General features: G+C 38.3%; 1 protein-coding gene across 2 annotated transcripts; it reads right to left on the bottom strand.

Annotated features, from left to right (window-relative positions):
* Positions 1–18387: 18387 nt before the first annotated feature.
* Positions 18388–57869, bottom strand: TMEM170B (transmembrane protein 170B). Of its 2 annotated transcripts, none has more exons than XM_003897060.5 (3): positions 57248–57869; positions 31404–31574; positions 18388–21761 (listed from the first exon to the last, which is right to left on the bottom strand). In XM_003897060.5, exons 1-3 carry the CDS (start codon positions 57342–57344, stop codon positions 21631–21633), a joined length of 399 nt encoding a protein of 132 aa, XP_003897109.1. In that variant the 5' UTR covers positions 57345–57869; the 3' UTR covers positions 18388–21630. The 2 variants fall into 2 exon arrangements, with proteins under 2 accessions (XP_003897109.1, XP_031522770.1); XM_031666910.1 differs by lacking the exon at positions 57248–57869 and adding an exon at positions 33027–33293.
* Between the last annotated feature and the right edge of the window lie 14220 nt (positions 57870–72089).

Here is a 72089-nt window from a genome sequence, read left to right as displayed (position 1 = left end):
CTCCTCCCATAAGGAGCTTTGTGTCAACATGATAGGACTCTCCACAGAGTTTTTAGAACTGGGCAGAGATCATCTGATCTGTCCCTGACATGTCAAAGCTTGGAAAGGAAAAGAAAAAGGAAGGGAAGAAAAGGAAAAGACTGAGCTAAAGAGGTAAAGGCATTTACTGAAGTCCCCAACTGTCTCAGGGGACAGTTGTCACCAACCCTGGCTAGAGAGCAAGCTGCATACCTGGGCATTGCCAGGGGACTGGGGGCTCTGCTCTGGACATGTCTCACAAGGGAAACTTACACGCTGTTGGTGGGCATGTAAACTATTACAACCACTATGGAGAACAATATGGAGATTCCTCAAAAAATTAAAAATAGAACTACCATATGATCCAGTACTCCTACTTCTGGATATATATTCAAAGAATATGAAACTACTATGTTAAAGGCAAATCTGCACTCCCCTGTTTATTGCAGCACTGTTCACAATGGCCAAGATATGCAATCAACTTAAGAGTCCATCAATGGATGAATGAATAAAGAAAATGAGGTATATTCACACACAGTGGAATTCTATTCAGCCATATAAAAGAATGAAATCCTATCATTTGTGACAACATGGATGAGACTGGAGGATGTTGTGCTGAGTGAAACACAGGAAGACAAAACACAAGATCTCATTTCTATGTGAAATCCAGAAAGGTCTAACTCATAAAAGCAGAGTGAATGGAGGTCAGGGGCTGGGACAGGGAAGAGGCGATTAGGGAGATGTTGGTCAAAGGATATAAAACTTCAATTAGAGGAATGAGTTTCAAGAGATCTATTTTATAATATGGTGATTATAGTTAATAACAATACATTATACACTTGAAAATTGCTAAGAAAATACATTTTAAGTGTTCTCACCACAAATAAACAAGTACATTTATGTGCTAAAAAACAACGTTTTGTTCGATGATGGACCCCCCCCATGACAGTGGTTCCATAAGATTATCAAAGAGCTGAAAATTTTCTATGGTTTAGTGACATGGTGTAAGGCATTACCTGTGTTTGTGGCAATGCTGGTGTAAGCAAATCTGCTGCTCTGCCAGTCATATAAAAGTCTAGCACATACAATGATGTATACTACATAATACTTGATAGTGATAATAAGAAACTATACTACTGGCTCATTATGTATGATGCTGTACTTTTTTATTATGATTATCGAGTGTACTCCTACTTATCAAAAAAAGTACACTCTATGATATTTGCACAAGGACAAAATCTAACAACCTGTTTCTCAGAAAGTACCTGTGGTTAAGCCACACCTGACTGTAGATGAGGCAATGCATATGTTAATTGGCTTGGTTTAGCTATTGCACAAAGTATACATCTATCAAACTGCGATATTGCACACCATAAATATATATTTTTATTTGTCAGTTTGAAAAAGGCTTCTTCTTTTTTGTTTTGAGACAGAGTCTCGCTCTGTCGTCCAGGCTGGAGTGCACTGGCGTGATCTCGGCTCACTGCAAGCTCCGCCTCCCAGATTCACGCCATTCTCCCGCTTCAGCCTCCCGAGTAGCTGGGACTACAGGCGCCCGCCACCACGCCCGGCTAATTTTTTTGTATTTTTATTAGAGACGGGGTTTCACTGTGTTAGCCAGGATGGTCTCCATCTCCTGACTTCGTGATCCGCCCACCTCAGCCTCCCAAAGTGCTGGGATTACAGGCCTGAGCCACTGCGCCTGGCCTCCGGGAGAGGCTGTTAAGAGAAAGAATTCCCTGGCCAAGGAATTCAAATACGTTTGATAAAACTTGCCTTCTATATTCCTGTCTTAGAGATTCACAGTTCCAACGCGTATACTGAAGATCGTGGAAAGCTCTGAGTTACAAACCTATTTGGCTTTGTTTAATTTCCATAAATACTCTTTTAGTAAGTCAACATCACTAGAAAGAATGTCCCTAGTTGATTCTGTGGTCTTCTAGGAAGCGCTTGCAAGCATATTTTTAAAGTTCATCCTGGTCCCCATCCCAAAGGTCTCTGGCCCATCACACTACACCTGAACTGGGTTTTGACATCTACGTTTTTTTAATTTCATTTTGATCCCAGGCTGGTGTGCAGTGGCTTGGTCTCAGCACACTGCAACCTCTGCCTCCCAGGTTCAAGCGATTTTCCTGCCTCAGCCTCCCGAGTAGCTGGGACTACGGGCGCGTGCCGTTGCACCCAGCAAATTTTTGTATTTTTAGTAGAGACAGAGTTTTAACATGTTGACCAGGCCAGTCTCAAACTCCTGACCTCAGGTGATCCACCCGCCTCAGCTTCCCAAAGTGCTGGGATTACAGGCATGAGCCACTGCACCCGGCTGACATCTAAGTTTTTATCTAAGTTTGTAATCCCACGGCTCAGTGTTGTTTCTCTTTAGCCTGCCAATATTTACTGACCTGATTTCTCATCCTCTGCCAGGCCCCTGGGCTCCAAAACCTTCCCAGTCCTATGATGTCATGTTTGGCAGATTTCCGTCTGGAATTTCCTGACTTGGGTGTCCTTCTGGGGGTTCCCAGACCCAAAACCCAAGGCTGGCACTCACTACCCATGGCCCAGGTCGTCTATGAATGTGGGACCCTCGTATAAAACCCAAGATTGCAACTGGCAAATGTCAAACGAGAGGTCTGGACCAAATGTCACAGGTTCCGTGGGAAGGGAGCAGCTGCAGGGGTCTGGGAAGGTCAAGGACAGCTTCACAGATGACTTGGGCAGTGGGGCAGGCTTTAAGCCATGAGTTTCTGAAGGCAGAAGTGGTGGCTTATCATGAAGAGGGAACATCCAGATGTGGATACGTAGTTGAAAGAGCACCAGAAACCCACACATTAGGGGTCAGAGTATGTGGAGGGAGTTACGGACAAGTGAGGCCACAGTGGGAAGAAGTGGGAGGCAGGCAGGTAAGCAGGTGCCAGCCTGGAGCCCTGAACTCCAGGAGAAAGGGCTGGAATTGTATCTTACAGGCAGTGGAAACTTTTTGAAAAAGAAAAGTGTACCCCCATCTGAAATTAGAGGGCAGGCAAGGGATGGGGTACAGTTGTTGGCTCTAACATTGTTTTAGTGTCTGCTTTTTAGATCCAGTGGGAAAGAATGAGGGCTTCCCAGTCAGAATCTTCTATCGAATTCCACCTTTGCCACTTAGGAGCTGAATCATCTTAGGAACGACTTCATCTCATTGAGTCTCGGTTTCCTCACTGAAGTGATTTCAAAGCTTGTAAAGTAACTGTGGTGCTGGAACAGAGCCTGTCTACAGACATACTTAAGGAAGTGGTGCGTTAGAGGAACATTCTAACAGGCATCATCCCCCTCCACACTGGCAGGCACGCTGTCTGGTCTGATGCTAATTTTTAATTTTTTTTGTAGAGACGGGGTCTCATTCTGTTGCTCAAGCTGGTCTCAAACTCCTGCGTTCAAGCGATCCTTCTGCCTTGGCCTCCCAAAGTGCTAGGATTACAGGTGTGAGCCACCACGCCAGGCCCATTTCTCCTTCTTAATCTGAACTGCTGGTGGCTGTTGTTTTGAGACCCTCACAAGCAAATTATTCTTAATGAGCATTAAGGTTAGCTGCCGTCAACAGGCAGAAGCAGCCACCTTGGCTGGCTCTTGAGTAGGACTTCTTGAAACCCAATCTGCCTAATTACCTCCTGTGCAAAAAGGCGGGTCAGAAGGAGGTGAAACCAATTGACCTCAACATGGCAGGTTTTGCTTAGAGCCTGAAACAAGAATTCCCTTTGTAGCTTCTCTTTTTCTTCTTTTTAAAGTTCATTAACTGTGGGAGAGAATGCCTGATGGGAATTCTCCTTAATGTTCCTTATTTGAGCACAAGCTGAGGCCTAAGGCATTATAGATAAGTAAAAGTAAACTCTTAGGTATTGAGAGTTTGAAACTACAAGACACTTAGCAAGTAGTTAATACAAGTCAAACATTTATTTATGTCCCTTGGTCTATTATTTCTATCCTTACCCTATCTCTTGTATAAAGTTAATATTCACCACTCGGCCCCCTGGCCCCTGCCATGCCCATCCCAGCCTCTCTCTGGACTGAAGGCACTGTTTTGCTTTCTTTTCATTGGTGGCTTCTCCATCACATGTCCATGGAGATTCTGGCCTCTGAACCTACTCCTGGACCTTTCACTTTCCCCAGGCACCACACCCAGCATGGTGGCCTTCTGCAGGCGAGGCTGCACCTGGACTGGGTTCCTGGGAAAGATTTGAGTAGGTTCCGAGTCATGAAGGAAGAAGTCAATGGAGAAAGAAGAAAGGTGAGAGAGAGAAGAGTGGGAGAGATTGATTGTTGGGGTGAAGTCTCAAAGCAGAGACGAGGGGAGGAGATAGGGGAGGAAAGCCTGGCCCTGATGGGACATCTATTCAATGGCATGTTCCAGTGATGTGAAGCAAAGGGGATGAGATTGAGTGTGGCTGAGGACAGGTAGGTGGTATTGATACAATACCAGTGTTCCATTATTACAAAATGACTACATGCAGTCACACCCCCCAACATACTCACAGTGGAGAGCGGCCCTGGCCCCTGCCCCTGTCCAGTGAGAGCGCTGGGGACAAGACACCCTCCTGCCCTTGGTTTACAGACTTACTGTCAGTTTCCTGGTGTGGCTGTTAGTTATGCTTTTTTTTTTTCCATGAGGACTGGGGTAATTTTCATAAAAAGCATTTCTAGTCCTACATTTTAATTCTCATTTTTCCCAGAATCCCAAATCTGGCTAAGATATTTAAAGACTGTATTTTACCCCTGGAACTTCCTCTGATCACCTGCATTTATAATAAAATCTCAGCTCCTTCACACCACCTTGATACCTGCAGGACAGGGATTGCCTTCTTGGATTTATAGAGATGTGTCTAGAGGCTTTAGGTCAAGAAGCAAACTAAAAATATCTAGATCGATTAATAATATATGGAGCAAATAATTTGTTCTTATAAATTGGTGGGAAGGTTCTTATGAATTATCTCAGCTATGAGTAAAACATTTTTGTTTGTTCCATTAAAAACATTAAATAGCTTATCCTGCAGCAAGACTTTTGGGATACACTTGGCTAACACGGTGAAACCCCCCCTCTACTAAAAATACAAAAAATTAGCCGGACGAGGTGGCGGGCGCCTGTAGTCCCAGCTACTTGGGAGGCTGAAGCAGGAGAATGGGGTGAACCTGGGAGCTGGAGCTTGTACTGCACTCCAGCCTGGGCGACAGAGCGAGACTCCATCTCAAAAAAAAAAAAAAAAAAAAAAAGAGCCTCTCCCAGTTAGTGTTCTTTAGAACAGGGGTGCTCACCCCCAGGCTGCAGACAGGTACCAGTCGGTTGCCTGTTAAGAACCAGGCCACACAGGCCAGGCGCGGTGGCTCACGCCTGTAATCCCAGCACTTTGGGAGGCCAAGGTGGTTGGATCACGAGGTCAGGAGATGGAGACCATCCTGCCTAACACGGTGAAACCCCATCTCTACTAAAAACACAAAAAATTAACCGGGTGTGGTGGGCGCCTGTAGTCCCAGCTACTCGGGAGGCTGAGGCAGGAGAATGGCGGGAACCCGGGAGGCGGAGCTTGCAGTGAGCTGAGATCGCGCCACTGCACTCCAGCCTGGGTGACAGAGCGAGACTCCATCTCAAAAAATAAAATAAAATAAAATAAAATAAAATAAAATAAAATGAAATATAAAATAAAATATAAAATAAAATGTAAAATAAAATAAAATAAAATAAAATAAAATAAGAACCAGGCAGCACAGCAGGAGGTGAGCGGCAGGCCAGAGAGCATTACCTCCTGAGCTGCGCTTCACGTCAGATCAGTGGCGGCGTTGGAGTCTGGTGGGAGCACAAGCCCTATTGTGAACTGGGTATGTGAGGGATCTAGGTTGTGTGCTCCTTGTAAGAATCTAATGCCTGATGATCTGAGATGGAAGAGTTTCATCTTGAAACCACCCCCACTCTGTCTGTGGAAAACTTGTCTTCCACAAAACCAGTCCCTCCTGCCAAAAACGTTGGGAACCGCTGCTTTAGAACACACGTAATAAATGCTATTTACATTTAGTCTGACCCATTTGTCATTGTGGCTACCAAAGTGAGAAGACTGGAAAATTTGAGAGAGAGAGAGAGAGAGAGAGAGAGAGATCAGGCTTTATTTTACCAAATTTATAACTGTATTAAAAGCTAGAGTTTTTGATAGTTTTGAACAAAAGCTGTTAATAATACCAGACTGGATTAGTAACAGCCAAGATAACCATAGGATTCTTTGAGATGTGCATCATAAAACTGGAATCCTAGCAAATGATTTGAGACATTTTTCAAGTTGATGTCTGATACTTTCGAGAATTAAAAATGTTGAATGGATATGTAAGAGTATGTAATGAATATGTAAGAATAAACCAATTCTTAGTTATTCAGCCTGATTGTCCTCATTTTCTCTTATGAAAAAGCCCTGCTTTCATGACAGTACCTATTTCAAGGGCTTATTTTGTTAACTTTTAGGACAGTTCTTTAAACACACACACACACACACACACACACACACACATACACACACAATCTACATTATTCCTGTCTTAATTCTCCACCTACACTGCATGTGAAGAAATCCTTTGACACTTGACCACCTCTGCCCCCTTCCAGAGAAGGTAAAGACAAAGTTGCATACATTTGAGATAGAAATGCTTTAAAATAGAAAGTGACACTTGTAAAGTGATACAAGTTTCAACATCAAACAAAAATTATTTTAGGGATATTTGCCAATTTATCTTTACCTCTTGTCTCTTGCATTGTGTAGGTGACATAAGGTTGAGTTGGTCTTTATGGACATGATTGTAATATAAATTTTGGTTCAAACTTTTTAAATAGTTCCCCCAATACAGTCTCTAACACCACACAGATTCCTGATGTCATGAGTCAGGGTGTTTTTACTTAATCCTGATTCTGAGGTTAATCAGCAAACTGTTCATTTTTCCCATCACAACCAACAAAACTGCTCCTGATATACTTCAGACTCCAGTCTACAGGGGTCTCGAAAACACGGCTTCCCATATCAACGACCCCAAAAGTACTGTTTTCTTTCGTCCTTTTTGGACTCAAAATGTCCAGCGGGCCTTCATATTTTGCTTTGATTTGGCAACTTTTCCTGTCCAGATAATTGGTGGTGTGCATTGAACTAGTTAAGGTGAAACAAGAGTCTGAGAAGCATGCCGCTTTATTTGTGAAAGAAATAGTCTGCTTAGTTAAACTAATGTTGAAAAATCTTAATGAAGCATTGCGGCAGTTCTATTCTATGAGCATTCTATTGACCTGGGTGTGTAACTCTTATGACTGAAGAGCTCCATCACAAGTAAGATATTCCTGATAGAAGAAAATGGGACTTAACCCCTCAATAAGATCTCATGTGAATATCCGGGCCTTTGTACATCCTTTCTCTCAAAATTCATAAGCCAAAGCATTGTGACAGGAAAATGAGCTAGTCATGGGTTACCCAGGAAGTGACTAGTTTCCAAGGGGATCCCTTTGGGCCTCCAGGGATTACTGGAGTCCAGGCAATTAGGCTGTTATGGCCACCTCCACTCTGCTCTTAACATGCACATCTGTTCAAACAGCTGTCCAGGTCTCACAAGAGACCTTTGTTTAACCAAGTAAATGGCTGTCTTCATTTATTAAAAGCATTTTACCTCTCCCTCAAATAAGAACAGATTGTGAGGACAAAATGACATTACAGATGTGAAAATGGTTTGAGAGTAAAAGTTGAATTCCAACATTATTACAATGATTACCCTATCAGTAATACAGGCTTTACATATATCCTCTAGGCACTTGTGAAAAATGAAAAACAGGCCAGACACAGTGGCCCACGCCTATAATCCCAGCACTTTGGGAGGCTGAGGTGGGTAGATCACCTGAGGTCAAGTGTTTGAGACCAGCCTGGCCAACATGGTGAAACCCCACCTCTACTAAAAACACAAAAATTGGCCAGGCATGGTGGTGGGCACCTGTAATCCCAGCTACTTGGGAGGCTGAGACAAAAGAATCACTTGAACATGGGAGGCAGAGGTTGCAGTAAGCCAAGATCGCGCCATTGCATTCCAGCCTGGGCAACAAGAGCGAAACCCTGTCTAAAACAAAAACAAAAACAAAAACGGAACAGAAGTTATTTGAAAAGCTGAATTTAGATCAAGACACTGTGTGTGTATATATTCTTGCATGTGCATATATGAACACACACGTTTGTGTATGATGTTGGCCAAGACATGTAACCTGTATGCCTCAGTTTCTGGATCAGCAAAATTGGAATAATACCTCTGCCTTGTTGAATTGCAAAAAAGGGGAAAAAAACAGAAGTTAGAGTTTAGATTTGAACTTTTCATCCCTTCTCGTTCACCTTGGAAAAAAATCCCCCAAGTTAAACAAGTTTCAAATAAATCTGGACATAGACTAAGGCTCAGAACTACACGGACATGTTAAGTGTTAAATGCTTGGAGCCAAAACTGGTCCTGGCCTAGGAAGGTCTAAGAATAACAGGTCTATACTGATGCTGTCCTGTTAAAAGTTTCAACTTGCATTTATGAGAAAGCAAAAAGAGTTGATGTGTTTTCAGGTTTATTGAAGAAGAAATTGGCATAGAGAGATTAAGTCTAATATGAGGTCTCACGGGCACAAAGGGTCAGAACCTGGGAGAAGACTCAGGTCTCAGGTCATCTCCTCTCAGGTAACATGCACAGGGCTTTCAAAAGTCACAAGTCTCAATAAATAGGAATGCTTTTACACTGTTGATGGGAATGTAAATTAGTTCCACCATTGTGGAAGACAGTGTGGTGATTCCTCAAGGATCTAGAACCAGAAATACCATTTGACCCAGCAATCCCATTACTGGGTATATATCCAAAAAAATATAAATCATTCTACTATAAAGACACATGCACATATGTTTACTGCAGCACTATTTATAATAGCAAAGACATGGAACCAACCCAAATGCCCATCAATGATAGATTGGATAAGGAAAATGTGGTAGACATACACCATGGAATACTATGCAGCCATAAAAAGGAATGAGATCTTGTCCTTTGCAGGGACATGATGAAGCTGGAAGCCATCATTCTCAGCATACTAACACAGGAACAGAAATCCAAACACCACATTCTTACTCATAAGTGGGAGTTAAATAATGAGAACACATGGACACAGGGAGGGGAACGACACACACCAGGGGCTGCTGGTGAGTGGGGGGCAAGGGAAGGGAATCTAGAGGATGGATCAATAGGTGCAGCAAACCACCATGGCACACGTATACCTATGTAACAAACATGCATGTTCTGCACATGGATCCCAGAACTTGAAGAAAAAAAAAAGGAAAGTCACGAGTCTCTCAAAATTGTAGTTTCCTCAACCCTACATCTCCCACTCATCCCTGTACCTTCTCCTATTTTCCACGTCAAAGATAACACAAGCATCTTCTTTTAACACATTTTGGAGTCGCCCACCAACACCAATTCCCACAAAAAGTAAGCCAAGTGTAGTTTTATGAAAATCTGTTTGGTCCTCTTCTTTTCTTTTCTTCTCTTTTCTATTTATTTATTTATTTATTTATTTATTTATTTATTTATTTATTTATGCCAGAATCTTACTCTGCCGCCCAGGCTGGAGTGCAGTGGTACCATCTCTGCTCACTGCAACCTCTGCCTCCCGAGTTCTAGCGATTCTCCTTCCTCAGCCTCCTGCGTAGCTGGGATTACAGGCGCCCGCCAACATGCCCTGCTAATTTTTTATATTTTTAATAGAGAGGGTGCCTCACCATGTTGGCCAGGCTGGTCTTGAACTCCTGACCTCTAGTGATCCGCCTGCCTTGGCCTCCCAAAGTGCTGAGATTACAGACGTGCGCCATCTGGTGTCTGAAGTTCAGTCCTGATTGAAGACCCTGAGTGCAGGACCATGTGTGTCTCCATGGCTGCTGCAGGCCACACTATGGAAAACAAAACTCAACGCTTTTACAACCAGAACCCTGGAGCTGAAAAGACCAACCCTCCCTCTCTGAGTTTGAACTAAATAGTCTGTCTCTGTAGCATAGTAAACAAAGCAGAGAAGCTCATTAGCAACAGGATCTGTGGTGGTTGATGACTATGTGCACAGCCGATGGGCAAGTCCCGGCCATCTTTCAGGATTCATTTATGCTGGCCGCCTTGGCTTCCTCATCTTGTACATATTTGGTTTAGAAAATGCGAGGAATTTGCTAGCTGAGCAAGTTTATTCATCCTGCTTTCTAACTAGGCTCTTTCCCACTGAGATATGTTTCTAAAATTTCCCTCAGCAGGCTTCGTTGCAAAAGCAGTGCAGGCTTCAACGGGACAGTTTAAATCTAAAACAAATCCTCCCTAAAAATGCACTGTTCTCTGTCAGGACAGAATCTGACTTAGTCTTTGAAACAGAAGTGCCTGAACTTATTACCGAAACTTCTAGTAAAGGCTGGAAGGACATCATCCCTCTACGTGCAGACAATACATTGAAAGAGGCCAGTGGGACAAAGGTTATTTGCTAAGCACTCACTACGTGCAACATGAGATGTCATTCCATTTTACTAATGTAAGAACAGACTGTTGTAGAAGTTAAATGACTCGGACAAGTTCAATTACTAAGTGGGTGGAGGAGGAATTTAAAACCAAGTCTCATGATACAAGGCCGATTGCACTGTGTGTGTGTAACCCCAAGTTGACCAACTGTATAACTAAGTGTCACTAAGAAAGCATAGACTATTAAATTAGATACTAAGATGTCAAGGCTTGCATCTGTAATCCCAGCTATTCGAGAGGATGAGGCAGGAGGATTGCTTGAGACTAGGAGTCGGCGACTTGCCTGGGTAACACAGTGTGACTCTCTAAATAATAAACAAGATACACTAGATAAAATAAATTAGATAAACCCATTATGCACTGAGTTGGAATTTAAGAAAAATATATAAATCAAAGTCTAGATTAATGACTTACAAAAATCATAAACTAAAGTGATTTTCTAATTTGCAAACAACCTTGAAACCTATCTTAATAATTCTTTGGAAAGTTAAATTGGCTAGTGATGACATGAAGCAACCTTAATTTTTCTCATATTTAATTTTCTGGTGTGCATTTCGTTTGGAAAAAAATTAACATTAAATATGTCACATGGAAATGAATTCAAAAGTAACAGTTAATTTCAGTTCATAGGTAATGTCCAAAGCAAAACCAAGGAGAAAAATAAAATAGAACTACTGCACCATCTAGTGACGGAACTCTTGCTTTACAAGAAAACCTGATGAATTACATTTTGCAAATCAGTCCCCAGCACTTTCTGAGCCTGAAGAATATTCATAAAATTGTCCAAAAGAAGAATGCATAGTGACAATCAATCATAGAAAATGAAGAGCAGACAGGATAGATTCTTCTCCTAAGTTTCCATTTGGAAGCTAGAGGCAAACCCAAGTTTTACTCCTCAAGGAGTAAGTAGGTGCCATGGGTCCTGTTTACTTTCCCCTCTGCACCCAGAAGTTTTATGTACTATTTTATGAGCTAATAAGGGTTCGAAGCCAGGCATGGTGGCACACACCTGTAATCCCAGCTACTCAGCAGGCTAAGGGGAAGGACTGCTTAAGCCCAGGAGTTTGAGACCAACCTTGGCAAAATAGTGAGCAATCCACTCTCAAAAACAAAATAATAAGGGTTCAACTGCAAAACATAGATGGTGTAAGGACCTATTCAGTAAATCTGAAATGTTTCTCCACAAGCCTGACTAGGACTCATTCATAATGGTAAACACAAGGCTCAGTTTAAGACTCAAGCATCTTCCTTCTAATTACCTTTCCCTGTAGTTTTGTCCAATGTAGGTGGTGATAAATCTGAAATGTACTAGCCAAGCTTAGTGGTGCACACCTGTAGTCCCAGCTACTGGAGAGGCTGAGGAGGAAGGATCACTTGAGCCCAGGAGGTCAAGGCTGTAGTGCGCTACATCACTGCACTCCAGGCTGGGCAACAGAGTCAGACCTCATCAATCACTCATTAAATCTGAAATAAATAAATGTGAAATTTAATGTCTTATTTGAATGCTCAGCAAATAACGAAATGCCCAAAGAAAACTGACTTATGTTTTAAAATTACAAAAATATTACTTCAAGAGCCAAAGATACCAGAACTAAAATAGAAAACTATTTTTGGATGTCAAGATTCATATTTTGTCCACGATGTTAATATTCATGGCCAGGGAGAAAATATATTGAATAATTTCATGATTATTATGAATTTTAAAAATTACCAAGGAAGAAGAAAATACATTTCCAGAGTAATTATGTGGAACGAGTACGTCAGTGTATGTGAAAAAATGTTTACTTCCATTATGCTCGCGTAATGTTTAAAGTGAAGTTTAGTTTTCATTCCAGCAAGATTTGAAACATGTATAGTGACTGGCTCTGTCAGCTCCAATCTCTTCACAGGCAAGAAAGTAGTTGAAAGTAGTTGGGTACTTAGCACTTCCCTGAGAAATCCCAAACATTCAAAATATGCATAAATTTGACAATTCAAATCCTGAGTTCATAATTTTTCAAAACCACATCATTTCATCTGGTTTTTGACAGTAATGAGATATTATCTCATTACAGGTAAGAGCTCCCAAAATACTCTGTAGACACCAATACAACATAGTTGCGGGGAAGCAAGGTAATAGCAAGAAAACCCCAGCCCGGCAATTATTAGCTCTGTGACCTTGAGAAGATTCCTACCTTCTCTTAACTTCAAATGCTTCATCTATAAAACGGTGATAAAACACATCACTTGAAGGATTACCTTAAGTGTTAAAGAATACATATGAAGTGTCTAACAGATAAGCAGCACTCAACAAATGGTAGCTCCTTATTAATAAAACTGATAGCATGCGTCTTTAAACAGTGACTCAGAAGTAGATGTTATGTAGCCCAGGATTGGTCCTACGCAAGTGTATTAACTAGACTTTATGCCTCTCACCTTTATTTATTTATTTTCTGAGACAGAGTCTCACTCTGTTGCCCAGGCTAGAGTACAGTGGCGTGTTTCTGTCTCACTGAAACCTCCGCCTCTCGTGATTTCCCAGCCTCAGCCTCCCAAGTAGCTGGGACTACAGGCACACACCACAGCGTCCGGCTAATTTTTTTTGTATTTTTAGTAGAGACGGGGTTTCATCATGTTGGCCAGGCTGGTCGCCTCTCACCTTTTAAGGACTACCTCCTAAATCTGTAGGTAAAACTGGGCCAGAAAAATTGACAAAAAGTCAAGAGAAGACATTTGAGTCCATAGTGAATGAATTGAAAAGATGTATCACCAAGAGTCGAACACCCCATAAAGCTTTCAAAGACAGGTTTATTTATATATAAGTGCATGAAATTGAATACAGAAACTTTATTAAAATACTGTATATTACAAATTTTTAATCCAATAAATTCTGTGTAATGACATTTAAGTGCTGGATTCACTTTTAACAGTTGTTTTGTGTGTATCAGTAAAGAGTTCACCCTGTATATTACAAAGAGGAGAGCCACATGAGGACCTCAGAAATGGTCCTGTGATTAGACACTGAATGATAGTAACTGTGCATCTTTTCCTTAAAGAAATGAATTGAAACCTAGATCTTATCTTTGTAGACCTACTTTCTATAGTTAAAAATAACTTGCGTATGTTTATTGCTGCCCTTTGAAGAAAATGAGAATGGTGAAAAATAATTTAAAATAAAGATCAACACCTCTAGGCTAAAGTGATGCTTACTGCAATTAAAATACTTAAAATTCACTGCAAAATTTGTGTTCTCCAGGAAATTATGCTATATACATAATGAGATTTGTACATGAATTGGGAAATAAAAAATTGCTTATATAAAATTAAAAATCAATAATATACAATATTTACAGCTTGTTAGGTATTATATATAAACATAGTTTTTAAAATAATCCTTCAAAATTAAACTGTTTTATGTAAACATGCAGTACACATACTCATACAGTGTAGTTTATAGTCTTAACTGAAGGGTAAATTGTGTTCACATAACACAGGGTACTTCATCAAATATGCCTTTGTTTTCGTATATTACCCCTCCAACATTTATTCTCCTGTCTTTAAGCTTCACAGTACTTTTAGTATTTCTATAGTAAAAATAAATCCCTGATGGTAAACATATTTCTAAAGGTTAAAGTGTGTGCCCTGTACTACAGTATAAAACTAACACTGTTCACTAGAATCTCTAGTTTACAACAAAACTAAATTTTAAAGTCTCACACTTAATTTCTTAACTACACTTTTTTTCCATTTCATACTTGGAAAAAGAAAAAATAGAGAAAAATACCACATCATGAAAATATAGTGAAAGTAGCTGTCATCTGTCACAGTCAATGACTAAGTAACTGATTTACATTGAACCATATGAAGTTAGTAGCTACTATTTGTTAGGCTTTCTAAACTTTGAATTCCCAGTCACGGGTGATGTGTACCTAGCCAGCTCACTGGTGCCAATCCTGAATCTTGCTAAATCCACTTTGCACAAGTATCTTAACTTTCAAGGCACTAAGGCTTCATTTAGCTTTTAAAATCTGCCTGTGATTTACTAAATGACTCATCAGTGGTCTGAGAGTTAACACAATTTGAAAGTGAGACTTTTAATACCTGTCAGGTAAACTACATTTTTGCTATTTAAATAAAGACATTTTAGCTAGTTAACTTTCAAGATCAAGTTGATTCCCTCATCTCAGAATAACGAGAGTCAGGGGCTAATATTTACGGTAGAATCTTACGAATTTTGGAGGGCTAAAACAAAAAACACTGCTAATTTCCTATTTGTTCATCTAAATGTGTGGAGCTTAAGTCTGAATGTGTATATTGGTGAGAGGGCCAAATCTTTTTAAAAAAATTCTTCCATTGTAAATGCATCCAATATCACAAACATTAAGAAGGTGTTAACAGTTAGACTATCAACTCATCTGCTATTAAAAGTAAATCATTTTTATGATGATTTACTCAACAAGTGCCACTATGTTGCTTTCTGTGGAGAAAACTTTAAAATGTTCCATTCCAAAAATACTTAACAATGATGTGTCAATACTTTAAAAACAAGAGAAGCTTCATCATCAGTAGTCCTCTCGAGTTAACACTCATTTAAACAGGGCTCTAAAAAAAGTGAATTCTGCTTAATTCAGCAAGACAGAATAAAATTTTTAAAGTGATTTTTAGTAACTACCGATTTATATTTAAGAGAAAAAGTGTTACAGTTACGGGACTCAGATGATTGATGATGCACCGCAATGCTTCTTTCTGTGTATTTGTGTCAAACTGCTTTTCGGTTTCAGTTATCCACCTAAATCCATTCCCAAAAAGGGTAGAGTCACGTTACTACCAAGAGTAGATATATGTGGGTGCAGTACATAATCTTAAAAACATATGTATGAGGTTCATGCTCTGCTGACTTGCCTAAGTATTTACTTTTCAGTAAGATTAGAGCTGCACAACCGTAGGTGTTAATATTCTTTCCTAAACCAGCTCCTTGGATTCTATCAAAAAACTGTACATATGTTTAAACTATAACATATGACATCTGTATGGAAAGAGGAGGAAGATTTTTAGGAAACTGCTAAATTTGTTCTCAAAATCAGGGAAGAGTTATTATGTAAGTTCAATATATGTGCCATAAATGTAAAGAATGTGAAAACAACTTCTCTAAACTCAGGGGAAGAGATGATTATAGTTCATAGCTCACTCAGAAATACGAGTGTTTCCACTAATTTAAAAGTATTATCTGATATATCTCCACATTTACTGAAAATACTTCAGATATTAAGCATTATTTACCCCAAATTCACAGATACATTTTTAGATAACTAATTCAGCAACCTCCTTAACACTGTACTGCCTACACAGAACAGAGCTCCTTAAGTGAGAAGAGCAAACCTATCACCACACACACACAAAATGTAATACAATTTCAAAATGCACGGTGGTCAGTGAAGCCTCACATATAAACACAGCATGTGTAAACATGCAGTATACATACTCATCCAGTATAGTTTCTAGTCCTAACAAAAGCGTGGAAATTGTGTTTCACAGGATGTAGGGCGCTTCGTCAAATATGTTTTTGTTTCTGTGCATTATGTCTCTAAATGCTATAATTTTTAACCAAATAATATCCTTTTTATCCTGAAGAGTCTTCTTCCAAGATGTTATAACAAGGACGGGAAGTTAAGAAAGATTATAAAACCATTTGATTATTGGTCCATTTTAACAATTAAGAGTTTCACCCGATTATTAAAAGAAATAGTAATTTACCCAGTTACCTAAAAAGTGTTACCAAATCTCTCTGCAATCGCAATCTGCTAGAATTTCTTCAGTAATTTTCCTCATCCCTCACATCTTAAAAACAAATAATGACTGCAGAGATTCTGATTGAGACTGAGAGAAAAATCTGTAGTGTCAAGAGTGAAGTGGTTTGAGAATATTTCAGAAATTGCTCCAGGCATTTTGTTACTCTTTGAATTATATAATGAACATAAATTTAATATAATTGTACTTAAAGTTAAAAAAAAAAAAAAGGGCTGGGTGCGGTGGCTCACGCCTGTAATCCCAGCACTTTGGGAGGCCAAGCTGGGAGGATCCCTTGAGGTCGGGAGTTTGAGACCAGCCTGACTAACATAGAGAAACCCCGTCTCTATTAAAAATACAAAATTAGCCAGGCATGGTGGTGCATGCCTGTAGTCCCAGCTACTTGGGAGGCTGAGGCAGGAGAATGGCGTGAACCCTAGAGGCGGAGCTTGCAGTGAGCCGAGATCGCGCCACTGCACTCCAGCCTGGGCGACAGAGCGAGACTCCATCTCAACAAAAAAAAAAAAAAAAGAAAAGAAACAAAAAAACAGCTAGGGCTTAAGCACCCTTGGCCAGTGGAAGAAAGGACTTGGTAGACACTGAATATCATTCTATTTTTCTACAGAATTAGAACTACACTGTAGAGCCAAAGGCCCAGGGCCGGCAGAAGAAAACAGACATATAGAAGACAGAAGGGTTATATATCGCTCTTACTTTTCAAGAAGAATAATTAGCTAATAGCAGAAAGTCAATGAATCAACATGGCTGAATGAATCCAAGGGAAGTGAGTGGGATTAGGTAAAGGAGTCAAGGCTGACTACCTCTCTACCCTTGTCCTATTTTAAGCAGTGGTCAACAGAACTCCTAATTTAATCCTCCTTGCACTGGCCATTTCTGCCACCATCAATTCACAAAAGGTTCTTAAAGATCTGCTGATTTTAAAAAGAAAAGGTGAAAAGGAGATGAAGCAAGATTATAAGAGAACGTTTTTAGTTTCCTTCCTAAAGTATATGTAGGGAAAATAGAGAAATGAAAGAAAATTGATGAATTTTACAAAACAACATAATCAATTGGTAATACAATTGCAAAATATAATTTAAAAAAAATTCTAGAGACTATCAATTGATCATTTACTGTCAAATACATACTGCTTTGCCATTCATAAACAATCTCACATAACCCTCACAATAACTACATGAGGTATTAGTCACATTTTATAGAGTATGAACTGAGGCTCAGAGAGGTTAAGTGATTCACTCAAGGTCAAAAAGTTGACAAGTGACAGAGTCTTAATTCAATCTGTGTTGCTGGCTTGGAGTCTAGTATTCTCTTCACTATGTCACAGCCATGATATCTCAGTTACGGAAATTCTATTTAGTGGATGAACCAGGAAAATGAGAATTTGGAGAGACAAAACCGGCTAACTCTCAAACTAAAATCAGGAAGCAAAATGTTGTCCCAAACTTTTTAGGATTTAAAATCATCTTGCTAGCTCTTGGTGGACTCAAGGTAAAGAATTCCACCTTGGTAATTCTTGTACTCCTTACTAGAGAAAACACTTGGTAGAGCACTTTACATAGTGGATCCACAAAAAGTGTTCACGAAAGAGAATTATTTGGTGTATGAGTGGCAGCCTAGGTACATCAATGTGGCAGCTGCACTTTCTTCATTAGAGGTTCTTTTTTTTTTTTTTTGAGACTGAATCTGGCTCTGTCGCCCAGGCTGGAGTGCAGTGGCCGGATCTCAGCTCACTGCAAGCTCCGCCTCCCGGGTTTACGCCATTCTCCTGCCTCAGCCTCCGGAGTAGCTGGGACCACAGGCGCCCGCCACCTCGCCCGGCTAGTTTTTTGTATTTTTTAGTAGAGACGGGGTTTCACCGTGTTAGCCAGGATGGTCTCGATCTCCTGACCTTGTGATCCGCCCGTCTCAGCCTCCCAAAGTGCTGGGATTACAGGCTTGAGCCACCGCGCCCGGCTTATTAGAGGTTCTTTAAAGACCTTTTCCACAACATTCTGTGATTTCAAATTATCCCGTTCCTTATATCACAAATACAAGATATACAGGCCAACTCATTTCTTTATTTCTCTCATTTAAAGTACAAACAAAACCCAACCCTTATACTTTTTCGAGCAGTGAAATGTATGCTGCAAATACTAAGAAAGTATATTGGGTAACAAACTGTAACACTGTTTGGTAAACATTAAGATCTAAAGAATAATTCAGCTACAGGCCCTGAAGAGAGCCATCATTTAGGACTTTGTTTATCCTAAGCAAGGTAGGGTATTACCTTGGAACTGTCTCATGGGGAAGACTACTAGTTCTCCTTCTTTTAAAGTTTTAAGCATTATTTGTAGTTTATTTGGGGCCTCCTGACTAGCTGTCAACTATGGGCATTTTTAATCAGTATGTTAAACAATAATTAGTTTGGACATGTAGGAGTTCTTTCTTTGGGGAGCTGATTTCACTGTAAACAATATTTTATTAAACACTTTTTAAATAAAGGAGTGTCCACTATAGAGGATCCTCCCTCCCTTCCTGCATTTGTCATGAAGAAAATGTACTGCTAAATCATATATAAATTTTAACAAAGTACATAACCCAAATACATCAATAAGGGCTTTTGTCATGTCCCACACAAGGGTCTCCAGCTCTATTAAGTGAAGAAAATTTTCCCAAAATTCAAAATTCTCCAACATCCTCAAACCTATTTAAAAGATCATTACACTGAACAAATTTTCCACTAGAACACGAAAGTGTTCATTGAAAAAAAGCTTTCCAAGTAGACTGTATTCATATATAGCAGCTCTCTATATACGTATATAATGATATATATGTGTGTGTATATATATCATTAAACATTTCTTGTGTCTATAGGAAAGCTACTAACTTTTAAAAAATCTCAGCATATAAATAGCTATTAAGACAATTCATAAACTCACACTATTCAACTGCATCTCAAAACATCAAAAGAGTGACAGTTGCACAAAATCTCCATGGAAATAACTGAAAACAGCAAAGGAAACAAAAATAACCCCTAAAATTGAAAGTATATACATACACACACAATTCATAATGTAAAGCAACTTGATAATGAGATAACTGCAGGACACTCTACAAACTATTAACCATTCAATTATACTTTCATTCTAGAGTAAAAACAAGAGTTTAAATCTCTTTGGTCCACACATTAGTACATTTAATGTATCCAAGTTATTTTCTCGTTAATTTTGGATTATGAATCGTGCTCCACATTACTTTACCATGGTAACTTTCTTAAATCATAAAATAACCATATGTTAAAGTAAGTATTCCTTCTGTAGATCTGAAACAATTTCCACATGCTATTGGTAATTCCTCTAGAAGAATATGAATGCTTTAAATTATTCACAGAATAGCCAAAGTAAAGGAAGAACACAATTCAAGTCTGGCAGAAAAGAAAAAATCAGATCGACTTGGAAAAGTTATGCCTATATTTAATTTGTAAAAACAACAGGAATATAAAGAACACATGAAAACAATTTCAGGCTTGTACATAATAAAAATAATCAATTTTAAGATTTACTTCAAAGATCCATGCATAGTTGCTTATTATTTTTTTAAAACGAATTTCCAAGCCAGTGTTAGTAAATCCCCTAAATTGGCTTCCATACTGGGAAAAGTACTGCCTCTCCAACTTCTCATTGATAAGTTGTGGATATATTCTGCATCTGGCTAGAGAAAAAGTGGTACGGGTGACAAAGTTCTTAAATTTGAATGGAATATAACCAAGGCCTACCTTTACAGCAAATTGGATTAAACAGCAAGGCTACCAGGTTATTTTTTGATTATCCTTAACATTCTCTGTAATGTCTCCTTTGAGTTAGCACATTATAACTGTATCTGGTGCCAAAAAAAAATCTCATTAGGAGACCAGTTCAACCCTACTTCCTATACTGTTACAATTACGTATTGCCAGAACCTCTTAAAATGTTTTATATAAAGGGCATTTCCACTTTTAACATACACCCTCACAGATTCTTCTAGTAAACTTGAATCATAACTTCCTATCATAAATCAAGAACTGAATAACTGAAATGAATTACTCAAATACACGTTCAGTACTGTATTGATATGCTGAGACTAACTGCCAAATTTTAAAATTACCTACTATATTTCCCAATTTTCACTTAGCAAAATTATGATGTTGCCACATGTCCAAAGTAAAAGTTTATTACTCTTCCTATATAACTTACTTGTTACTTATATCTACAAATGAGGTCTTTATTTCCAGAGCCTAATTTAGGCCACTCTCTAAAAACAGTTAATACTCCAGAATGAAAGACTGTTTATGTTTTGTCAAAAATCAAGATATATGCAACACGTAATATAATCCCACTGAGATACTAGTTATAAAGATGTTTTGTCCGTGAGATACAAGGCAAAAACTTTCTTTAGAAGGGTCAAAGAATGCAACATGCATTTCAGACTTTTTTCTTACAAAATTTTTAAGAAAATTTTCAAATTACATTTTTATGACACACAAACTACAATCAATGTGTATGACCCTTCAAGTTTCTGAATTTGTATAAACAGAATATGTATGCGTGAGGGAAGCTATTAAAAGGGTGTTAAGTTAGTGAAAAGTATGCACCCTATAGAGCTACTCTGAGTTCTTAAAACGGTTGAGCTAGTCTTCAGTTAAGAAGACTTATCTTCCACATCAATTAAATAACAATAATACCTAAACATATTGAAGCCCTAAATCCCAGAAACGCGCAACATTAAAAACCAAATAATTTCTCTCATATTAAAGAATTCAGTATTTAGCACTCATACAGGATTTAGTGTTACGGAACAAAAATCTTAGTACATTACCTGAATTCATGTCAAATATGTTCACAGCACTCAGCTACATCTACGCTTGCAAATTGTCACATGATCAATGTTAACAAAAAGAAAAGAGTTTGGCACATATATCAATACCTCGAAACGTCCCTGTAACTTAACACAACACTGTTAGGAACGATGATTTCAACACCAATGTTAACCTGATAGGCAGCTAAACAAGGTGCTTTTTCTTGTAACTTTACATAGTGTCTTAATGCACCTTGCCTGAGACAGAGGCACATAAGGTGCAGTGCGGTAGTGCAATCACTTGAACACCAGAGGGCAATCTTTCCACACAGCTCAAGGTCTTCCTTATGCTTTGACCTGCTCAGTCCACATTCTTGCACAATTTCATTTCCACTTGTTAACAACGCCGTTTTCAGGGAATCTATACATCTGTTTCCTTATGTGAAGTAAGACATTCCCACAGAAACCTCAAAGTGTAGCGAGGATCCTTGAAAAGGAGATGATTAATGTGAGTACAGTCTGTCCAACGCCCCATACCAGCGCTTCCAAAGGGGCCATGTTCTTCCCAGCTACTCTGTAAATGCCCGCTACTGCTGCACCTAAAGAGAAACGGGAGAAAAATGAAGGGACAGTCACTCGTTTTATAACACACTGCATGCTGCACCTTAAGAGCTCTTTTCATTTCATCAAAACTTAAGTCATCGTATTTTTTTCATTTTATCCACTTTCTATGAGAAAGTTTCCCTGTGACTGGTGAAAGTTACACCTTACCATAATACACTTAGCCACTTATTTGAAAAACAGACTTTTCTATTGAACCAAAAGATATGTATTTATGGTATATGCTCCATACTTGATAATAAATACATTCATAAAAATAATTCATTATTGCAACCTCTCACCTGGGCATTCAATTAGCTATACCTCTGTAGCGTTTTTGTAAACATACAACATAACATACTGATAGTTACAAATGATAATGCAGAAAAATAACATAATTTAATGTAATTTCTAAATTAATATTTTAATATTAAAGGTATCTTTTTTGAATAATATGAATTCTTAAATGTCATGTAAAATATAATACCTGACTAATCCATCTCACAATTCTCACAATCTACCATATAAAATAGTTCATTGCTTTTTAAATAAACCATCCAACTCTAAGTTATCTGGAGACTAGTATCTTGATGTCTAATAAGAATAGAAAATGAACTTGACATCTATTCTAGTGAGGTTCCTTAGGTAATGTACACTTCCAAGAACGGGAGAATCTCAGCATATGAGGAACCTCAGTGCCCATCTGATTCAACATCTGATCTTCACAGACCATCCACAATGATGTGGTATCTAAGTGGCTAACTTTAAAAGCACATTTAGGAACCAAAAAGGAGGAACCATTTAAATTATAATACGCCATCTCACAGATGCAGATGGCCTGAAAACTATTTTTCTAGCAAAACTGTCTATATATCCTAAAATGGTTAGATAAAAGAACATAAGAAAAAGAAAAGAAGTTATCTGAAGATACTGAATTGACAATTACAATTAAGACTGAAACCTAGTCATGAAAATTCGAATATAATTTTTACTTGTCAACTTAGAAAAAAATTAGCTAAAGATTAATTCTTTGTACTTCACCCAAAATCTTCCAAATAAAAGTTATTGTATTGCTTTGTAAGAGATGTAAACAGGAAAAAAAAAAATTATTAACCTAAGTCAAGGACTTTCATATACATGTTTTAAAATAAAAGGAAATTAAAATAGTGTACTTACCATATACTATGTATTTTGCTAGGAACTTTAAAAATATTTTCATATTTAAATATCATACCACCCCCTCAGTATAATAATCTAATTTAAAGATGAAAAAAACAGAGGTTCAGAGAGGTTCAGTTACTAGCCCCAGGAAATACAGCAAGTACAAGAGCTGGGATTTTTCAATCCAGGTTAGTATGGCTATAAATCCCAAAATCATTCTATCACTTCATATTTATACTAAGTGAAAATGAGAACAAAGAATTCAGAAAATGATAAAGTAGCTAATAAGCATCTCAAAACTCCTAGTAGCACCAACATTTACTTAATCAAACAATAAAATCACTTGTATAATTGGTCACATATCCAAATTGTAGAACTGGATGACATTCTTTTTTTTTTTTTTGAGGCGGAGTCTCGCTCTGTCGCCCAGGCTGGAGTGCAGTGGCCGGATCTCGGCTCACTGCAAGCTCCGCCTCCCGGGTTTACGCCATTCTCCTGCCTCAGCCTCCCGAGTAGTTGGGACTACAGGCGCCGCCACCATGCCCGGCAATATTAAGTATCCTACAACTTTGTTATCAGAAATTATGTTAAAATAAATTAGAGTAATACTCTTTCTCTTTGGATGCATCCTAGATTTATGTGACTATCTTCCATTTTAAAAACCACAATTTGGCCTCCATCCCTCTGATACTGTTTTCAATCATGATACACAAGAAGGGGAAAATCAAAGCAATTACTAGCTCAGGCTGCCACGAAATGGAAAACAAATGTATCAATTCAAACGTTACATGCTTACATAAGGTGAGGAGCATGGGTTCTGGAGCTAGACTCCTGGATTAAAATCCAAGCTCCACTACTTAGCAACTGTGTTACACTGGGCAATCACTTAGCCTCCCATGCCTTGCTTCCTCAACTGTAAAATGGGTGGGCATGAAGATTAAGAGATGACACTTGTCAAGTGCTTAAAATAGTGGATGATCCTAGTATGTACTCAACAAATTTTGGCTAGTAGTTGTCATAGTAGTAAAGAATAAAGATAATTCCAATCAGTGATTCAGCATTCAATAAGTGGTGTTGGAACGACTGGTAGCCATTTCAGAAAAATAAATTTAGGTCCCTGCTTCACACCATTCCCGAAATAAATTTCAGATGGATTAAATAACTAAATGTTAAAAACAAAAGTACATATCTAAACTTTAAAATGTAAGATAATTATATTTATGATCCTAGGAAAAGAGATCTTCTTAAGACCACAAAAAAATAGTAAAACCCATACAGGTTTCACATCAAGGAACAGACTGGAAAGTATTTGCTATATGCAAAACAAACTGATGATTAGTATTTAGAAGATAAACACACACATACACATGCATAAACACATAATCAATACAGCACTTTTGTAACCAAACAAAAACAAATGTCCACCATCAGTTGGAGATAAACTATATGAAGTCCACACCATGAACCCATCCAATTTCAAAAGGAAAATATAGATCTGTATGAACTGAAATACAAATAACTTAGACATATCATCTATGTAACAAAGAAAACAAAACATAAAACAATACGTATTCTCTACTAGTACATACATACATATGTGTGTATGTATGCATGTATGTATGTAAATATGTATGAGTGAATGTAATGCATCAACAAATATCTGGTGGATATATACCAAACTGAAAATAGGGCTTGCTTGTGAGAAGAGCACTAGTTTGAGAGTGCTGGTCAAAAGGGACTTTGCTTTATCCACAATGTTTTCAGTTTTATATAATGAATATAATCATATATTACTCACGTAATAAAATTTTTAAAATCTAACTTAACTTCTATACCTAACTTGCCTAAAATGTCCCTAAAATTCCAAGAAACTTCCATCTTAAATGTCAGGATATGAAAGATATTTCATTTTAAATGCCAGGATATCTTCCAATCCTATTTTTCAAACAAAACTATTGGCATATAACGAAAAAGTTAAATAAATTCTCGATTTAAAAAAGCAGGGCACAAATATATCATGGAATATAATAAGAAATAACTATATTCCTTGTATGCAGCTATAACTTATTCATTTTCACTGCCATACAGAATTCCAAGTAGGAATATACCACAATGTATTTATCCATTCTGTGGCCAACAACATTTCTTTGTTTTCAGTCCCTTACAATCACAAACACTGCTCCTGTTCTTGTCCATGACCCCTAGCACACACATGCAATTCAGAGTTTCTCCATGATCCACGGGTAAAACCAGAATTGCTCAGCCCTGTGGTATGGGCCCTTTCCACTTGACTACATGGTGCCAAATTATTTTCCCAAATTAGTTGCACCAATGTATATTTCAGTTACTCCATATCCTCAAGAGGCAGGTGATATCCATTTTTTTTTTATTTTTTTTGCCAATCTAGTGAGTAAGACATATTATCTATCTGATTAATTTATAAATCCTTGGCAATTAATGTGATTAAGTTTCTCTTCACATATTATTAACCATTAGGATTTCTACTTCTAGGAAATGCTTAAGTCCTTTATTCATTTTTCTACTGGGTTGTCTTTTTACTTAAGTCACAGGGTTTTTAAAAAATATATAGTCTACATATTAATCTTTTTACAATTATATGAAGTTATATATTGTTTTAACAAGTATCCAGTTTGTTCTTTAGTTTTCACTCTCCTTAGGGTGTCTTGCTGAACAACAGCTAGCTGAAAGAATACATTAAGATCTTTATTTTCATGGTGATTTATGAGGCTAATATATGCAGGCATTTAAAGAAGTGGGATAGGGTGCTTGAAATAAATAATACATGTGGATCTGCCACTATGAACAGTGGCCAACACAATCAATTAGACATAAGGAAAGATCCCAAATGAAGTGGAGAAAGCAATACTGCCAAGATGACTTGAAGGTGAGTAAAAGATACAAAACTACAAGGATGAAGAGGAATAGAAGAGTCATCAGTAGACAGAAAACACTGATACACAATATAAAAGTGCCTGCAAATGGGCATTCCAATAAAAAGTGATGTGATCTGCCCTGCGTATTTCATGACAGAAAGCAAATGATAGCCTGTAGTCCTAGCGACTCAGGAGGCTGAGTTGGGAGGATCACTGGAGCTCAGAAGTTCAAGGGTACAGTGAGGTATGAGTGTGCCACCGCACTCCAGCCTGGGCAGCAGAGCCTGACCCTATCTCTAAAATGGAAAAAGAAAAAAAAAAAGCAAGCATATCATAAAGGTTAAGTGTGAAGAGACATAAAGAGCTATGGGTAGAAAAACAGAAAAAAAATAGAACAAGGATAAGGGAATAATTAGTTTTAATAATATGTTCATTCTATCCGTTTGCACAGTTAGATCGAGGTTGGCAAACTACAATCCACAAATCTGGCCCACCCACCTATTTTGTACAGCATGTAGGCTAAGAATAGTTTTCACATTTTTAAAGTGATTTTCTAAAATCCAGAGAATAACATTATATGATACATGAAAATTATACGAAATTCTGATTGTAGTATTCATAAATAATGTTTTCTTGAAATACAGCTGCACTCATTTCTGACACTGAATTATCTTTTGCATCCCAAGAACAGCAATTCCTAAGGTTCTGGTGTAGTCCTCATCTTGTTCAGCAACAAGATTCCACTGACCTCTGCAAATAAGCTGTGTACAGCTTTTATTCTATTTTCTGCAGTAACTTGGATCAAATGTGAACTAGTTGTTCTTGAAAGTTTGGTAGAATTCTCCTGTAAACCCCTTTGGGCCTGGAGTTTTTTTGAAAGAAGGGTCTTTAATATTGCAATTGGCAAAAATAATTATTTTCCTATTCATATTTTCTATTTCCACTTATGTCAATTTTGACATTTTATATTTAGGTACAGCTGTTCATAAAACTATTTTATTATTATAATTCTCTATCTTCATTACTGAGATTTAGTTATTTCTTCTATTATGCTCTGTATTTGACTCTTCTGCCTTAATCCTTTTTTCTTAGTTTGCCAGCAGTCTATTCATCTTATCTCTCCAAAGAACCAGTTTTTTGTTAATCTTTCATAAACCTGACTTACAAAGCTTAATAGTATTTCTCCACACCAATAAAACTAAACAATGTAATCAAAAGATATCCATGCACAATAGCCGTAACAGGTGTTTAGGAATTAATAAAAAACATACAAACTTCCTATTGAGAAAAGCATTTTTAAACTCTAATAAGAGACATAAAAGATGATCTCAATAAATGGAGATACACTACATGTTCCTGGGTGATATAATATGCCAATTCTTCCCAAATTATCCTCTATATTCAGTTAAATCCTAATAAAAATCATTATCATACTTTTTGAGTGATCCATAGACACAGTCTAAAATTTATATGAAAGAATAAAGCTCCATCAATAGCTATAAACTTTGAGAAAGGAAAGCAACAAGAGGGACCTATTCCTGACAGATATTAAGATATACCACAAAACTACTGGGATAAAAAAAAGTGACCCTTCTATAAGAATAGACAAAGAAAAAACCAATGAATCAGAATAGAGTTCAGAGACAGATCCCTGTACTTTCAGAATGTAATATACAATAAAGGTGGCACTACAAATCAGTAAGGAAATGATGATTTTTTTAGTGTATGGTATGATAAAAACTGATTTACTATATGGCAGTGGGGGAAAAAACCACATAGAATCCTATCTAATACCTAAAACAAAGGTAGACTCTATATGGAGGATAAATTATGGCCTGAATGCCCGATGCCTTTTTTGTAAATGGAAATAAAGTTCTACTGAAACAGGCCATGTGCATTCATCCACGTATGTCTATGGCTGCTTTTGCACTACCTTGGCAGAACTCAATAATGTGACAGAGACCAGTAGCCTGTGAAATCTAAAATATTTATTACTTGGCCCTTTACAAAAATGTTTGCCAATTCCTGCTACAGGCGAATTAAAGACCTTAATACAAAAGGAAAAACTGTAAAATTAATGGAAGAAAATATATCAGAAAATCTTTTGGCACTGGTATGGGGGATAACTTCTTTAATAAAATCTTTATGAACCGTAAGGCAAAAACTCTTTAAGTCGATCACATCGAAATCAAGGATTTCTGCTCTGTAAATGATATCATGGATGAAGGTAACTGATAAAAGACTGAGATAAATTATTTGCAAAGTCCAAAACCAGAGGTCAATATCTCTAATATATAAAAATATCTGTAATTTAAAAAGGAAACAAGAATACCAAAAGAAAACCACAGAATATAAAGAAGTAATCTGTAGAAAAGAAAACCTAAATATATAATAAACATAGGAAGAGATGCTCAAACTCATTAATAATCACAGAAATGCAAATTAAACCAACAATGAGAACTTACTTTACACCTTTAGACTGGCTAAAATTAAACAGCTAAAATTAGACATTATATAGAAACAAGTTTCTCCCAATTTTGGTATTAACTAAAAATACTATATGAAAAATCACTCTGGTTTCAAAATAAAATTTAAGAAGTAGCAAAATATAATGAACATGTAACTATATTCAGTCAGCAGCATCTTATTGAATATAGATATTTGGCAATCAATAACTGAACTGAAGATACAGCTATGAGTGTACTAGTATTCATAACTTGTATTAAGAAAATAAATATCACTACTCACATTGGCTAGTTTTCCTAACTCACCTGTTTGCAGGTCAGATAATTAGCCAGAAAAAAATTAAATGTTTTATTGCTAATACACACACAAATTTTTACTTGAAATTGTGTCAGACTTATATTTTTAAGGATTTAAAAATATAACACTGCAGTTTCTAAAATCACTGGCTTACTTTATTCTTGACTGAATTGCAAATGGGTTACATATACACACATATCATCAGAGATAAATGGAAGAATTCAATTTCTCATGCTCTCTTTAAAGTTTTACAGTAATATATGCAAATAAATACATATATATACACACACATACCACTTAAACTTCCAAACAAGCTGCTCCTTCTTCCTTCTCCTCTGTTAATGGTTCCACAATTACAACAGTGGCCATGTCAAAAACTACTGGCAGCCCCTTTCATATCTCTTTGTATGCCACCACAATTAATAACTAATTTAGATTTTTTGTCCTTTGTATAGTTCTTACTCCTTCCTTCCCAACCTACGGCCATTATTGTAGTTCAGAACCTGGCCTCAAGTATAGATTACAGTTAATGCCTCTTAATTCCTCTTCCTTCCTCTTTATTCTCTCTCCCTATCCCCTCTTCTTTATTTCCTTTCCTCCCTCTCTTCCTCTCTCACTCCTCCTATCCATCCAACCTATATGTTTTGAGTATAAATTATGTTCTAGGTACTGTTTTATTTTTCGGGATCGAGCAGTGATGAAGACAGACCAGGTCCCTGCTCTTTCAGGGTTTTCTCTTGCTTCTATACATTAATTCTGTATTCAACTATAAAACAAAATTTACCACTGAACTGCTTTGTCCCTTGCCAACTGCATTCAAAAATATCCATTTGTTTTCCATGACCTGCAGGATAAAAGCCCAAACTTCCCAGACAGCTTTCCAAGGCCCTCTGGAATCTGGCTCTGTTCTACCTTTCCTATGTGCTTTAGCTAAATCTGAGTACCTGTTTAAAACCCTGTCTATGACAAAGCATATGAGGTACCATTCATATCATCAAATTATAGGTTGAATGCAGAAACAACAAAAGCAATTATAAAAACTTAACACAAGATAACACAGAAAAAAACAGCAACTGAAGAATAAGAAAACAGACTCCTCCCCATTTCCCACAAGTATTTTATGGTTGCCTTATTAGTGCCTAGGACATACCCAGGGGCATGGGAGCAGGGCTCTCCTCTCAAGACAAAGGATGTCAATCACTCTGGAAAGGATAAAGAAGGGAATCCCTTGCATCATAAAGATAAGGTTGCCTTCTTATCTCTGAGGCAAGAATCAACTAGAAAGGAAGAAGAAACTGTCAGAGAGTCCCAAAACAGATTCAGTGGTAGCAGTGAGCTGACCCTAACATATGGGAATAGGCCAGATGTGAAGGGCAACAGACACTTGTACTCTGCACTGGCAGTCACAGAATCGATAGCAGCACAGAGTGGCACCCGGTTTCTGGCACAACCACACTAAGCAAGCAGATGTGGCACACTCCAGTCTCAACAGGGTGTACACCTAAGCTCTGCTCAACCAGCAGCTGTAGAAATTGTTACAGTAGGTAAGTTGTCAGCAGTGGAGCGGGAGAGGAATGTCAGGTGACCATCAAGTGATGGTCCAGCAGTTGTAACACTAAAATGATAATTGGTCACAGGCACCAGGGAAAGGCAATTTTCCAAAGGATAAAAACACTTGAAACTGGTAACCAGTAGCTTCCAATGAAATCTCAGGAAATGGGTAAATGGGCTCGAGCATGTGCAGTAAGACAAAATGGTAGAGTATGAGCTTCGGGGGCATTCCACTGGAAAAGGGAAGAAAGCCTCAGATGAGCATGAATACAACTTCTTAAACACACTGCGCATGCTCGCCTCCCAAGTGTAAGGAGGGCACCACACATGCGGGTGGCTCACCCTAAAGGAAGAACGAAGGAAAAGGGGTGCAAGACACTGGAAATGGGCCAGCAAGTCGTAGGACCAAGGTTAAATGGGACACTTGACCTCCAAAGTGCCCGCCTGGGTCTCTTCCAAGTGTACTTTCCTTTCTTTCCTGCTCTAAAGCTTTGAAATTCCACTCCTGCTCTGAAACTTGCCTCAGTCTCTTTTTCTGTCTTACACCCCTCAGTCAAATTATTTCTTCTCAGGAGGCAAGAACTGAGGCTGCTGCAGACCTGTATGGATTTGCTACTGGTAACTTGGATACCTTCTGCTGATAACAAAACCATAACTAATTCTTTGAAGTCAGGCTGGAGTTTGGGCCTAAGTACAGTGTTAAGCAGAGAAGGCCAGAGGGAATGAACCTGAAAACTTGTCTGAAAAAGCTCATGAGGCAGCACAGCAGGGAACCTGCAAAGCACTAGAGGACACTCTAGCACAGCTTATTTCTAGTAGGCCATAATAATGTGTGCATAAGAAGAAAGTGCAATTTTGTTGTGTAGTCACAGGCAGATGACAGTAAGGACTTCAGGGCTATACTTCTGCTTACGATAATTATCACTGACATATTTTTATGCCTTTCCTTTTTCCTAGAAAGTGAGCAACTTTAAAGCAGAAACTATAATGACTGTGAATTTTCCCATTGAACTGCCTTGCCTCTTGCCAACTGTTATGAATTTTTCTATTTCCCACAAAACCTTGTAAAAGGACTCTTCACATTGCAGAACTACAACTATCTGTTCAGTGAATAAATCGGCTCATCTTTATCTTCTAGGTGGAGTGTGTTAAGTGTTGACAAATAATCTACATAAAATATCTCACTAATGTTACATGTATAATAAGAATACAGCTACCAACATGGTAAGTGCATACAAACTTACATCCTCAGACAAAACAAAATCAACTTACTGGTAATCATCGCTCCAGTTACAGAAGCCAGAAATCCAATGCTGACTGCAATGACAGAGATGACTCTTCCCTGCCTATGCCTCTGCAGCATCACAAACATCAACACTCCTGCAGCACCATGGACAAACAGAGAAGAGAAGAGAGCCCAGAGGAAGATCCAGTACCACATCTCTGAAAGGAAAAGCAAAGTGTTAATCATCTGTTGAAACACAACTTAGAAAATTCAGTTTAACACACAGTGAGCACCTATGGTTTGGGAGGTTACATGACATAATACATCGAAAAATGTCTCACACCGTGCCCGACACAAGCAGCACGGAATACATTATAAGGTTTACCATCACTGCTGACGCCTGATGGGGAAATATTCCTCCTATGGCTTCAAAAGGTTAACACTATATTCTAATTTTTTCTAAATGTCCCTATTATATAGCTATCTTTTTTTTTTTTTTTTTTTTTGAGACGGAGTCTCGCTCTGTCGCCCAGGCTGGAGTGCAGTGGCACGATCTCTGCTCACTGCAAGCTCCGTTGCCTCCCGGGTTCACGCCATTCTCCTGCCTCAGCCTCCCTAGAAGCTGGGACTACAGGCGCCCGCCACCACGCCCGGCTAATTTTTTTATATTTTTAGTAGAGACAGGGTTTCACCGTGTTCGCCAGGATGGTCTCGATCTCCTGACCTCGTGATCCACCCACCTCGGCCTCCCAAAGTGCTGGGATTACAGGCGTGAGCCACCGCGCCCAGCCATCAATTTCATATTAAACCTCTGATATATGTGTAAACTTCTTAGGATAAATTATAAAAGTTAATTCGTATTTGAAATAGAATCTTTTATTTTCTACCCTAAATAACAGTGTTAAGAATGTTTTTAACTACCTTCTAATTCTAATTCAAATCATTCCAGAAATCAGTCAATTATTTTTACCTTTTAAGAATTTCAGGCATTTTCTCCTTGTGGCCCTGAACTTGGTATACTAAAAAATCAGTCAGATTTAAAAAAAAAAATCATTTGCCTCTAGTCATCTTAGCGCTCCTTACCGAGAACTTTTCAAGCTCCAATATTATCTCCCCAGTGTGACCTCAATCGACTGTTCACTGACATCTCGGCTTAGAGACAGTGGACAAGCGCACTTTTCATTCACTCTCCCACACTCATTCCCTTTCCTTCTGTTCACCTGACTGCCTCCCAGTCACTCCATATAGTTTCCACAGATGTCCCTGCACTGACTCCTTCTCCCTGACCATATACTGTAGTGAGGTATGAAAGAAAGGCAAGGGATCCAAGCTGGGCCAATCGTCCCCTTCCCTTGGGACTTCTGGATTGGGGTCAACTGAGCGTCCTTGCTCTTTGGGTAGCTAAAGCTGAAAGGCTCAAAATTTGTGAAGTTACTTCATCATCGCATGATGAAAGCCACAGTACAAGAAAGAAAAAGATTCATCAAAGACAAGAGAGAATCAAGTCCCTTAATGAGTTATTTCTAAGGCCCTGACACATTACCATCCTTAGATTCAATGTCACATCCCAGTTCCCTTGTAATAAAATCCCTCTTTTTACTTAAACTATTCAGGTAAGGATTCTCTGACTGATACCTGAAAGAGCTGACTCTAAAATATTTAGATGTTACCTTGAGGGTCATCCTTGATATGCAAACATTCCATAATACAAAGTATCTCATCTGTGATTTGGGCTAGGTAGTCACTATCAATTGTAAAAGAAAAGTCAATAAAATAGTCATTAATAGAATTAAAATGGATGAATCAAAACCTATGTATCTAAATATCGTTAAATATGGATATACACTGTTGGTAGGAATGTAAAATGATACAGCTGCTGTGGAAAATAGTATGGAGGCTCCTCAAGAAGTTAAAAACAAAACTACCATATGATCCAACAATTCCACTTTCTGGGTATATACCCAAAAGAACTAAAAGCAGAATCTCAAAGAGATATTGGCACACCCATGTTTATCAGTATTATTCACAATAGCCAAGAGGTGACAGCAACTCAAGAGTCCCTGAATGGATAAACAAAACACAGTACACATACAATGGAAAAATTACTGAGTTTTAAAAGGGAAGGAAGGAAATCCTGTCACATGCTACAACATGAATGAACCTTGAGGACATTATGCTAAGTGAAATAAACCATCACAAATGAATACCATATGATTTTTTTTTTTTTTTTTTTTTGAGGCAGAGTCTTGCTCCATCACCCAGGCTGGAGTGCAGTGGCATGACCATAGCTCACTGCAGCCTCCATCTCCTGGGATCAAGTGATCCTTCTGCCTCAGTCTTCCCAGTAGCTACAACTACACATGTGGGCCATAAAAATATTTTTTGTACAGACAGGATGTGCCCATGTTGCCCAGACTGATCTAGAACTCCTGGCCTCAAGTAATTCTCCTGCCTCAGCCTTGCAAAGTGCTGGGATTACAGGCGAGAACCACCACACCTGGCCTCAAGTTGTAACCTTTAAAATCAACCAGTAACCATAACCAGTGAAATGGCTTTCTACTGGTGTCTAAATGGGAGTCGTTTCTGGGACTGTGCCTTTAACTTGTGGGACTGGATGCTAACAACACCAGGTAGATGTCAGAACTGAATTGAACTGTAGGACACCCAGTTGGTATCCTAAATTGCTTGGTGTGGGGAAAAAAACCCACACATCATTTGTCACAGAAGTGATCTGTGTGAGGGTGGAGAAAATAGTGAGTGCCTTTTTTTGGGGTGGAGGGGTGCCTGGAATGGAGTCATCTCAGCTCACTGCAACCTCCACCTCCTGGGTTCAAGCGATTCTCCTGCCTCAGCCTCCCAAGTAGCTGGGATTACAGGTGCCCGTCACCATGCCTGGCTAATTTTTGTATTTTTAGTAGAGACAGGGTTTCACCGTGTTAGCCAGGCTGGTCTCGAACTCCTGACCTCAGGTGATTCACGTGCCTCAGCCTCCCAAAGTGCCAGGATTACAGGTGTGAGCCACCACGACCAGCCAACAGTGAGTGTGTTTCATCAGATATGTTTTTACTAATTTTTTTAAAAAGGTAAAAAATTTAAAAGCATGGATATAAATTTGAAAAATAATTAGGTCAAGACCACAAATGACTAAGAATTTTAAAACAAAACAAAAACTCCTTAAAAAGGAAGGAGGGTATGGTTATTAAAAAGCAACTGAGCGATCTCTGTGGTAATGGATTTCTTCTTTGACTACAGTGGTGGATATACATGTAAGTGATACAATTGTATAGAACTAAATACATATAGAGAAGAGTACAAGTGTACATGAAATACTAGCAAAACCTGGATAAGGTTGGTGGATTGCATCAATGTCAATATCCTGGTTGATATACTGTGGATTTCTGAGATGTTCCTATTGGGCAAACTGGATAAAGAGTACATAAGCTCTCTACGTGTTGGTTCTTACAACTGCGATTCTTAAAATCTCAAAATAAAAAGTTTAATTTTAAAAAATGAAAGAGGGAATAGAAAGATTTTTTTAAAAATCAGCTTTACCCTGCCAAATTCTTAAGAATTGGCACATAGAATGGACTCAGGCAATTTGAAATTATTTCAAAGAAGAGACATCTGATATATTTTACAGTGTGTGTTAAGCTACCATGCATGCTTCTCAATGGCATAAGAGATAGAAGCTAGTGATTACGGAAAAATAGAGTGTTTGCCTTTTAGAGGCTTTTCTCTTCCAGCATTCAGGCAAACAGTATTTCAGACCATCACTCTCAAACACATGGCTTCAATTTATAATAAATACATTAAAATTTAAAAACCCCAACTTGCTCAGAAGATATTTGCATATTGAAAGATACAGTTTTCCTAAGTGAACCTAATAAAGTAAAAATATAAAGGAGTATAATATGGGGGTGTATATTTTCATCAAGGGAGCTCTTTTCTCAATTTACCCTGAGACAAGGAAAGGCTCTGCAACAACCACAGACTTTTCAGTACAAAAGTCAACAATCCACCTTGTACCTCGAGCCCATTTAAAAAGTTCTTATAATACAATTAGAGGAAATAATTTATTGACTATACTTAACACTATGAACAGGAGATTATCTGACATTATAAAAAAAGTAGTGTTGTTTGACTACTGAATATGTAGCTATGATCTCAACAATAAATCTACCTAATAGAAGGCAAAGTAAAATTTCAGTTTAATGTTTTATAAAAACCAAAGGCATAAAAATAATCATAAAATTAAAACAGAATCTTAAATGGTCCTCCAATGACCAGTCCAGGATTATTCCTTCATCAGACTCAACATCAACAAAGTACCCTAATGTCAGATTTACTTTTACATTTCTTTCTCTCTTTTAAAAAATCATACTCTTTATGATGGAAAAAATGGACTATCTTGAGAATATTTACAGTTATGTTAGGTTTTGTGTTATTACTATTATTTTGAATTACCTGACAGATCAACATAACCTCCTGAGTGAACAGGGCCTCTAAAGATTTTGATCAACTCTGGATAAGCAAGACTGTCGAAAGCCCAATCACTATTGGCAAATACATAAAACCTACTGGATTAGTTCAGGTGAAGAGAACTGCAGGATCCTAAGGACTAGAGCAAAAGCAGATGCCTAAGATCCTGGGAAGAAGAACACCTAGTAAAAAAACAGGAGTGGACTATCACAGCCTTTCCTTAAACTGTCTATGCTAAAGTGAACACCCAGAGGCTCACAGTTTTCTCTCTCCACCCGTACCCCACCTCATCCAAGCTTCTAGCAAATGGGTGACAATGAAGGGAGAAAGCCAGAGAGACTCTGCTAGTGCTGAAAAAAACACAAAACAAACATTTAAAAAATGTAATACACAAAACAGAAACGTTGAAACATCTCATGCCTATAATCACCATGATTCTCTGGAAGGGAATATCCCTTCTTTCTGAACATATCTCAGAAATTCCTTTTGTAACAATTCCCCACTCCAGACTATCTATAATCCTCACCTTGGACTAATTTTGTCTGGATTGTTGCAGTGCGTTACTTTTTGGTGGGGTGAAAGGCAGCAGAGTTATGATCTGTTCCAGCCTCCAAACAATACTAGAAATAGCTCTGCTCCCAATCTGTAACTTTCATCAGCTCTGGTTGCCAAGCCACTAAAAAATTATCTTCTGTGCTTTTGTTTTTAATCCTTCGACATTATTTATGAGAAATGAATTTCTCTAGATGTCTAAAAAATACTGATAAAAACAAGTTAAAGAATGGTACGTATTGTATAATCCTATTTTTAAAAGTACATTTTCATATCTGTACAGAAAACGTATAATCAAATGGAAGAATACCTAACAATGGCTATCTTTTAGAGATATGAGATGAACGACACTATTTTATACATTATTTACTATTTTAAACAACCAGTCTGAAATATTTTACACACATTTTTACTGCAAATATAATATTTTTAGAAATTAGCTTTTCATTTTTTTTTTTTAAAGAGATAGCAGTCTTGCTGTGTTGCCCAGGCTGAACTCAAACTCCTGGGCTCGAATGATTCTCCTGTCTCAGTCTCCTGAGTAGCTGGTACTACAGGCATGTACAACCATGCCTGGCTCTCATTCTATTCTTTATCAAAGGAGAAGATGCTCTACTACACTAATAACCATTAGTTATCTACTACACTAATAACCATTAGTTATCTACTACACTAATAACCATTAGTTATCTACTACACTAATAACCATTAGTGTAGTAGAGCATCTAATACACTTGGGCTGCTCATGAGAACGACTGCATACTGGGTATGCAGTAGAGACAGAAATCACTACTCTAGGATAAAGTTACATAAGAGGCATTTTTTTAAAACTCCAAAAGTCATTAAAACAACAAAACCTATCTCATGAGACTAATTATTTTTTTAATCCTCAAAAATACAGAGAATCCAACTTCTCTACTAAAAGTCATTAGCAAGTCAATACTGAACACTTACTGTATACTAAACATTCTAGAAATCAAGCTGAAAATACCATTTATATATCTCATATATATTATTTCTTTATACCACAACTTTCTTTATAGAAATGCTCCATATTATAGATTTAAATAATCTGTGTCCAAATTGGGTTATTTCCAGTTTTTTGTTACACCAGCAAATCCAGTGTAGAACTTGCTCCCATTTTCTCACAGCAACGACTTCTGAATTTGGGGACATGTCCCACATAGGGGATTAGACTCTCAGAGAGATGATACATTTACAATTTGAAAAAGTGTTATACAGATGAAGGGGTGGCAACATATAGCCCATGAGCCACATCTAGCCTACCACCTGACTCTGCACAGTCTTTGAGAACGGTTTTTAGATTTGAAATGATTTTTTAAAATCAAGAAGCTGGGCACAGTAGCTCACTCCTGTAATCCCAGCAGTTTGAGAGACTGAGGCAGGAGGGCTGCTTGAGCCCAGGAGTTCAAGACCAGCATGAGGCCCTATCTCTACAAAAAAATAAAAAAATTAGCCAGGCATGGTGGTGCGTTCCTGTGGTCCTCACTACTCAGGAGGCTGAGACGGGAGAATCACTTGAGCCCAGGAGGTCAAGGCTGCAGCAGTGACCCATGAGCATACTACCACACCACAGCTGGGTGACAGAGTGAAACCCCATCTCAAAAAAAAAAAAAAAGAAAGAAAGAAAAGAAAAAAATATATAGAGAGAACAATAATTTGTGACATGTAAAAATCAGAGGAAACTCAAATTTCAGTGTTCATAAAGTTTTATTGGAACAGACACACTCATTCATAGTAGTCTATGACTACTTTCAAGCTACAATGGCAGAGCTGAGTAATTGTGACAGAGACTATATGGCCCATGAAGCCAAAAATATTAATATTTACTACATTTTCTATTTAAGTAAAATAAAATACTACTGCTAAAAGCAGAATACTGCATTTACAGAAAAAGTTTGCTGACTCCTGGGCTGGGCTTGGCTGTCCCATCCCCCATTGAAAATTACAGTCAAGGTGGTTTCATATATTATGAAGAGTTGGCACTTTGAGTGTTCAATTAATGATATTTCAATTACATATGTTCTAATTCTTCAGCTTCTAAAGAGTACAGTATGCAGGTTATGCTATGGGGTACACAGCCCTGCGCAAGGATGTGGGTTGTCAAGAAAGGTCCCAAGAAGAGTCATCACCACACATGAATTTTTTAAAAATTAACAAGATTTAAACAAATTAGATAATCATGTTGAAGGTGCAGTAAGAGTGGGGAGTGGGAGGTGGGACTTGGCTGTATGCTGGAGTCACCTGGGAGAGCCTAAAATTAATGATGCCTTGATACCACTTGCAGACATTCTGATTTAATTGGTTTAGGATGTAGCTTGGGCACTGGAATTTTTGAAAGTTTCCCAATTTTAAACGTTTCTTATGCTCCTGTACAGCCAAGAATGAGAAACCACTGCTCTAAAACACAATGTTCAAATCATGAAATTGTATATAATAGAGAATATGAAATTGCAAGAACTCTGGGTTTGACTAAAATAAAAAAATATTGAAAGATGAGGCTGTAAATTACAGTGGTATGAATTTCTCTAGATGTCTAAAAAACACTGAGTAAAAACAAGTCAAAATTACTCTGGCTAGAGCCAGTAATTTTGGTAAAGAAAGAGGAGAGGCTTATAGACCATACAGAACGAAGAATTCTGGTGAAAATTGAAGATTATGGGGACCCAATAAAGGCTTTAAATAAAGAAGTTATAGAATCATATCTCCTTTTAAAAAGATGACTCTGGTAGATATGGAAAAGTGGGACTGGATGGAGATGAGAGACTATAAGAATATTTCAAGAGTACAAAGAGATTAGCCAGGTGTGGTGGCATAAGCCCATAGTCCCACCTACTCAGGAGGCTGAGGCAGGAGGATTGCTTGAGCCCAGCAGTTTGAGGCTGCAGTGAGCTATGATCGTGCCACTGCACTCCAGCCTGGGCAATGGAAAGAGACCCTGTCACTATTTAAAAAAAAAAAAGTAATGATAATAAATGAGTAAATAATAACAATTTTAAAGAGTACAAAGATAAATTAAGGCCTGGATTTTTGTACTGGACTTGGGATTGAAAATAATTTGAGAAATATTTAGAACTTGCAGATGGCCTGGATGATAGAGATGAGGGAGGTGTGATATCTGGCCTCCCAGATTTCTTGTGTGAACACCTGGATAAATGATAATTCCATTAGGTTTGGGAGTATAAAAACGTACGTTTAGTCCATCTACCAAACAGTTCAAACGTTGGTGAGAAGCAAGCAGTAAAGAAACTAAAAGTAGGAAAATAACAAGTACAAAAATGTGAAGATTACCTGCACAATTACACTACTGACCATGTTCTAAAAATATCTAAATTTCTTTTTAAAATTATTTTATTTTTTTAATTTCTGGGGTACATATGCAGGATGTGCATGTTTGTTACATAGGTAAACGTGTGCCATGGTGGTTTGCTATACCTAACAACCCATCACCTAGGTATTAAGCCCAGCATGCATTAATTTCAGGTTTGTAGTGTCCCTGATTTTTTCTTAAATCCATGATTTTGTTGAATTTAAAATCTATGATTACTAAAACAGTTCAGTTATTCTATTTAAATTTTAATATAAAAAGTTGCAAAAAATGTCACTCCCATCCAATGAGAAAAAGATAAAATTATAAAATAATAACTTTTCCTTAGCTCATTAGTGAGGTGAGGATGCAAAAAAGTGGGGGACACGTGTTACCTCGTAAAGCACAAGAGCAGGCAGTGGGCAACATACAAGTGTGTAAGAAGAAATCCGCTACAATTTTTACAGATTGTTAAAGACCAAGCATGGGTTAACATACCAGCCTTGAGTTAATGACACAAGTGACACACACAAATGCACACTCGCTTGCAAGTGCTTTTCCACAGGTCTCTACTGGGTGCTCCCTGGAAAGACTGGATCATAGGCCGGGACTGGAGAGAGCCACCACTGGCAGTGTAGGCCTGCGGGAGGTGACACTGGCTGCTGGGGAAACAGAAATCTTGCTTCTTGCGACCCTTCTCTTATTCAAGGCAAAAGTCTTAGCCATTAGGGGAGGGCAGCAAATCCTGTCACCCTAAAGGGACAGGCAAAGCTATAACAGAACTCCAGTTCAGGGAAGGGGAGAAGAATAAAACCTCTATTCCTGGGGGAAAAGCAGAAAACCATCCAGGATCCAGGACCCAATTCCAAGCAGAGGTCTGTTACTGCTGATGGAAGAACGGGAAACTCCGCCTAAGAACAATCACGGATGTAAGAAGAGTTTGGCCACCGTGGTTCAGAAAGGCAGGAATGCTGACAAAGCTCCCCACTTTCCGAGATCCCCATACACAGAGCATGCCTAACACAAAAACACGACAGCTCCCCTCAGGAGCCCAGCAGCAAGTAACAAGCATCAGCATTCCACCACTGGGGGAGGCCCCTTCTGAGGCACAGTTGTGAACAAATGGCTAAAAGCTACAATGGAGCATGGCCACCGAGAATAACCCTGCAGTACAGAGCTCCCACCCTAAACACAAGGCAACAACAGCAACCTTCAGAGAATGTGAAGCGTGCGGTGCACTGAAGGGAACCACAACCACTAAATTCAAATTCAGCTCAACTCTTAAGTAGATTAAATCAACTCTCACACTGTTGGTCTAACAGAAGCAACAGACCATCTCCAGACATAAACATTATGTACCTCAGTCTTTAGTGAGATTTTTCAATTAAAAAATTATAAGCAGCACTCAAAAACAGGAAAAACAACTCACTGTTGAGAGATAAAGCAATCTATAGAACCAGAGTCAGAGATGGCCCAGTTTGTAGAATAACCAGACATGGACTTTATAATAATTATTGTTAATACGTTAACGTCTCTAGGGGAAGCAGCACACAACACACATGAACAGATGGGGAATCTCAGTAGAGATGGAAATTCTAAGAGCCAAATGAAAATGCCAGAAGTTTAGAGAAAAAGATATGGAACAATTTCAAATGGTTTAACATATATGTAATTGGGGTCCAGAATAAGAAAGAGACAATGGAGAAGAAAAGACACCTGAAGGGAAAGTGGCTAAAAATTTTCCAAAAATAATAAAAGTCATCAAACCACAAATCCAAGACTCTCACAGAATCCTAAGCAAGATAAATACCTCCCACTTCCAAGAACCAAAAAACAACAAAACAAAAATAAACCACACATACACCTAGACACATCATAGTGAAATGAGTGAAAACCAAAGATAAAGGGAAAATACTGAGGGTAGTCAGAGGTTAAAAGACATATTACAAACGGTGGAACAAATATAAAAAGTAAAGGAAACTTCTTATCAGAAACTTCTGAGCCAGAAGACAATAGAGTGACATCTTTAAAATATTGAAAGGGGAAAAAAAACTATAAAGTCAGAAATGTATATCCAAGAGAAATGTCTTTCAAAACTAAAGGTGAAATGAACATTTATTTGTCAGAAAGAAAAAAGCTCGGAGAATCAACTGTCAGAAGATCTATGCTACAAAATATATTGAAGGAAGCTCCTTAGACAGGATTATGATACCAGATGCAAACTTTACACCAAGAAATAATCAACAAAGAAGGCTAAAATGAAGGTAAACATAAAAGACATTTTCTTCTTATTTTTAATCTAACATTTCAACCAGATTTAAAAATAAATTGTATTTATCAACTGCAACCACATTTAATACATAAGGTAAAGCTACTGTAGATATTTAATAGTTTTCTACTTTTGCCTCTTGAGAGCAGAAATACTAGCTTTTAAACTTAATTATGACACCTTCACAAGAGCTGCTTTAACATAGTGCCCATCTTAAAATTCATGGCGATACTGTTTATTACCCACTTAAACTAAAATACCCTTTTGCTTGCTAATTATATAATTTCAAACTGTAAATAACAATAGCCATAATTAAATAGAAGACGATCCTTAGAAAAACAGGTTTTTAATTAAAACCAATCAAAATATCATTTGTTTTAAAGAAATCAGGTTAAAGCTATTTAAAATAGTTCAAAAATTGCTCTATATTTAAGCCACAGCACTATCTTCCTAAAAGATGCCATTCAATTTGTTCTTCCCCATAACTGATTAACTGAATAATTAATCAATTATAATTCCAGTGATTTTTACTCAGATAAAAAGTGTAAGGATTAAATGTCAAAATCTGAAGCTAGTATGAAATTGTAACAGTAACTATACAATGGTTTTAATTGTTATTGTGTGCCCTCAAGCATCTTAAATTATATGTATCATACAAAAAATATTTTTTTTGATTCATGGTTTTTTGAATCACTGACCTAAAAAATCTTCTCAATGAAGAATAAAATGTTTTACAATCTCATGATATAATATTTCCATGGGATATTTATACTAAGTACTGAACATTAAACTTTTTACACCAATGAGCATAACTTGTAATGAAATTCTCAATATAATACATTCCTGAAACTAAATATAAATAGGTGACCAAATGAATGACAGATCAGGAAATACAAGCATAACCAGGAAAACTGCAAATAATGCAAAGTAAAGTCACAGTAATCACACCTTAAATATCATTCTGACTAATTGTAAGGAAGTACTTATGCTGTACTGGGATTAAAAGAGAGAGAGAGAGAATTTCATAACTGGAAGGAATCTTTAAATATTGAATCAAGTTTCCCAAACCATATTTCAAGAAGGCCTAAGTCTAAGAGGTCAGAGGTGTTCAGAGAGCAAAGATTTTCTTGGTTCTAAACCTTACCCTACAAATAAGTATATTAAAAGTCTGAAGAAGTCCCACTTGAAAAAGAAAGTTGCTTAACTTGAAAGATTAAAGAAACAAGTTTATGTACAAATGCATACATTTTTCTTAACTCCTAGTAAAACTTCTAAACTTTTTTTCTTAACTCATAACATTTCTAGATCAGCTCTCCTTTAATCAATATGAAAACTGTTTACATTAGATAGTATTATAAGTGAGGAAACAGGCCTGGGAAATACATGACTTTCAAGGATTCTATTACTTCTTTAAAATCTTTATTTTTAGGAAAAAAAAAAAATAGCAGAACTCCAATTACCCAAGAAGGGAGGTGGAAATTCCAATAGCTGCTCACCTAACATTTTTACATCAACATTTTTAACGTTTGATTCTCCCATATACTTCAGATTTAATATAACTAAAATGTTTAGAATTTTTAAGATACAGTAGACCCTTGAACAACACAGGTTTGCACTGCACAAGTCTACATACATGTGGAATTTTTTTTTTTCAATTAAACATGGAGCAAAAATACTCTCAGGATGCAAAACCCGCCTACAGGCAGGGTCGACTTTTCACATCCAGGGGTCCTGCAGGGCCACTGCAAGAGTTTGGTATACGCAGTGGTCCTAGAATCAATCCTCCATATATACTTTGAGACCAAAATAGACACTTCTTTATCAACTAAGACTGACCCTAAGATTAAGGAAGCAAAGTTACCTACAGGTCAAGGGTTCAGGGCCCAGGTGGCATGGCAAATTTCTAAAGTCCTATGGCTCTAAACTCCCTGACAATAGGAGCTATCAGACCACCCCTAACTGATTTACAACCCAGACCACAACTCTGATTAGACACAGGACCAGCCTTACAAACATTCTTTTCTGATAAGCAATTGTAGACCTTAAGCCAGTCTCTAACAGTTATAGCATACCACAGAGACTGCGCACAGACTGCCTTTGCGTCCCATAGTTCACCTTTTGACGTAGTCAAATTCTACCTTATTTTAATGCTAAAACCTTGCCCCAAAGTAAACACAGAATGCATGTTACACATGTTTACCCACTGAGCATGCACTCAGCTCCTCTCATAAATATGTATAGCTTTTCCCCCAAACCTGCTGAATATGTATGACTCTATTGTGTAATACAAACTCTGAGAGGCAATAAAACCCAACTCAACTTCCCTTCTATGAAGATACAGTGTCTTCTGCACATGCACATGCACATGGCAGAGACTGTCTCTTCCTGGTTTGCAAATGCATACTGCTGATAAAACTATCCTTTCTACTACTCAGCCAGCCCAGTGGTCTTTTGGATGACAATACTGAGGGATAACTAACTGTATTATAATTTAATAAGGATAATTTTCTATGGCTAATACCACATACAAATGAAGAAAACATTCTCAAAAGATAAATTTAATATAATCTGTTAAAAGACAGTCACTTTTTTAAACAAATGGGTTATTATATGCTCTTAGAAATAAGTGAGTCATTTATACTGAATTTTAATAAGTCTCAATCTCCCATATTAACTATTATACACAAGATAGCTATAAGTCTATTACAAAAAAAACTTTTTTTAAAATCGGGTGTTCAAAACCCCTAAGCTCTCAATAACAAAATCTCCTCAAGAGTTGGTTTACAATGCAGCATCCTAGGCCTTGTTCTAAGATCCTAATTGCACATATATCGACTGGAGCCATGGATCTGTATGAAAAGTTCCAGGTGATTCTGATATGTAGGCCTGGAAACCACGACAGATTCAAGTAATTCATGGGTAGGGAGTGATACAAGGAAAAAACTGTATAATGAAAATCCAGTTTCATGTTACTGATGAAAACATCTTTGCTATCCAAGGCACCCAAGAGCAGCAACATAATCATGTCCTGGTAGTACCAACCCATAGGCAGTTCACCTCTCCTGCCTCTCTACCCTCCCAGAAACAGGTTCCTCCTCCACCCTCTACCTCTTCTTGTGCTGTCTTTACAATTCCATTGCCTGGTTCTTCTGAACTCAACAAGCCACAAAAGAACTACTCAATCTAAAGGTTAGCTTCTCCAGATCACTGAGCTCCTTACTGATGACTGACATTTTCACTTCTGTTCGTCAGTGTTTACCACAGAGACTGGCATATAACTCATAATCAAGAAATATCAGGATTAATCCTTGAAAATGCTAGACTGTGCTATTTAAACATGATTCTACCTATCAAGACAGCTTTTTGCTTTTCTAACCACCTTGTTTTTTACAGACACTTCATCCCCTCACCTGCTATGATGTCCCTAGTCTTCCCTTAGCCTCATTCCTTTCTCCCCATACCCACCTTTAAGACTGTCTTAGCCAGTGTTGAGCAGGCCCCAAGGAGTCCCCACCACACCCTTGTGCAGTCTGCTTGCACAATGTTCCAGAGCTGGTCTGCGTATGACCAACAGAATACAGCAGACAGGATGGTGTATCACTTCCAAGATTAGGCTATCAAAGACTGTGGCTTCCGTTTTGGTTTCTTGTTCTGTGTGTCTGTATCCATGTGTGTGATCTCACTCTGAAAAAACCATGTTGTGAGCAGCCCTATGGAGAAGGCCTCCCACCACCTGCCAAGAGCCACAGGAATGCACCTGGGAGCTGACCCCCCAGCCCCAGGTAAGTCTGCAGAGAATGCAGTAGTCCTGGCTGACAGCCTGACTGGACACTGTAAGACCCTGAGCCAGAACCAGCATTCCTGACCATCGGAGACTGTATGAGAAAATAAATGTGTCTTGTGTTAAGCTGCTGAATTTGGGGGTAATGTCATTCAGCAATAGAAAATTAATACGAAGATGTGTAAGTTAATACTCAAGAATATAAGCTTCGTGCAAATAGTCACCATGTATTTATCTTTGTATCTCTGACATCACCATGTCCACTGTAAAGTTACTCAAATGTTTGCTCAACTGGACTGACAGTGGTAATTTTTCAAGTCACGGCTTAGATACTCTGTAAGCAAGGGCAAAATATTCTCTGCCTGTTTCCTCACTTTTAAAAACTGAATTAATAATAGTGTCTACCTTGTGGGATTATTGTGAGGCTCAAATGAAATAATACATGTAACATTCTTAGAACAATGCCCAGCACATTAAAAGGTGTTAAAGAAATGTGAACTACTAAAAGTAAAATTTCTAAGAAGGAAATATATCACTTTCGTTCCTTAGTACTGAAACCCTGGGTATATATTTTTTTATATAAGAATCATAAAATCTGTCAGGGTAAAGTGTTGGTTTAAAAAAAAAAAAATATGTGGCTGGGCACAGTGGCTCACGCCTGTAATCCCAGTACTTTGGGAGACTGAAGCAGGTGGATCACCTAAGGTCAGGAGTTTGAGACCTGCCTGACCAACATGGTGAAATCCCATCTCTATTAAAAATACAAAAAATTAGCCGGCCATGGTGGTGTGCACCTGTAATCCCAGCTACTCAAGAGGCTGAAGCAGGAGAATCACTTGAACCCAGAAGGCACAGGTTGCAGTGAGCCAAGAGTGCGCCATGGTACTCCAGCCTGGGTGACAAAGCGAGACTCCGCTTCAAAAAAAAGAAGAAATTATATAAGCCATGGCAGGATTATGAAAAAAAATTAGAGGCGGGGTACAGTGGATCGTGCCTGTAATCCTAGCATTTTGGAAGGCCAAGGTGGGCAGACTGCTTGAGTCTGGGAGTTTGAGACCAGCCTGGGCAACACAGTGAGACCCCGTCTTTATTTTTAAAAAGTTAGAAAACCTGATGTACATATAAGTATATGGGATAACATATCAAATGAAGGGCAGTAATGGAGTATGTTAATAAGCTAATGTTAATTGATCTAGTAACCTACATTCCTCAAAACTATTTCATTTTTTTCAAGTCCTACTACAACAAGTAGACACATGCTCTTAGATTATATTCCATGATTATCGTAACACAAGCAGCTGGACTCCAGTTACAAATTGTGTTCTTCCTATTTGCATAAAGTTTGGTGAAAAAAGTCTTTTTCTTTCAAGGCTTAATCTACTTAGCTAAAGTCAGGAAATTGAATGTGACAGTCTAATGAGGCGTCCTTTAAATGTGTTGCTACTGCCACTGTTTATGATTATTTTATTGTGCATGTAGTCATTAAAAACATAAAATTAACTTATCACACTTGATATAATCACATATATTAAATAATAAATTATATGCTCACTTTATAGAAAATGAGATGCATGCAAAATGCTTTATAAAGTGTCTGATACATAGTGAGGGTTCAATAAATATAGCCACCAGTAGAATTATTCATCTGATACTATAATAAGTTCAACACGCTACACTCTCTGGGCTCTCCTCTTACCTCTGACCACTCTTAATTCCAATTTCCTTCCTTAGTTTCAATTCCTTGTCCCCATCCCTACCTCCTCCCTCTTCTGTTTAGGTTTCTTTTCCATAGAAAATATATCCCTAGAAATTGTGACTCCTCTTCATGAACTATCTTACTTTCTTAGACCTTCCCTTCAATCACTAAGCAAAGATAAATACATTTTATTATCATAGTTAATATTAAAGAATCAAAATTATAACTCAAGCAGTCCCAATACTTATCCAGAAAATGGTTCAGGTCTAAGAAATGTCATGTGGACCTTGCACTTGGTATTGCTAGAGGATATGAATTTATGATTCAAAAATAATGAGACAGAAATTAAGAAAATAAAAACTTAATGACAAATGGTAAAAACAAAAAACAATCTCTAATGACAATTTTGGTTTTTAAAAATTATAGCATCTTCATTCTCAATAAGATATACAGGTAAGCCTCCTAAGAAGTTAAATCCTATGAAGGACATATCATACTGGTACTTATTAATTGACTGTACCATCAAGGGTAAGGACTTTTCACATTTTTTTTTTAAAGTAAAATGGAAGTCTGACACAAATACTGAAAAGTAGCATATATATTTAGGGCTACCTTTACAAAATATAAATAACTCTAAGTAGACATTTGAGGTAACTTTACCTACTTAAACTCACCTCCTATAATAGGGCATTGAGGAAGAGGAACTTAACCTAATGGTAAGCTAGAATACAGAGTAACCCCGAGAGAAGCATGCCTGCTTGGGAATACTACTGAAGGAAGGTGCTGACTATACCAGTATGAATGTGAACAATTCCAAATACCTATACCAAATATTCACTTTCTTTTATTTTTTTCTTTTGACTGACACTAAATACTAAAACAAAAATGACTTAGCAACTATAATGCCTCAAAGGGAACTCTAATGTAGTATGTATATGTACATGTGTATACACATCCTAAATATACATATATACAATACAATACTCCCCGTTTATCTGCAGTTTCACTTTCTGCAATTACAGCTACCCACTATTGACTGTTGTCTGAAAATAGATGAGTATAGTACAATACAGTATTTTGAGAGCGAGACCATATTCATATAACTTTTATTACAGTATATTGTTCTATTTTATTATTGTTGTTGTTAACCTCTGACTGTGCCTAAGTTCTAAGTTAAACTTTATCATAGGTATACACGTGTAGGAAAAAACAGTACAGGCATGTGTTGCTTAAGGACGGGGATACATTCTGAGAAATGTGTCGTTTGGCCATGTCATTATTGTGCAAACATTATACAGTGTACTTACACAAACCTAGATGGTAGAGCCCAACATATATTCCTTTGAGGCTATATGGTCTAGCCTATTGCTCCTAGGCAACAAACCTGTATAGCATGTTACTTTACTGAATACTGCAGGCAACTGTAAGACAATGGGAAACATTTGTGTCTCTAAACATAAAAAAGGTTCAGTACAAATATGGCATAAAAGATTAACAAATGGGATATCTGTATGGGGAAGTTACCATGAATGGAGCTTGCAGGCCTGGAAGTTGCTCCAGGTGAAACTGTGAGTGAATGTGAAGGCCTCGGATGGACATTATCGTACACTGCTGTAGACTTTATAAACACTATGCACAGGCTACACTAAATTTACTTTTAAAATATTTTTTGTACTTCAATAATTAACCTTAGCTTACTGTAATTTTTTTACTTTATAAACTTTTAAGTTTTAACTTTTTAACTCTTTTCTAATCACATTTAGCTTAAAACACAAATATATTGTACAGCTGTATGAAAAATACTTTATATTCTTATTTTATAAGCTTTTTTCTACTTCTAAAACAAAAAAAAATTTTGTTGAAAACTAAGACCCAAACAGACATATTAGCCGAGGCCTACCACAGGGTCAGGATCATCAATATCACTGTCTTCCACCTCCACACCTTGTCTCGTGGAAAGTCTTCTGGGGCAATGACAGGCAGGGAGCTGTCATCTCCTAAGGTAACAATGTCTTCTTGCGGAATTGCTCCTGAAGGATCTGCCTGAGGCTGTTTTACAGTTTTGGGTTTTTTTTGGTAAGTAGGGGTACATTCTAAAATAACAATTAAAAATCTAGTAAATATATAAACCAGTAAATACAAAGCATTTGTTAATTTTTTAAGCATGGCAACAATTGTACATAACTACATATGCTCTAATTTCTTTTAAGCAACAGTGTAGGTCTGTTGACACCAGCATCACTATAAACATGTGAGTAATGTGTTGCACTATGACATTAGGACGGCCATGATCCTGTGCAGTGATAGAAACTTTTCGAGCCCATTCTGAAATTATGGGACCATCATCATGAGTCCAGACTGGAAAGCCATATGGCACACATGACTGTATATATGCAGTTCAGAAATATCCATGGTTTCCAGGTAATCCAATCAAAGCTCTAGGAGTATATTGCCCTTGAATAAAGGGGACTACTACTAGTACTACTACTACTACCACACACACACACACACACACACACACACACACACAGAGAGAGAGAGAGAGAGAGAGAGAGAGAGAAAGCCTTTTAACCTTCATTCCAGGTTGAACTCTAGCCCCAATGCCTTATTTTCACTTCAATAAAAGAAGGGAAATTTGCCTCAGCATTACACATTATACCTGTAGAGACCTAGCCTGAAGTATTCCTCCTCATCTTTTTTCCTCAATTGTGGAGCACCATCCCTCCTAACACCAGCCAAGTTTTGCATTTATACTGGGGTTTACAGACCCTGCCCTTTTCTAAATAAAAATTCTTCTCTAAACTCTTAGCAACCAAATTTGGGTCAGAACACTAATATGGAAGCCAAAATAGTTAAAGAAAATAAAAGTAAAGCAAAAAAAAAAAAAATTAATTGTAGATTTTTTAAAAGTCTAGTTACCTAAAAAACTGTATATACAATATCGACTCTTGTTTTAGATTGGGGTTGGGAATTTAGAACATATTCAAAGAAAATCTATTTGAGAAAGAAAGGAAGCTATTTATCTCTCTACTTTAGGAGCATATAACTGATACAGTTAAACAATTTAGGAATCTTGTGAAAAACGCACTTAAAGAAGTGATATATACAGAAAGAGAATTTTGGCAATAGTTATTAAGTGATAGATATGGGGTTTCGAGGGATTAATATGCTCGATATGGAATCCCCATACAAGTGTCTCCAAGGTAGAGGAAATAAATAGCAGGCTGAACTTGGTGGGAGTTCTAAAACTGGCTAGATGATAAATATGGATCACTAGCTTTTACAAAGGCAATGGCAACTTAAAATTTTAGAAAGCCTAATGTATTACATTTTCCAGTATATTTTATTTTCTGGACAAATTAGTTCCATTCATACATATTCAGGCTCGCTGATGCAAATACTTACCAGGGTACCCTTAAGTATAGGATGAATATCCCTTATCTGAAATGCTTGAGACCAGAAGGATTTCAGACTTCAGATTTCGGAATATTTTCATGCGATTTACTGATTCAGCATTCCTAACTTGAAAATCTGAAATCTGAAATGTTCTAGTATTTCCTTTGAGTGTCATGTTGGTGCTCAAAAAGTTTAGGGTTTTGGAGCATTTTGAATTTCAAAATTTCAGATTAGGAATGTTCAATCTGTACTGTAATATTTATTCTCTCTTGACCTGCCTGAGTTAACAAGCTATGTAGGAGAACAAGGAAAGGCAGAGAACAAATGGCCAGGAAACTCTGGTTCCAGTCCTGCCTCTGTCATTAAATAACTGATCTCAGCCATGTCACTTCACTGATGGAGTGATTATTTCAATATTTCTGAAATTAAGTCGTTCTGGCTGTAAAATGTTAAGATGTTTGTAGTTCTCATGATTACTTTTTAAGAATTTATTTTTGTTAAAGTGGTACATAAACAAGACTACTTTCTAGAGGTCAGTCTCCAAGATAAAAAGGTCAGTATATTTTCCCACTTCACCCACTGGGATAATACAAAAAGTGAAGAATCACATCACATCTCTTTGTTTGCACATGGGGAAAAAAACACTAGTGACAGCATATTTTCCTTTCATTTGGTATTTAATTAACCAGAATGCCTATTAAGCAAATTTGTGCAAATCCTTCACACAGTTATTTCTTAAATCCAAGTAGCCCTGGTTCTACACTACGCTCCTTTCTCTTAGTTTCATTTCCAAGTTTATAATGATGATAAAAATGCCTTCTGACTTAACAGTATGTGTTATCGTATTATGAAAACAGATAATGACTTTTTCATTTATTAGCTATCAGATCTAAGCAAGTTACTCTTTGCTTCAGTATCTGAACCTGTAAAATAAGAACAATAATCTCTCTCAGGATTGCTGAAAAGATTAAACAAAATACATGAAAACATTATACCCAGCACAGAAAACTACACTCAATAAGCATTTGCATGTTTTAAAGGTATGTATAAAAACGATTTACGGCCGGGCGCGGTAGCTCAAGCCTGTAATCCCAGCACTTTGGGAGGCTGAGGCGGGCGGATCATGAGGTCAGGAGATCGAGACCATCCTGGCAAAAACGGTGAAACCCCGTCTCTACTATAAATACAAAAAAATTAGCCAGGCATGGTGGCGGGCACCTGTAGTCCCAGCTTCTAGGGAGGCTGAGGCAGGAGAATGGCGTGAACCTGGGAGGCGGCAGAGCTTGCAGCGAGCGGAGATCGCGCCACTGCACTCCAGCCTGGGCCACAGAGCCAGACATCGTCTCAAAAAAAAACCAAAAAAACAAAAACAAAAACAAACAAAAAAAAAAACGATTTATACGAGTTGCTTAACACTTCATTCCTCTTAAACAGCATATTCACTCCAAGAGATGCAGCTGAGCAACAATGCAATGTAGAATGTTTAAATCATACAACTGTTAAAATTTTTAAAATTCACCTCAATAAACACGTATTTATCATTTACTATGTGCCAGGTACTATAATGCTAGGGTATAAGAATTCAAAGGTGAGGCAATGGATGGACCCTCAAAAAGCTCACAGTCTAGAATCGATAAATACAAATTATAACGTAATTGAAAAACATAAAAAAGGTATGTACAAAGAGCAGAGGTAGCAAGATAAAGCAAGAAACTCATTTTGCTTGAAGAAAGTAAGGAGGAAGTAGCTGAAGTAGCATGGTAAAGAAGAAAGAGGAGTCTAGAGGCAAAGACTTGGGTCTAAAGCCCAGCTCAGTCATATACTGGCTATAAGATTTGGGACAATTTAATTTACCTCTCTGAGTTTCCTTTTAAATGTACTTTGAAGAGTTACTCTGAAAATTAGAAATAATATATGTAAAGTGCCTGACACATAGTGGTCATTCAACAAATGACAGATGTTTCAGAAGTTGTGTTTACTTGCCTCTTTTTAGTAGACTAAATTGTAAATGGCACTGTAGGCAGCATCTGTTAACTAATGATTAAGATACACATGGGATCACTAAGGTCACTAGCATGGAGAAAGCCACAAGGAATCCCATCAGAATATTACCACTTACAGACTGCCACTGTTGAGATGTGGTTCCTAACATGTTGTACACTCAACCACTAGTGAAACATATTTCTAATATGGTTTTTCCTGCATTTTTACCCTGACGCCTAGAATTTTACATATTCAGACAATAGTTATTTCCTAGTAGAGGTTCCCATGTTCCTCGGTCCCACCGCAGTCCAAGTTTGGGATGTTCGGCATATCCTTTATGAAATGGCAAGGTCCAATGAGCAACTGGCAAGTATTAAGATCATACTGAAAGACAACTGGAGCTAACCTTGGATGAATAACTACAATTATCAGCTTCATGGCTGACTTGTGGAACTGGAGGCAATTATAATCATTAGAATCTTACTTATTTAAAAATATTGTTGAAGCTGGCCAGGAGTTAAGTTACATTTACATTTACTCTATGGCTCCCAAAGCTAACGTTCTCTAAAAGCCCTTTGATGAGCTAAGCCAGTGACTAACATCTACAGGCATACCTTGTTTTATTGTACTTCACTTTATTTTGGCTTTTACAAATGGTGACTTTGAGGCTACCCTGTGTCAAGCAAGTCTATCAGTACCATTTTTCCAACAGCAGGTGCTCACTTGGTGTCACATTTTGATAATTCTCACAATATTTCAAATTTTATTATTGTATCTGTTATAGGGATCTGTGATAAGTGATCTTTGATGTTACTATTGTAATTGTCTGGGGGTGCGACAAACTGCGCCCATATAAGACAGGGAACTTACTCGATAAATCTTGTGTGTGTTCTCACTGCTCCACCAGCCAGCCATTCCCCAATCTCTCTCCCTCTTCTCAGGCTTCCCTATTCCCTGAGATACAGTATTGAAATCAGGCCAGCTAATAACCCTACATTGGCCTCTAAGTGTTCAAGTGAAAAAAAGAGTCAGATATCTCACTTTAAATCAAATGCTAGAGATGATAAAGCTTAATGAGGAAGGCTCGTTCAAACATAAGTTAGGCTAAAAGCTAGGCCTCTTGTACCAAACAGCCAAGTTGCAAATGCAAAGAAAAGTTCTTAAAGGAAATTAAAAGTGTTACACTAGTGAACACACAAATGATAAGAAAGCAAAACAGACTGCTCTCTGATATGAAGAAAGTTTGAGTGGTCTAAATAGAAGACAAAACCAGCTACAACACTCCCTTAAGCCAAAGCCTAATCCACAAAAAGGCCCCAACTCTCTTCAATTCCGTGAGGAAGCTGCAAAAGAAAGTTTGATACTAGCAGATGTCGGATCTTGAGATTTAACAAAAGACACCTCTATATCATAAAAGTGCCAGATGAAGCAGCAAATGCTGACGTAGAAGCACAAATTATCCAGATGATCTAGCTAACTGATGAAGGTGGCTACCCCAAACAACAGATATTCCATGTAGATGAAACAGTCTTATATCAGAAGAAGATGCCATTTAGGACTTGCATAGTTAGAGAGAAGTCAATGCCTGACTTCAAAGCTTCAAAGGACAGGCTGACTCTTCTTAGGAGCTAATGCAGCTGGTGACTTTATATTAAAGCCAACGCTCATTTACCATTCTCGCGCCCTTGAGAATTATGCTAAATCTACTCTGGCTGCACCCTATAAATGAAACAAAAAAGCCTGGATGACAATACATCAGTTTATAGCACGGCCTACTGAATATGTGAAGCCCACTGTTGAAAACTGCTCAGAAAAAAAGATTCCTTTCATTCTAATGAGTATTTTCTTCACTGACAATGTACCTGGTCAACCAAGAGCTGTGATGGAGATGTCCAACTAGATCAATGTTGTTTTCATGCCTGCTAATACAACATCCATTCTGCAGACCATGGATCAAAGAGTGATTCTGACTTTCTAGTCTTATTATTTAAGAAACACACTGTGTAAGAAAGCTAAAACTGCCAGCGATAGTGATTCCTCCGATGGATCTGAGCAAAGGAAATTGAAAACCTTCTGGAAAGGAGTCACCATTCTACGTGCCATTAAGAACAATCGTGACTCATGAGAAGAGGTCCAAATATCAACTTTCATAGGAGTTGGAAAGCAATTAACTCCATTCCTCATGGATGACTTTGAGGGGATCAACACTTCAGTGGAGGAAGTAACCACAGGTGTAGTTGAAATAGCAAGATAACTAGAATTAGAAGTGGAGTCTGAAGATGTGACGGAATTGCTGCAATCTCATGATAAAGTTTGAATGGATGAGGAGTTGCTTCTTAGGGATGAGCAAAGAAAGTGGTTTCTTGAGATGGAATCTACTCTTAGTGAAGATTATGTGAACACCAGTGAAATGACAACAAAGGATTTAGACTATTACATAAACTCGGTGGATAAAACCGCAGCAGGGTTTGAAAGGATTGACTCCAATTCTGAAAGTTCTACTGTGGGTAAAATGCTATCAAACAGCATCCCATGCTACAGAGAAATCTTTCATGAAAGGAAGAGTCTATTGCTCTTCCTTAGTGGCAAACTTCATTGTTTTAAGACACTGCTGTCATCCCAATCTCCAGCAATCATCACCTTGATCAGTCAGCAGTCATTAACACAAAGGCAAGACCCTCCACCAGGAAAAAGAAAACATCCTTGCTGAAGGCTCAGATGATCATTAGCATTTTTCAGCAATAAAGTATTTTTAAATTAACGTCTGTACTTTTTCTTCAAACAATGCTATTGCACATTTAAAGACTACAGGTAAAATGTAACTTTTACATGCACTAGGAAAACAAAAAATTCATTTGACTCACTTTATTGCAATATTTGCTTTCTTGCAGTGTTCTGGAACTAAACCTGCAATATTTCCAAGGTATGCCTGCACGAATATATGTTAAGTCCCTACTTTTCATTTGACTTCAACAAAAATTGGTACAGTTCAAATACCAAACAGTGGATAAACGCAAGAAAAATCAGAAGTAAGATAAAGCAGTCTACTTCTAAATTCAATTGAATCATGAGATGGTCTTTATGTCCATTTAGTTTTCCAGAATTATAACAATATGCTCCTTACCGGCAATCAACACGTACAGTCAGTCTGTTTCAAGTTAAATAACCACAGCTTAAAAGTGAGGATAGCATCAAGCAATCCAGAATCTACTTTAACTGTATAGTTTCTATTCAAAGAAACCAGTGTCCTTCAAGTTGTCTTTTGTGGTATATAATTCCATAAAATTTTCTTCTATGAATGTATTCTATACCATGCCAGACTTTGTATCTGTTATATATATGAACACATGTTATATTTGTAAAATACTCATAACACTCTTAACCAGTTTGACAAAATGCATTTTGAAATACTAACGTTCTATTGAAATTAACTGCCTTACACATTTTCAAGAATTAAATCCTGAGTATGTTTTTAAGAATTTTTTTTCTCTGAAAAGCAGGCACTGAGGAGTCACCAAATCGCAACTGAATCTCTTTCTCGTAAATTCTACTTTAGAGAATAATTTTTAAATTCGGAACTCAAAGTATAACGTAAGCATTTCCACACAACAAAACCAGAAGTTTCTTCATAAAGCAAATCTACAGACTGAATAAAAATACTGTGTGTATTATCACCCACTTTTACAAACAGAAATCGATGTTGTAAGGCCAATTCCTGACAGCCTTAATAAATGAACGGAAATACACAAAATTATCAAAAGTCTCAGAAGCAGCAGCTGGAGGCCTGAGGGAAAGAGACAGACAGACAAAAGGAAATGGGAGGAGAAGGAGATATATGAAGCTAACATGCTTAGACTGCACTAGACCTTAGCTCAGCCCCGATCCACTGTAATTTGCTCAGTTATCTACATCGCCCAAAAAAATTAGCGGTTGAAAAGCAAATCGACCATTGTGGGCAGTGATTTTAGGTCCTACATTTGGCTTGAGACTTGCCAGAAAGAAAAAGAGCTAAATCAGAAAAAGATGTAAATAGCAAGAAGCGATGTGTGTGGAAGGGGGAGGGGAAGAGGGTAATGGAATAAAAGCGAACCGCGCTCAAGTCTCAGCACTAAAGCTACTCCGCGCTTACTACAGAGGCCGGGCCGCCGCCGGGAGCTCTCCCCGTGCAGGGCAGGAGCGGGGGTCGCGGATGCTCACCCCGCGACTCAGGGAAGGGGGTGGCGGGCGCCGGCGCCCCCAGGACACGCGCGGAGTGGCTCCAATTAACACCTTCCTCGCCGTGACCTGGAGCTCCGAGCGGGGCGCGCACGGGGGTGGGGCGGCGAGGAGCGTGTCCCCTCCCCGGGAGGGAGAAGACAGGAGAGGGGAGGACCGCATCCCCGTCACCAGCCCAGGCGCGTCAATTACCCGTGAGGTTCCTCAGCACCGTCCCGTGGGCCCAGAGGCTCAGGACCTGCTGCACCGACAGGTTGATCATGGAGTGGTCGCCCCCCTCCGCCTTCATCTTCCCCGAGGGGCGCCCGCCGCCCTCTCCTCGGGTGCCGGGCGGCGGCGGCGGCGGCTGCGAGGCTTGGGGGGCGGCGGCGGGTGCGCGGCTCCTCCAGGCCGCCGCCGCCGGTGGAGGCTGCGGGACGCCGGGCCGGGCGCTGCTGCTGCTGCAGCCGGAGGGCCTCCGTGGGGCGGCCGCTCAGCGAGTCTCCCAGGCAGCCCCCTCCCCGCCGGGGAGACATTGAGGACGGCGGACGGAGGAGGGAGGGGAGGGGGCCGGGCGCCGTCCCCGCGCGGCCCCCGAGCGAGGACTCGGGGCGGAGGAGGCCGCCGCCGCGCCCTCTCAGGGGCAGCGCCGCGCCGCGGGGGCCGGACACGCGAGGAGGCCGAGGTCACGCCGGGAGGCTGGTGCTGACGGGCAGCCGGCAGGTGCAGCCCCCGACAGGGCCCAGCTCATCGCCGCCGGAGGACGAAGAGACGCGGGACCGGCCGGAGGCTGCGGCAGCACCTGCCGCCCGCCTGCCCGCCCTCGGGTCGCCGACACTCGAGGAACCGCCCCCTCCACCCGCAGCCGGCGGCGGGCCGCTCGTGCGCGCGCGCGCGCGCCTCTCAGCGCCGGTCCCTCCTCCCCTACCCGCCCCGGAGCCGCTGCGCATGCTCACTCCCCCGCTCCCCGCGACCCGCCGCCCTCCGACAGCCGGTCGGCCCCAAAGCCCTCCTCCTCGTTCTCCCCTCGCGCTCCAGCTCGCGTGGCTGACAGCGCCGAGCGTCGGCCCGCAGTGGGGCGGAGGGAAGTGCGGTCTACGTCACTGGCGCCACCGCCGGGCCTTACTGCTGATTGGGCGCTCCAAGGGAACCGCCTCCACACCCCCCACCCCCGGACCCCGGGCGCGCGCCCTGGGAGATCTGGAGACCTGGAGCCCTCGCCCTGGCCCTGCTGGGTGCGCGCGGTGCGGGCGGTGTGGGCGGTGCGGGCGGTGCGGGCGGTGCGGGCGGTGCAAGAGCCCGCGCTGCAGGGGCAGCCCTGACCCAAGGTGGGGCTGCTGAACTCGGTGAGGTGGATGCTGTGACAGTTCACATTTTTGCCTTAAAATGTAATGCTTTTGGTAAAGATGCTTACGTGTAACTTTTTAAAAGGTATAAATATCTCAGCATTTAGATGTATTAATTTGCGGGGTTTTTTTTCTGAGCCTGAATCGAATGACCTGGATAGGTCACTTACTTGCAGAATGCGTGTTAAAACCCCTAAAACACAAATAGACCCGCGTTATCATTCTGCTAATCCCTCTTCCCGCAGCAAGAACTTGGGCCTCCCAGGGTTCCAGGACCTGACATTACCTGTTTACTCCAGGCTCAGCAGGTGTCCTAATCCTCACGGTCATCGCCGGCTCCAGTCCCCCGCTTTTTTGGTGGTAGTATTCTTTTATCTAAATTGTGCCTGTTATTTTTTTCCCTCGAATTTAAACTCGACCTCTCTCCCCATCATTTGCTGTCTTTCTTCATGTCCAGCGTTAGCCAGAGGAGCATCTAAAATCCTACTACAAGTTAAACTCCTCGAAATGTGAAACTTTAAAAAATAAAGATTTAAGTTTTAGCAATAACACAAATATGCAGTAGCCAGCCCCTCCCCCCACCTTTTTTCAACCCTTCTGCCATCTGGATAAAGAAAAATTTACAAAGAGAAGTGAAGAAATACCTGCTATAGCTAAATCATCAAATATATTTGACAAAGCACTGAAGGGTTGAATTACCTGTCAAATGGTGCTCTTGGTGGTCACTTTAAAATAATATTTACCTACACACATTTATTTATTTATTTGTATTTTCTTTTTGATGTCACAACATAAGAGAAATTTTTGCACCATTAATAGGAATTGAGCCAAAACTCATAATGTAGAATTTATCTTCCTCCTAGAATTTAGACTTAATTAGATCTATTAAGATTACAGAATATCAAACCTAAAAGAGGCTTTAACATTTTTTATAGTTTTATTTTACAGATAGGGAAACGGATTCTGTGAATTAAGTGACTTGACAGAGATGACAGCACTTCAGAGCCCAGTTTCTGAATTCCTGGTCTATTATTCTTTCTAGCAACTCCATTATCTTTCTTAACCCACTATTAACTCCCTCACTTTAAGATTCTCGATGGGGAAGTGCAGGTTACCTAATAATATTCTTAAGGGACTTGGCATTACATAATTACTGATGTTAGGGAATGTGACCACATTCAGTGAAGGGTTCACAGCAAACTCCCTGAGCAGGGACTCATTAAACTCTCATATCAGAAACCTTTAGTTAGTTTAAGTTCTTCGGATTGCACACTGTTATTTGAAACACAGTAGCATGCAGTGAAAATATTCAGAACTTGGGACAGTGCCTGGCACATGTACCACAAATATTTGTTGAATGAATCACTGAGTGATCTTCATAGAAAATTAAGCATTGTTCCTGTTCCGAATAAATATTTTTTACAGAATCCAAGTGTTCATGTCAGGAAATGAGAAAAACACAGCAATGAAGCCTCAAGTCAGTAATGTTCTTTGCTACCCAACAACTTCTCCCCTGCTGTTCAGTTCAATTTAATTGGCGTCTATATTTTTTTGGCATCTACGATCTGTAATGTTCTGTGCAAGGTGTTATCTGTAAGATTTGAAGATAAGGTCTCTACTCTCTAGGCTATTTAACTCAGGTTTGCGTTGATAAAGGTAATGATCTTGGATAAAGGTAAAGAATCTTAAAGTTGGAAGCTTATATCCTTAAGAGAATTAGACATTTTCCCAACAGCCAGAGTTATGAAACCCAAAACTGAGTTAATACAAATGAAAGTTATGGAATTTATTTCCTACAGATTTTTGATACTGAATAATATGCCAATTCAGGAATGGTTTAGTCACGATCCTGTTGGAAATCAGGGAACACCCCAAGTGAATCCAAAAATTTCCTTTCAACTCTGTGCCCTTCAGCATGAAACAATTCACAAATGTAGTTCATAAACCAAAATTCCTGGTTTATTTCTCACACATAGGTGAGGGAACACACATTAGCCTTAGTCATTTTAAAAACTGTCCAGAGACAACCTAGAGGAAAGCTCTTAAAATCAATTAAAATATAAAATGATATTGATCCTTTGAGAAAAACATTTTCAGGTATCTTTTCAGCAGCACCCCACTCTACCCGTATTAGTCCATTTTCACGCTGCAGATAAAGACATACCTAAGACTGGGCAATTTATAAAGATAGAGATTTAATTGGACTTACGGTTCCATGTGACTGACGAAGCCTCACAATCATGGCGGAAGGCAAGGAGGAGCAAGTCTCGTCTTACATGGATGGCAGCAGGCAAAGAGAGAATGAGGAAGATGCAAAAGTGGAAACCCCTGATAAAACCATAAAGAGTCAATATCATTCCTCCCCTGGCCCCTGCCAAACCTGATGTCCTTACATTTCAAAATCAATCATGCCTTCACAACAGTCCCCCAAGGTCTTAAGTCATTTCAGCATTAACTCAAAAGTCCACAGTCCAAATTCTCATCTGAACCAAGGCAAGTCCCTTCCGCCTATGAGCATGTAAAATCGAAAGCAAGTTAGTTACTTCCTACATACAATGGTGATACAGGCATTGGATAAATACAGCCATTCAGAATGGGAGACATTGGCCAAAACAAAGGGGCTACAGGCCCCTTGCAAGTCCAAAATCTAGATTGATTCAGCCTGATTCAGCTCAGTCCAGCTCCACGGGTCTTCTTATTTCATACCTGAGGCTGAGGAAGATGTCACGCTCTGAGTATGTGCCATTCTCATGGTATAGGGCTGGAACCAGGACTATAATGGGACACTGGCCTTGCCTGCAAGTCTTGATAACAGACTCTGAAACACTCTGTTATCAAGATAAATAATATACTAATGTAATATTTTTAAAAATAAAAATTCATGCAAAAATCCATGATTAATGAAATACCAAAATTGTAAATAAACATAGAATGTGACCCTGCACTTGCAAGACCTTGTCTCACTCATCTCATCCTTATCACAGCTCTGGCATGAAAAAGAGGGGCAGGGCTAAACTACACAGGTGCACTTAAAGTTCATGGTTAGATATGGGGTCCATGTCACATACATGTCACATGTCCACATTCCCTTGTTTGAAGCAAATTGCATAGTTAAGCCCCTAAGTGAATGGGATAAAAAAGTATATTCTGCCTACAGAGAAGGATGGAAAGAATGAATGGAAGGGGCAACAAATGATAGTGAACAAATAATGCAGTCTAACACAGGCTGAGTGAGGTAAAGTCTTCTACAAATAATATATTTCAGCCTATATTTCTGTGTACTTTTTGTAGTTTGCGCTTTATGAATTTTGATTCTATGTGTTTTAGTGAACACATATGTATGTAAGATTTATGATTTTGTTTTTTTAAATTAAAAATATATTAATTTCCATTATAAAATGCTTTTAAACTTTAGGTGAATCTTGTCTGATGTTAACGTCCTGAGTCCTGCTTTCTGTTTGTATTTGCCTGCCATGTATTTTTCCATTCTTTTTCAACTTTGGAATAATTTTGTTTTAGGAGTTTGACATCGTAATCCAATATGAAATTTCTAATTTAATAGAACTTCTAGATAGTTTCGAGTCATTGATATGATAAATATGTGGTATTACTTGTATCATAGTTATATTATTCTTTCTATTTTTGTTGCTTCTTTTAAAAAGGTATTTCATGGGTATGGTTTGTGTTTCCTTTGTTTATGTGTTCCTTATAATTTGAAAGGATTGATTTGGTTTTTATATTTTATAGTAATCTCTGTTACCATAACCGATACACACTTTGTCCTCTGTTTAGAATGTATCTAGTGACCATTCACTCTCAGCAATCCTAAAATCATATGACTCCACTTCCTTATAATCTGCTCTTCCTCCCCTTCTCCATCAGATTATAATACAGTATATATTTTTTTCTATTTCTTACTTCTACAGCTAACCTACCTAAGTTTTAATCCTGATTTTATTGCTTTACCAGGAGTAAATATTCAACATTCAGTGAGTTACTTAACCTCTATAACTTTCGGTTTTCTCCTCTGTAAAATGTGAACTATAATGTTCCATTATATGTATAATATACATGTTATGCATTATAGATAGTGTATATTTAATTATAATATTTCCTTGAGATATTTTGAGGATCAAAGTACTTAGTATTTAAGTGCTTAGAGTGGAGTTTGGAGCAGTAAATACTCAATGAATACTAGTTTTTATTACTGTAACATTTAAATGTTAATAGATTTTTTAGAACTGTATGGGAATGGCAATCTTCTAAATAGTTATTTGTTTTAAAGAACAAGCAGAAAGAACTTGTGAAGGATTCTCTTGATGGGCAAGAATCTACCTCTTTCCCACCTTTTTTTTTTTTTTTTTTTTAAGAGTGATGAATTCATATGACTGTAAACTCTCATGATATGACATGTGATCAGTGAAAAGTCTCCACCGACCCCTGGCCCCCAGCCACTTAGGTCCATGCTGCCTGGGAGTCACTTGCCCTTCCTGGGCCATAACACTGTTTCCTTTAGTAAAAGTGTAGAAAGTGATGTTTGGGCATGAAGAAATAATTTAATGTAGGATGGAAACTGTAGTATTAATAGAAGGTAAGTGATAAAATTGAGAATACAGGAGAAATGCAAGTTTAGTGACAAATGTCCATTAAAAATAGCCCTATTCTGCTCCCAAACCTAGACCGTTTACACAATATTGGTAAGAAAATGGGTTTTTGGGGCTCCCAACTATATGCAGCATTTTAGTTAGGGAAAGAGTATTAGTCAGGATTCTCCCAGAGAAACAGAACCAATAGGTTGCATATGTATAGAAAGACATTTATTATGAGGAATTGGCTCACATGATTACGAGACTGACAGGACCCAGTATCTGCAGGGTGAGTTGGCAAGCTGGCAACCAAGGAGAGCCAATGGTATAGTTCCAGTCTGAGACTGCATGCCTGAGAACCAGGAGAGCCAATGTTTCCATTCAAAGACAAGGAAGAATTCTCCCTTACTTGGGGGAGCCTTTTTACTCTATTCAGGTCTTCAGCTGACTGGATGAGCCCCACCCACATGAGGGAAGGCAGTCTGCTTTATTTCATCCACCAAAGTAAAATTACTCTCACCTAAAAACACCCTCACAGAAACACCCCAAATAATGTTTGACGAAATAACTGGATGTTCCACGGCCCAGTCATGTCGACACATAAAATTAACCATAATTCTATTTAACACACAAAATTAACCATCTGAGAAATTCAGGAGATTTGAAGACACCTGGGTTATACAGTATGTTCAACAAGGCATGACCCTCCTATTATTGAAAGAAGCTTTGAAACGAGAAGTGGAGTTGTCGTGAACAGCTTGAAAACCATCGTTTATTTAACACTTTCTTTCATATACCAATCTGTAAACTGTTAACTGCCACAACACCCTTTTAAGGTTGTGCTGTTATTAGCTTCACTTTTCAAATAAGGAAATTGTGACTCTGAGCAGCCAGTAACCTGCCAAGGTCACATAGCCCAATACTGTCTGAATCCAAATCCCCAAAATTTAACCATTACTTCCTCAATTTGCCCCTTGTTTTAATAAGACTTCTGAGGCTCAAAACTTACAGGAACTTTAGATCTGCTTGTTGAATGACTTTTGAGGCAGAGATATTCACTGTTCACTAAAATCTCTTCTTCCTGGGCATACAACCTGATACATTTCCCAGCCACCCTTGCAGGGAAGTATGGCCTTGGAACGTGCCCAGATGTGATGTGTGCCACTTCCATGCCTGGCATATCAAAACCTCTTTTAACTGTTGCTCCATACTCTTATTACTTTTCTGACTCATTGGGATGGTGACACTCCAGTATTTTTGAAAGTCACATATCAAAGATGTCAAAGCCAAAGATATCAGCCTGGGTTCTTGAAAGAGTGCATAGAACAGGACACGGAACCCCCAGCTGATCTAGAATCCCCTTTGAACTTCCTTAGCATAGAGCTTATAAAAGAAAATAAAATTTTAAGACCCTCTGAATTTATTATGCCAACAGGGAAGGTAAGCCCTGGAGACTGAGTCATGTCACCTGTTTGGAATTCTGCTTCTTAGGTTGTAGCTTAACTCTCTTCCTCATTGTTCTTGTTCTGTAAATGACTAAGAGAGCCCAGAGCCCAGATCTTCCCTTCCAATCACTGATCTTTGTTATAGATTAGCTGCCTCCTTTATTGTCCTGTGTCTAACTTAGACCAGATGGTGCTCAAGACCCCATAACAGTTACATCTTCCATGTGGAATGTTAAATGTACCTTTCCCAAGGGAAAAAGAGCACCTTTTGCTAATCAGATCATTGTAACTATGCATTAAAGCTTAGATAACTTCTACACTTTGGAACACTGGGTTCCGTTCTTTGGAATCTGTACTTCCCAGGTGGGCCATCCCCACATTGTACTTGAACACACTCTCCTTAAACTAGATTTTGACCATTTTGATTATTTTAGATTAGCAAGCTATTGTATTTTGGGACTTTTCCTTCAGTGGTTTAGCTTCCCTAATTAGTATTCCAATACTGCTCTGATAAGAATGCATTATTTTGTATTCCAGGTTTCCAGTGATTCTGTTTTTGAAGTCAATTGGTGAATTCAGCTTACTAATCAAAGCTAGATGATCCAAATTTTCTATAGACACAAACAATTTGAGCATATCTTGTCTACCCACAAAATCCTGCCACCTTGCAACTGGCAAAGGCTGTTTCCTAGAGAATTCATCCACACTACCTTTCTTCACTTATATGACTTTCTAAGTTTTTATATAATGTACATAATAAATGTCACTCCAACACCCTTCTCCATATTAAAGTTCTGTCCAATTGGGTACCTAACCCAATCCATCATAAATTGAATTCAACTAGAAATATTAGTTGCATTAAAAAAATTGAAACTCTGAAAGTAAATTTTCCCAATGGTCTTTTTTTCTTTCTTTTTTAAAATTATTTTTTAATTTTTTAATTATTATGAATACATATTACAATTATTTTTAAATTAAATTTTAATTTTTAAATTATGGGTACATAATAATTGTATTGATGGTGTACATGTGAGTTTCGATACAGGCATACCATTGATCATGACCAAATCAGAGTAATTGGGATATCCTTAGTCTCAATAATTCATTATTTCTTAGTGTTAGGAACATTCCGATATCACTCTTTCAGTTATTTTAAAACATACAATACATTTTTGTTAACTATGGTCACCCTATTTTGCTACAGAATACTAGCTCTTACTCATTTGATCAAACTATAATTTTTGTGCCCGTTAACCATTCATTCTTTATCTTTTTTTTTTTTTTGAGACGGAGTTTCACTCTTGTCACCCAGGCTGGAGTGCAGTGGTGTGAACTTGGCTCATTGCAACCTCCGCCTCCCAGGTTCAAGTGATTCTCCTGCCTCAACCTCCCAAGTAGCTGGGATTACAGGCATGTACCACCGTGCCCAGCTAATTTTTGTATTTTTGGTAGAGACGGGGTTTCACCATGTTGGCCAGGCTGGTCTCAAACTCCTGACCTCAAGTGATCTGCCTGCCTTGGCCTCCCAAAGTGCTGGAATTACAGGCTTAAGCGACCAGACCCGGCCTGGTAACCATCATTCTAATCTTTATCTGCATGCATTTAATTATTTAATTTTTAGCTCCCACATATGAGTGAGAACATGTGACACTTGTCTTCTGTGCCTGGCTTATTTCACTTCACATGTCTTCCAGTTCTATCCTAGTTGTTACAAGTGACAAGATTTGATTCTTTTTTATGGCTGAATAATATTCCATCGTGTATATGCATCATATTTTCTTTATCCATTCATCCATTGATGGACGCTTAGGGTGATTCCATATCTTGGCCATTATGAATAGTGCTGCAACAAACATCGGAGTGCAGATATCTTGTCAATGCTTCATGAAAAGCATTCCTTTGGAAATATACCAAGCAGTGGGATTGCTGGATCATATGGTAATTCTATTGTTAGTTTTTTGAGGAAACTTAATGCTATTCTCCACAGTGGCTGTACTAATATACTTTCCTACCGATAGTGTACGAGTGTTCCCCTTTATCTGCATCCTCCCCCAGCATTCATTATTGCTTGTCTTTTGGGTAAAAGCCATTTTAACTGGTGTGAGATGATATCTCGTTGTAGTTTTGGTTTGCATGTAACTGATGATTAGTGATGTTGAGCATTTTTTCACATACCTGTTGCCCATTTATATGTCTTCTTTTGAGGAATGTCTATTCAGATCTCTTGCCCATTTTAAAATCAGATTATTAGACTTTTTTCTTATTGAGTTGTTTGAGCTCCTTATAAATTGTGCTTATTAATTCCTTGCCAGATGAGTAGTTTGCACATATTTCTCCCATTTTGTGGGTTGTCTCTTAACTTTGTTGATTGTTTCCTTTGCTGTGCAGAAGCTTTTTAGTATGATGGGATCCCAGTTGTCCATTTTTGCTTTAGTTGCCAGTGTTTTTGAGGTATAGCTCAAGAAATCTTCGCCCAGATCAATGTCTTAGAACATTTCCCTGATGTTTTCTTTTAGTAGTTTCATAGTTTGAAGTCCTAGTTAAATTTAAGTCTTTAATCTGTTTTGATTTGATCTTTGTATGTGGTGAGAGATAAGGGTCTAGTTTCATTCTTTTGCATATGGATATCCAGTTTTTCCAGCGCCATTTACTGAAGAGACTTTCCTTCCCCCAATGTATGTTTTTGGTACCTTTGTCAAAAATGAGTTCACTCTAAATGCAGGGATTAATTTCTGGGTTCTGTATTCTCTTCCATTGGTCTGTGTGTCAGTTTTTATGCCAGTACCAGACTGTTTGGGTTCCTATAGCTTTGTAGTATTAATATAATTTGAAATCAAGTAATATGATTTCTCCAGTTGTGTTCTTTTTGCTCAGGAGAGCTTTGTCTATTCAGGGCTTTTTGTGGTTCTATATAAATCTTAGGATTTTTTTCCTATTTCTGTGATGAATATTGAATAGTCATTTTTTTATGCCTTCTTACATAACTTTTTCAAGCTCATATTGTAAATATCTGGGTTAATTGGGAAACTAATGACAATATCTGGCCTATTGTAAAAGTATGAGATTGAATACAAATTTGTAATTTTTATCACTTTCATTTCATTATACTAATTATGTGTGTTAAAAAATAGAATACTTTTTTCCTACCCTTGAAGACCTTAGCATCTATTTAAGGGAGAATAAAAGATACATTAGAAACAATAAAGAAATAGGTAACAAACAGTTACTGAGAACAGATGTACATATGTATATGTATCATATCAAATATATTTATATAATACTAATAAATATATTTGCATTCTATAATCCATATCACATTATAATTGTACATATTGTATGCAATATATATAATATGTATGTATTATGTTTTATTTGTATAATGTATATAGTCATGCATCACTTAATGAGGATTCTTTCTGGGAAATGCATCATTAGTCAGTTTTGTCATTGTGTGAACATCGTGGAGTGTATTTACACAAATCTAGATAGTATAGCCTACTTCACACCTAGGCTAGATGGTACAGCCTATAGCTCCTATGCTACAAACCTGTACAGCAGGTTACTGTACTGAATACCGCAGGCAATTGTAACATAATGGGAAGTATTTGTGCATCTAAACACATCTAAATTTAGAAAAGGTACAGTCGCAATACGGCATAAAAGATAAAAATTGGTAGAACTCTATAGGGCACTTACCATGAATGGAGCTTGTAGGATTGGAAGTTGCTGTGGCTGAATCAGTGGGTGAGTGGTGAGTGAGTGTGAAGGCCCAGGACCTTACTGTACACTAGTATAGACTCTATACACACTGCACTCTTAGGCTACCTTAAATTTGTTTTAAAAATGTTTCTACAATGATAAATTAGTCTTAGATTACAGTAACAATTTTACTATATAAACTTTTAAATTTTAAAAACGTTCTGACTTTTTGTAATAACACTTAGTTTAAAACACAAACATATTTACAGCTATACAAAAATATTTTCATTATTTCTGTCCCTTTTCCATAAGCTTTTTTCTGTTTGCAAAACTTTTTTTTTTTTTTTACCTTTTAGATTCTTTTGTTAGAAACTAAAACACAAACATACGCATTAGCCTAGGCCTAAACAGGGTCAGGCTCATCAATATCACTGTCTTCTGCATCCACATCTTGTGCCATGGACAGTCTTCGGAGGCAGTAACACGCATGGAACTGTCATGTCCTATGGTAACAATGCCTTCTTCTGGAATCCCCCTGAAGGACTTACCTGAGGCTGTTTTATGTTAACTTTTTTTTTTTTGAGACAGAGTCTCACTCTGTGGCCCAGGCTAGAGTGCAATGGTGCAATCTCGGTTCACCGCAACCTCCATCTCCCGAGTTCAAGCAGTTCTCCTGCCTCAGCCTCCCAAGTAGCTGGGATTATAGGCGCCGACCACCACACCTGCCTAATTTTTTGTATTTAGTAGAGACGGGGTTTCACCATGTTGGCCACGCTGGTCTTGAACTCCTGACCTCAGGTGATCCACTGGCCTCGGCCTCCCAAAGTGCTGGGATTACAAGCATGAGGCACCGCACATGGCCCATAGTTCTTTATTATCATTCTTTAAATACAATTGTGTATTAAATGTAATTGTATGTGTTCTACTTTGATATGACTGGCTCTAGGGGAGGTTTGTTTACATCAGCATCACCATAAACACATAAATAATGCATTGTGCTATGACATTAGGATGTCTACAATGTCATTAAGGGATAGGAATTTTTCAGCTCCATTATAATCTTATGGAACCACTGCCATATTTTGGTCCATTGTTGACCAAAATGTCATTATACAATGCATGACTATGTATTATATGTAATATATATGTATTATTATTTGTATTAAAATATATGTGTGTGTATATATATAGCACATATAATGTGTTTACTCAGCAAATGTATTACATTTATTACATAATATATATAACATATATGTGTGTACTCATAATATATATATAAATGTGTACCCAGTCACTGATATATATATTGCACAAATGCTTAGGGAATTATACAAATAGAATAAGATGAATGGCCTTCCTCATAGCCATGGTCATGTCACCTAATTTCCAGTTTGAAAAAATGCTTGTGTCAGCTAGAGCAGACTGTCAACCATCTTAGTTTCTTCATCTTTCCAGATGACCAAAGGAGTTTAAGACAGTTGTAAAAGTCAAATTAACAAATATCTCTTGAGTAAGACACTGAGTTAGGCAATGGCTGAATAGATGTCATCTTTCAAAATTAGGCCAAGGGTTGCATGTAAGCCAACAAGTTGCACAACAAAATGTGACTTCCTGCCTGCAACCAAGGAGGGTTGCTTGCTTCTGAGTCTGGCTGCCAAGGGAGCTTCCCCTTTAATTTCAACTTCCTTATATTCGTCCTGGATTTTCAACATCCAAAGTGCAGTTTAGTATTTTATTGTAAAACACAATACACGAAGTACAGTAGAAGGATGAATAAAGATTTTAATTGACTCCAAGGTGAAGATTAGGCCCTGACAAATTCCTGGTCCATGTGTAAAGAGAGGCCCATTTAAAGGATCTCATTGCTAAGAGAGCAGATCTTATGTTAGGTTCTTACCAAAGTTAAAAAAAAAAAATCTCATTGTGATTTAGTTAATGACCTTCTTTTCTCTTTCTCTGGAACCTTTGGAAAAGTTACTTAAAGAGAAGACAAAAAGGCCCTTTTGCCCTTTGCTCATCTTCCCTCCCTTCTGAAAGTTCGAACATGGTGTGAATAGATAATTAAACATTTTTGAATTATTGTTTATTCCTTTCTATTCTTTGTAAACCTTTGAAAAGCAAGACCATTTCCTTCTCATATATACTGAGGTCTAAAATATAAGGAAAATAATAAATCCGTGAGTTTAAATTGATCACTTACTTTGAAATTACTGAGTAGACGTCCACCCCTTAAAATAGAAATACACTCCTTGAAAGTCTTATTATTGCTCCAGTCAGAGTTGCCTGTTAGGGCTGTTAATGACTGCAGAAAGATTTATGTATAATACATAACTTCAAAAAACTTATATTGAAAAGCTTGCCTAGTTTGAAGTCATTGGGAATTTAAGCCAACAAGGTTGATTTTCCATTTAAAATCAGAATTTTGTTTTTCATATTTAGGTATTTTAAAACAGCTTTGATAAATATTTGGTCCATTTTTTAAAAAGCCCTCAATGGTGTGAATGTGTATAAAGTGAGGGTAGATTCGGTGTTTGGATATAGTCAGAAGTTGTTTGGTGTTGTGTCAGTTAAATGACCAGCCTGGGAAATAGTTATTTTGATCAAAACTGAGGTGTGTCTTAAGAGGTAAAACCTTTGTCTGAGTAATTCATAACCTGGTTTTGAAGAAAATTTCAAAAATGTTTGAGCTAGGCCGGGCGCAGTGCCTCAAGCCTGTAATCCCAGCACGTTGGGAAGCCAAAGCGGGTGGATCACAAGGTCAGGAGTTTGAGACCAGCCTGGCCAATATGGTGAAAGCCCGTCTCTACTAAAAATATAAAAAAATTAGCCAGGAGTGGTGGCAGACGCCTGTACTCCCAGCTACTCGGGAGGCTGAGGCAGGAGAATCGCTTGAACCCAGGAGGCAGAGGTTGTAGTCAGCCAAGATCGGGCCATTGCACTCCAGCCTAGGAGACAGAGCGAGACTCCATCTCAAAAAAAAAACTATTTGAGCTAATGGTAACAACATTAGAATACGAGTCATACCTTGCAGAGTGTCTTCTCTGAAGGGTAATATCAACTGGGAATTATAAATGATACAAATGTGACTATAAAGTAAAATACTAACTAACTAAAAATATTTTACTTTACAGTCACATCTCTTGAAATCTTTCATTTGCACCAGATTTGGTCTTTGATAAAGATATCATATCATCTCCAAATTTTTTAGCTATTTTCCTCTCCTTGGAGATCTTATTTATTTTCTGTGTTTAAATATACACGAATAACTCCTATTAAAAGAGAAACAAAATCAAAAACAACATTTACTTTATTGTTTACCTGACTCATCTAAGATCACTTTTTCCTTTCCCCTACAATAAAAGTTCTTCAAAGAATAACACAGTATATTGCCAACATTTAACTGAGTTCCCTTTTTTCCCTGGTGATGGGGTCCTGCTCTGTTGCCCGGGCTGGTCTCGAACTCCTGGCCTCAAGCAGTCCTCCTGCCTCTGCCTTCCTAGTGGTTGGGATTACAGGTGTGAGCCACCGCACCTGGCTTTAACTGAGTTCTTTCTATGGGGCAGACACTGTGCTAAGCGTTTTTTCATGTTATATTCAGCCTGCCTATGAGCAAAGTGTTATTCTCCTTACTTTAAGGATGAGTATATTAGTTTCCTGATGCTGCCATAATAAAATACTATAAACTGTTGGCTTACAATAGCAGAAATTTATTTTCTCATAGTCCTAGAGGCTAGTAGTCCAAAATCAAGGTGTTGGCAGGCCCCCTCTGAAGCCTCAAGGGGAGACTGTGTTCCATGCTTTTTTCTTAGTTTCTGGTGTTGCCAGCAGTCCTTAGCGTTCCTTGTCTTGCAACTGCATAACCTCAGTCTCTACCTCTGTCATCACATTGGGTGTCTTCCCTGTGCATGTCTCTCTCCGTGTCTCTCTCTTCTTCTTATAAGGACACCAGTCATATTGGATTATGGAGCCACCCTTCTCC

The sequence above is a fragment of the Papio anubis genome, chromosome 6, assembly GCF_008728515.1.
Source record: "Papio anubis isolate 15944 chromosome 6, Panubis1.0, whole genome shotgun sequence".
NCBI lineage: Eukaryota > Metazoa > Chordata > Mammalia > Primates > Cercopithecidae > Papio > Papio anubis.
Note: the sequence above shows the minus strand (reverse complement) of the source record. Positions and strands in the feature narration are given on the sequence as shown.

Excerpts from the sequence above, each read along its gene's own strand:
- TMEM170B (XM_003897060.5), bottom strand. The coding sequence starts at position 57,344 with ATGAAGGCGGAGGGGGGCGACCACTCCATGATCAACCTGTCGGTGCAG. Across the intron at positions 31,575-57,247 it reads GGTGCTGAGGAACCTCACGG|AGATGTGGTACTGGATCTTC; the intron begins GTAATTGACGCG and ends TTTTCCTTTCAG. Across the intron at positions 21,762-31,403 it reads AACTGGAGCGATGATTACCA|GTGCAGCAGTAGCGGGCATT; the intron begins GTAAGTTGATTT and ends GTTTCTCTTTAG.